This window comes from Chiloscyllium plagiosum, unplaced genomic scaffold, assembly GCF_037043375.1.
Source record: "Chiloscyllium plagiosum isolate Xiang-an unplaced genomic scaffold, Cpla_swu_hap1 HiC_scaffold_18, whole genome shotgun sequence".
NCBI classification, from domain to species: Eukaryota; Metazoa; Chordata; class Chondrichthyes; order Orectolobiformes; family Hemiscylliidae; genus Chiloscyllium; species Chiloscyllium plagiosum.
In genome coordinates this window covers 88,684,843-88,756,931 of record NW_028270156.1, presented here as the reverse complement: position 1 = coordinate 88,756,931, position 72,089 = coordinate 88,684,843, and the positions used below count along the sequence as shown (strand labels likewise).

At 45.2% G+C, this 72,089-nt stretch overlaps 1 long non-coding RNA gene and 1 pseudogene across 3 annotated transcripts; one reads left to right on the top strand and one right to left on the bottom strand.

Annotated features, from left to right (window-relative positions):
• Positions 1–12,048: 12,048 nt before the first annotated feature.
• On the top strand, positions 12,049–69,260 carry LOC148147040 (uncharacterized). 2 transcript variants are annotated; one of them, XR_015760233.1, is made up of 5 exons: positions 12,049–12,151; positions 38,550–38,782; positions 49,957–50,136; positions 63,218–63,506; positions 69,153–69,260. It is a non-coding gene; the product is annotated as an uncharacterized LOC148147040 (long non-coding RNA). The 2 variants fall into 2 exon arrangements; XR_015760232.1 differs by lacking the exon at positions 69,153–69,260 and having other exon boundaries at positions 63,218–65,764.
• On the bottom strand, positions 28,619–43,954 carry LOC148147041 (beta-1,3-galactosyl-O-glycosyl-glycoprotein beta-1,6-N-acetylglucosaminyltransferase 3-like; annotated as a pseudogene). Its single transcript, XR_015760231.1, has 2 exons — positions 42,239–43,954; positions 28,619–29,375 (listed from the first exon to the last, which is right to left on the bottom strand). The product of XR_015760231.1 is annotated as a beta-1,3-galactosyl-O-glycosyl-glycoprotein beta-1,6-N-acetylglucosaminyltransferase 3-like (transcript).
• Positions 69,261–72,089: the final 2,829 nt, after the last annotated feature.

Here is a 72,089-nt window from a genome sequence, read left to right as displayed (position 1 = left end):
ACAGAATCCTGTACAATGATTTTTATTGACCTCAGTATCATTATGGTTATGGGGTTTTAGTGTGGGCTCATTTAATATAATTAGCATTTCTTACAATATGGTACTTGTGTGAATCAAGTTGCCTGTTACCTTCCCTGTTTCACGATAGTGTTAGATGTGGAGCTGGAGTTGAGCATGATTTTCTGAATTCCCATATCTGCAGAATCTGAGCCAAAATGTAGAAAGAAGCACGAGCCTGGGTTATGGCCAGAGCTACTTTTACACTTGGATGTTATTCATTCACCCTCCATTTGCCTAAAATAGTCACATTCGCAATAGTGTTTATCACATTGGACACAGATCCTCAGAACACGGTCACCGGGCATGTGATATCAGAGTTAATCACTTATACTTGCAGTAACCAGCAGTTTCCTTCTGCTATGTTAAAGTTTTAGGTGAAAGTGAGGACTGCAGATGCTGGAGATCAGAGTCAAGATTAGAGTGGTGCTGGAAAAGCACAGCAGGTCAGGCAGCATCCGAAGAGCAGGAAAATCGATGTTTCGGGTAGGAGCCCTTCATCAGGAATGAGGTTGGGAGCCTCCGGGGTGGATAGATAAATGGGAGGGGTGTGGGGATAGGGAGAAGGTAGCTAAGTGTGCAATAGGTCAGAGAGGAGGGTGGAGTGGAGAGGCAGGAAGGAAGATTGGCAGGTGGGACAGGTCATGAGGAAGGTGCTGAGCTGGAAGGTTGGAACTGGGGTAAGTTGGGGGGGAGGGGAAATGAGGAAATGGTGAAGCCCACATTGATGCCCTGGGATGGAAGTGTTCCGAGACGGAAGATGAGGCATTCTTCCTCCAGGCGTTGGGGGGTGAGGGAGTGGCGGTGGAGGAGGCCCAGGACCTGCATGACCTTGTCAGAGTGGGAGGGGGAGTTCAATTTCTGCCGTCACTCATAAAAGATTTTATCTTTGTGACTAAGGCTGTGCAGAAACGTGAGCATAACTTCAGTACACCATGCACTAACTTCATGTCCTGAAGTTTGACTATCTGCGAACAATATTATGTTATTATTGGAGCATTAACACTTGCTTCAGTTCAAGTGGACAAGTAGAGGTCATTTTAATCTAGTTGCTGTGCTTAATTGGTTAAAGTAGTTTAATACTGAAGGGCTGTGCACTGATACTATAATTTTGATTTCCAATTTCTTAAGCTTCATTTTTAGCTAACATCGTGACCATGTGCTATTGCATTAGACAGTTTTGGGAATGTGGCCTGTGCCACCTCCACTGGAGGCCAAACCAACACCTTGGTTGGCCGGATTGGTGATAGCCCCTGCATAGGTGAGCAATTCCTCTTGTTGCTTGCATGGTATTCCTAACTTATCTGCTTTTGCACGCTCTATCCATGCAGTCACAGAGCAAGAGAAATCAACTTCCATTCACTGAGGGTGGAGCAAAAGGAAAGTTGGAGGGCTTGAGAGAGACTGGGGGGAGATGTGGAGGTCAAGGAACTATAGGAAGCAGGGGAAATGGAAGGATTGGTGAATGGGGGGAGAATAGGGAACGGGGCTGAATTCTGCCTGGGGAAAAGGTAAATAGAGATGGAGAAGAGGGACACTTGGAGGGAAGTCCCATGTGGAACCAAACCACCTTTGATCAACTATCATTCCTCCATCAAATACATGCACTGGCCATTCATCCTGCTGTCAGTGGAGCCTGTTTCTTTTTCTATAAATAGTTTCTATCAAATCTTCCCTTCACCTACTCTGCTGTAAGAAGAATATTCCTAGCTTCTCTTGGTTCAAACTATTCTTGCTATCATTCTTTATCCTCAATACCATTTCAGTGAATCCCCTTTTTGTGTGTTGCCATTCGTCCTATATTATGTTACCCAGTGTTGAGCAGAGTTCTCTGACTGGGACTTAACCAATGATTTTTCAAAATTGGGAGAAAATCTTTTGATTTATTGTAATCTTTGCATCTATTTGCTCCTTCGTAATGTCAGAGGTAAGAATATTTACTGATGACCGTACAATGTTAAGCACCATGTGCAGCTCCTGTCCTTACTGTACCCTGCAGCCACTTGTCAAGCTGTTGCTTCCAATTCTGGAATCTCCATCATTGAAAAAGACAAAGTTGACAGGTGCCTTCACATTCGTGTCCTACCTTAATTTGGAACTAGATTGGTATTCCTGCATTGTCACTGAATCAAAGTCATGGAAGTCCCTGCCTAACATCAGTACAGATGCACCTTCACCAGATAGACCAGTTGTTCAAGTCGGCAACTCACCAGCACTGTCTCAATGGAAGTGAATGACAAGCCTTGCTAGTATTGGCCCTGTTGCTAAACTGTAAGTTAAAAACAAGATTGCTGGAAAATCATGTATCCATAACCTCTCAACACAAATGGAGCTCCATTTCAGGTGCATTGTTTGTAGATATGTTCTATGTTCAAAGTTATTGCACATCTCTGGAGCACGTGGGATTTGATCCCAGGCCTTCTTGACAAGACACACAGATTTTACCATAAGGGACCTTCAAATTATGGATTTATGAGGTGCAATTTTGGATTGACTGTCTAATCTATGTTATAACTTGGTCTGTAGATGCACTATTTAGTTCCTGTAGAGGGAAATAAACGTTTTGTTTTGGGAGCAGAGCATGATAATTGGAGCTGTTCTGGGAACGTCCTTAAAACAGGTAAACATCTTACAACTCCGACAACCTTTCATAAGCCACAACAGGTTTTAAAACGAAATTGGTTGGTCAGCTTGTCTGAAACATCCTACAAAAGCAATAAAAATCATACTAAATATGAAACCTTTCTGCCTTCTCCCCATGCTCAGTAATTGGACTGCATTTTGCAGCTGAGGATGATGTAAAAATGCTGAAAATGTGTTGCTGGAAAAGCACAGCATTCAAGGAGCAGGAGAATCGACGTTTCGGGCATGAGCCCTTCTTCATTCCACTGACTGCCTGATTTTACAATATCATCTCAAAGGTCTCTTCTGTTTTGAGCAACTGACTATGCAGTGATTGGGAAAAAAAAAATGATGTTTTGCAGTGCCCTTCCTGAATGACTTCTGGATTCTCAACAGAAGTGAAATTCATTTTGAGTATATTCTGTCTTCATTTAGATTTAGATTAGATTAGATTACAGTATGGAAACTGGCCCTTCAGCCCAACAAGTCCACACCGACCCGCCAAAGCGCAACCCATTACCTAACACTACGGGCAATTTAGCATGGCCAATTCACCTGACCTGCACATATTTGGATTGTGGGAGAAAACCGGAGCACCTGGAGGAAACCCACGCAGATACAGGGAGAATGTGCAAACTCCACACAGTCAGTCGCCTGAGGCGGGAATTGAACCCGGGTCTCAGGCGCTGTGAGGCAGCAGTGCTAACCACTGTGCCACCGTGCCGCCCATTTAGATCTCCCTCTAACGTGCATCTTTATGTCCAAATGCTTGTTTCTTTTCAAAAAACTTTGAGCAAAGAGAGTTTTAACTACTTCAAGTTAAAGTAACAGTGGTGCAATATAGTTCGTATTTTGAAATACTTCCATTGGAAGCTTTGACGAAAAAAAGACTAACAGGGATTTTAAAGCTTGGCTTTTTTTTTAAACTGAAGACAATTCTTTGAGAAATCTAATCCCATCTAAAAATAAAGTGACAAAGCTGATTGATGAGGGAAGGGCTGTAGATGTCATACTCATGGACTTCAGTAAGGCATTTGATAAGGTTCGAGCTGAAAATGTGTTGCTGGAAAAGCGCAATAGGTCAGGCAGCATCCAAGGAGCAGGAGAATCGACGTTTCGGGCATGAGCCCTTCTTCACGAATCTTTGGGCTCATTCTTCGGATATTCTTCGGGCTCATGCCCAAAACATCGATTCTCCCACTCCTTGGATGCTGCCTGACCTGCTGCGCTTTTCCAGCAACACATTTTCAGCTCTGCAGTCCTCACTTTTTCCCATTTGATAAGGTTCCTCATGGTAGGCTGATGGAGAAAGTGAAGTTACTGGGGGCTCCAGCGTATATTAGCTAGATGGATGGAGATCTGGCTGGGCAACAGGACACAGAGAGTAGCAATGAAGGGAGTTTCTCAAAATGGAGAACTGTGACCAGTGGTGTTCCACAGGGATCTGTGTTGAGACCACTGTTGTTTGTTATATACATCAATGATCTGGAGTGATGTACAGGTGGTCTGATTTGCAGATGACACTGAGATTGGTGGGTTACCAGATGATGAAGGGGACTGTCAGAGAATGCAGCAGAATATAAATAGATTGGAGAGTTGGGCAGAGAAATGGCAGATGTAGTTCAATCCGGGCAAATGTGAGATGATGCATTTTGGAAGATCCAATTCGAGAGTGAACTGCACGGTAAATGGAAATGCCCTTGGGAAAATTGACGTACAGAGTGTTCAGGCCCTGAAAGTGGCAATGCAGGTCGACCGAGTGATCAAGAAGGCATACGGCATGCTTTCCTTCATCGGACGGTGTTGAAGAAAATCTCAGATGCAGACCTTGGGAATTGACCAAGCTTATTACATCTCATAATATGTCATGGGTAGCAGCCAGTCCATAAAGCAAATGGATCGCGACTGCGTTGAAAAGCTCCAGTTCAGTGAGGATTTATAAATGGCCCAACCACAATTTGCTTAACTAGACTCAGTACCACGATTAGCCACTAGATGGCCGACTTACACTTGCATGCAGCAGAGTTGAGACCTTGCCAAGAGTGGGTCTTAATGGTGCATTGTTCTCAGGACTTGGGTCAATACTCTATATTCAAATGCTGATTAGCGACAGTGTCCAGATAAGGCAGTTAATGAGTCATGCGAGAAAGCATACTATCTCATAGGTAAGGCAAGTCTATTTCTAGAGCAAATTATACAATGATGGAAGAGAAAGTTAAAAATCAGACAACACCAGGTTATAGTCGAACAGGTTTATTTGGAAGCACTAGTTTTGGAGTGCTGCTCCTTCATCAGGTGGTTGTGGAGTACAAGATTATAAGACACAGGTCTTTTTCAATATATCATTTCAGTTACATCGCACTGTAAACTTTTGCTATAAATTCTGTGTCTTACGATCTTATATTCCACGATCATCGAAAGCGCTGCGAAGGCTAGTGCTTCTAAATAAACCTGTTGGACTATAACCTGATGTTGTGTGATTTTTAAACTTCGAACCGAATGCAATAGTCTAAGTATGCTTAACCAACATAATATAAAGCTGCAACATGACATCCTGACTCTTGGACTCAATGTCCTGACCAATACTGGAAGTACGACACACACCTTCTTAACACCCTATCTACATGCGTGGCCACTTTCAGGAAGCTACAAACTTGAACCCTAATATCCCGCTGTACATCGATATGTTCAGGGTTCTGCCCTTAACTATATACTTTTCCTTAACATTTGATCTCCTAAAGAGTAGCAGCTCACACTTCGACAGATTAAACGCCATCTGCCATTTCTCCGCCCATTTCTGCAACTGATCTATATGCCGCTGCGTCCTCTCACAACCTTCTACAATATCCACAACTCTACTGATCTTTGCATCATCTACAAACTTACTAACCCACCCATCTACAACTTCATCCAAGTCATTTATATCTGTTACAAAAGGCAGAGGTCCCAGTATGATTCCCTGCGGAACACCACTAGTCACCATTCTCCAGCCAGAAAAACACCCTTCCACAACTACTCTCTGCCTTCTATGGGCAAACCAATTCTGAATCCATGCGGCCAAGTTACTGTGGATCCCATGCATTATACTCTTCTGGATGAGCCTACCATGAGGGACCTTGTCAAAAGCCTTACTAAAATCCATGGAGACAATGTCCACCTGCTCTACCCTCATCGATGACCTCTTCAAAAAATTCAACCAAGTTAGTATGACATGACCTGCCCTACACAAAGCCATGCTCACTGCCCCTAATTAGGCAGTGCTTTTCCAAATGTGCTTCAATCCAATCCCAGAGAATTCTGTCAATAGCTTCCCAATGACTGATGAAAGACTCACCAGTTTATAACTTCCTGGATTATCCCTAATTGCAGTCTTGAACAGAGGAACAACATTAGCTGCTTACCAGTCCTCCGGTACCTCTCCAGTGGCTAGTGAAGATACAAATGTCTTCGTCAAGGTCCTAGTAATCTCCTCTCTTGCCTCACTCAAAAACCTGGCGTAGATAGCATCAAGCCCTTGCGACTTATCAACCTTAATGCTCTTCAAAAAACCCAATACCACTACTTTCTTGATCTCAAAATGCCATTGTATATTAGCATGCTCCACACTAATCTCACTATCCTCTACATCCTTCTTCTGGGTCAATACTGACACAAAGTATTCATTTAGGATTTCGCAAGCCTCCAAGCACAACTTCCCCCTTTATTCTCAAATGGTCCTACCTTCTCCCTCATTACCCTCTTGTTTTTATTTTTAATGTATGCCTAGAATGCCTTGGAATTCTCTTTAAACCTATTTGTCAATTTCATGGTCCCTTCTTGCTCTACTAATTCCCTGCTTGAATTCTTTCCTGCTTTCTTTATATTCTTTAGAATCCTTGTCCAATTTTAGCTCCCTAAACCTTCCATTTGCTTTTTTTCTTTTTGAGTAAATTCACAACCTCCTTCTTTATCCAAGGTTCCCTTACCTTGCTATCCTTATCCTTTCTCCTTACTGGAACATGCCGGTCCCAATATTGACCCGTTGGGAACTCCACTCCAAATCTTCCTCCAGCCAGAAAAATATCCACTGACCATTGACTCTCTCTTTCCTATCACTCAGTTAATGTTGTATCCATGTTGCCCGTGCTCTTGTACCATGACTTATAATCTTCCGCACAATTTGTTGCATGCTATCTACTGGAAATCCATGTTAATCACATCAGTGACATTGCCCTCATTGACCCTTTCTGTTAAGTCATCAGAAAACTTCAGCAAGATAGTTTTACACAATTTCCCCTTGACATTTTTTAACCGACCCACCTTTTTTGATTTGTGAGAAACAGAGCTCACAATATAATAAATTTCAGTCTGAGTCAAATTCTGAAGCAGCGAATTTTATTGAAACATTCTTGCAAGAAGGGGTGACTAGTAGGTAGCCACCCCGATACAAAGATTACTCCACAATTTATACAGTTTAATTCTCAGTACTTCCCCGTTTACCTCATTGGCCTTCAAACCTATCAGTATTCCTTATTGTGTTCTGCCCCTGCCCAGCTGTGCTCTGCCCTTGTTTACTTCTCCCCTACTCCAAGCCAGGTGACCTCCCCCCTATCAGTGACTTGGCTTGCCTCAGTGCTGACATGAGGGGAGATTGCTGAGCTTAGAATATCTTGATGTTCTTTTTCAACTTATCTATTTGTCTGTAACTTCTTCCAGTGTTTGCAGGCATGTTCCATTCTTGTATGCACATTTTAGCTTACTCAGCTCTTTGCTGAAACCATTATACACTGGTGTAGGTTAGTTCATTCACCTTGCATAAGCAATTATGCTTGCAGAAGTAACACTACTTTACCAATATCCCACACACGTGATTATCAGTTTTATCACAATAGTTGTTTCCAGAAGCTCTCCCAACACCAGTGTTAAACTGACAAGGCTGTCAATTCCAGGATTAACTTACAAATCTTCACAGAACAAGGTCATAATATTGATAACCCTCCAGTCTCCTGACACCTCCTCTCAGTCCAGAGGAGACTGTAATGTTGTGGCCAGTGCCCCTCTCACTTCAATCAGAATCCTTGGATGTATCTCATCCTGATCTGGTGTCCTGTTAACCCCGAGCGCCAACATCATTTGGACAGGTAATTGGATAGAAAAACTTTCCTCCTCAGTGTATCCGCACATTAACAGTTTACTGATTAGTATCATAGATGTTTTCTTACCCTCACTGGGAACATTTGAAAATAAACTCTCCAAATTCCTAACCGCGAGCTCGCGCAGAGTCGGTTAAACGGCCGCGCCTCGAGACCCCGCGTGAGCCCTCGGGGCGGGCCTTTACTCTCATCCAGCTCTGATTGATCAGAACATCTGTCAATCCCGTGCTTATAGCCAATAGAAGTGCGGTCCCGCGTTGGGAACGTCATCTGGAAGTGAATGTGGATGAAAAGAGAAATCGCTGGAGAAACTCGGCAGGTTTGGCAGCTTCTGTGGAGTTAAAACAAAGGTAACGTTTCAGATTCAGTGACCCTTCATCAGTACTGAAAGTAGCTCGGGAAAAAGTGGCAGTTAGTGGCTCTCAATCCTGCAATAGGTGGAGATGGAGCCCAGAAAGAGAGAGAAGAGACGCAGATAAAGAGGATGGATAATTGTGAGGGAGGGAGAAATAAAAGCTGATACAGGGGAAAATGTAGGAGCAGATTACTGCAGATACTGGAATCTATTGAAAACAAGTCACATTCCTGATGAAGGGCTTATTTCCGAAATGTGGACGGACATCATTTCTGCGTTTTTGGGGTTTCCCTTGAGGGAAGGAGAGGATTGATAAATCAATGGCTGAAAAGGTGGTGCAATGTGCAGGGATTCAGTTTCTTGGATCGTTGGGATTTCTTCTGGGACATAAAAGATCTGTTCAAAAAGGATGGGTTTCACCTGAACTGGAAAGGGACCAATATCCGACTGGGGAGATTTCTACTTTCGGATCCTGCCAACATTTTTAGAGTGGTGAGGTGGGAGCTTCTAAGTAACAGTGCATAGACAGAAATATGAGGATGGTTCTGAATCAGAAAAGAGCAAGTTAATTCGAAAAGACAGACATGAGCGGTCAGAGAATGATTTAACTTTCAGGTAAGGCTGATAAGCTCAGTGCATGTATGGGAATGTGGGTTTGGGATGTCAAAGCTACTACAGAAGCTTGGCTGAGGAATTGACAAGAGAGGCAGCTCAACATTTCAGGCTTTATGTGTTATAGGAGGGATAGTAAGAGAGGAGAGGGAATGGCATATTTAATTAGGGAATACATTACTACTGCAATTAGAATAGATATTTCTGAGGGACTGTCATAGTGTTAAAGTTTTGGTTGGTGAAGAATTTGTTAAATGTGTTTAAGAAAATTTTCTTTATCAATATATAAATGTTCCTGCAGAGAATGAGCAAAACTTGAATATCTTTTGCAAAATAAGGCAGAGCAAGTGATTGGAACTAGTGATTGTAATGCTGTTAGTTTTAAAATAGCTATGGAAATGAATAAATCTTCCAAAAAAGTTAAAGCTCTTAATTGGAATAAGGCAAATTTTAAGGGAATGATGCAATAACTTTCAAAAGTTGATTAGAGCAGACTGTTTACAGGTAAAAGTATGACTGACAAGTGGGAGTCTTTAAAAGTGTGATAATGAGAATTCAGAAGCATATGGTCCTGTTGCTGGAAGGGTATAAAGAGGGTAGAAACATGCTTAAAAAGGAAATCAGAAAGGCAAAAAATGGAAAATTAGATAGCTTTGGCAAGTAAGATTTAAGATAACCCAAAAAAGATTCTATAAACACTTCAAGAGCAGGAGAGCAATGAGAGAGAGAGAGAGCGCGAGAGTAGGACCCTTTAAAGATCGACAATGTTGTCCTTGTGTTGAACCTCAGGAGGTGGGAGATATGGTAACTGAATATTTCACATCAATTTTCACTGTTGAAAAGAAATGGGGGCTTGAGAACTCCGGGAAATAAATATTGATATTTTAAAAACAGTTCACATTACATAAGAGGAAGAACTGGAGGATGATGGCATAGGCATTGATTACCGTGTTAAGCCGGCTCATCTTCAGCCATATCTTTCCATTTTTTCTTATTCTTAAATTATTCAAAATAGTGCTGTGTCATTGTGACAAATGAAATGTTTTCACTTTTTTATTGTATTTTTTATGTAAAATGCACATGCCAATAAAATAATAATCAAAATCAAATACACCAAAATTGGTGGTGTAGTGGACAGTACAGATGGTTATGTCAGAGTACAATGGAATAGTCATCATATGGGCCAATGTGCCAAGGAGTGGCAAATGGAGTTTAATTCAGATAAGTATGTGATTTTGCATTTTGGTATGGCAAATCAGGAAAGGACCAATACACTTAATGGGAAGTGTTGTCAAATAAAGAGACCTTGGGGTGCAGGTTCATTGTTCCTTGAAAGTGAAGTCGCAGGTAGACAGGGTAGTGAAGTAGGCTTTTGGTGTGCTTGCCTTTATTGTTCAGCGTGTTGAGTATGAGAGTTAGAAAGTAATGTTGCGGCTATACAGGACATTGGTTAGACCTTCTGGAATGCTGTGCGCAATTCTGGTCTCCCTGTAGTAGGAAAGATGTTGTTAAACTCGAAAAGTTTCAGGAAAGATTTACAAGGATGTTGCCAGGGTTGGAAGGTTTGAACTGTAGGGGGAAGTTGAATAGAGGCTATTTTTCCTGGAGTATTGGAGGCTGAGGGGTGACCTTTATAGAGGTTATTAAAATCATGAGGGGCATGGATAGGCTGAATCACCAAGGTCTTTTTCCCAGGGGAGAGGAGTGCAAAACTAGAGGGTATAGGTTTAGGAGACGGAATTGGATAATCAGAAGGACTTCGAGAAGGAATCGAGAAGTTTGGACAGTGCAGTGACACAGGATTGTTCCCAATTGTCAAACTTACTGTTGTTTCTGGCATTCTTACCTGCATTTCATTTCACTTAATTTTATGAAATCGGTCATTTCTTTCATGATCACAGCAGCTGGTAACATTTACATCATAACAGAACAGCTAACACTTTCATAGAGATTTTACAAAACGTGATTCACACCTGTCCAAGAAAGCAAATAAATTAATGATGAACATGGAAGATTTTGAATACAGGTAAACAGGTGAGAATGTAAATTCGAGAATTTAGAGGACAACATGCTCCATTATAAAGATTAAATCACATACTTTTTTAAAATTTGTGTCTTTTGATTGCAAATGCATTTTCAGCAATACTTTACTTGGTCTGTTTCCATTCAGTTCATCCTGGCCTGATGCTGATGTCACCCACTTTTATCATGACAGATTAAATGAAGTTAATTTTGACCCATCAAGCATGCAGATACAGCAGGCAGTGAAGAAAACTAATAGCTTTCTGGCCTTCATAACAAGAGGAATTGAGTATAGAAGCAAAGAGGTTCTTCTGCAGCTGTGCAGGGCCCTGGTGAGACCGCACATGGAATATTGTGTGCAGTTTTGGTCTCCAAATTTGAGGAAGGACATTCTGGCTATTGAGGGAGTGCAGCTTGGATTCACGAGGTCAATTCCCGGAATGGCGGGACTATCTTACTTGAAAGATTGGAGCGACTGGGCTTGTAAACCCTTGAGTTTAGAAGGCTGAGAGGGGATCTGATTGAGCCGTATAAGATTATTAAAGGATTGAACACTCTGGAGGCAGGAAGCATGTTTCCGCTGATGGGTGAGTCCCGAACCAGAGGACACAGTTTAAAAATAATGGGTAGCCCATTTAGAAAAGAGTTGAGGAGAACCGTCTTCATCCAGAGAGTGGTGAGTGTGTGGAATGCTCTGCCCCAGAAGGCTGTGGAGGCCAAGTCTCTGGATACTTTCAAGAAAGAGTTGGATAGAGCTCTTAAGGATAGTGGAATCAAGGGTTTTGGGGATAAGCAGGAACAGGATACTGATTGAGGATAATCAGCCATGATCATAATGAATGGTGGTGCTGGCTCGACGGGCAGAATGGCCTACTCCTGCACCTATTGTCTATATTATGTCAGATGACAATAACTTATTCAAAGACATGAATTTTAAGGGGTATCTTAAACAGGAGAAGGACCTGTTTACTCGGAATTATGATACTGGCCGAAGGAAAGTGCAGCCTCTCAACCTGCACTAGCCGTTACCTCATGGCTGTGGTGACAGCAGATCTATTTATTATAATCACATAGGTTATTCTGTGGCAGATTCAATGTATTAATTTCCCCTGTCTTTCCTGGATCTCACCACTATGTGTAGTGTTCACAATGCTCTGATTCATTCAGCCAAAAACTGTTCTGTCTGGTTGACAGTTACCTTCTCCTTTGATCGATGTAATTGTCATCTGTTTCTAGAACGTGGATACACAGTAATGCGCCAAGAAAAATGCAGCTGTCGTCCTCTGAATAACATGCATTCTGGTCTATTTTTAAAAACATCCCCTTCTACTATAGATACGAACTGACAGAGGTAATTGCCAATTGTTTCTGTTATCCAAAGCAGAATTATTTTTCTGTGCCCGTTGGGTGGGATTTGACTGTTTTGATTGGGTTTTAATGCCCTTGGTTCCATACACTTTAATTCTGTCGCTCAGTACTGACAGTGAGACATATTTTTGTGACAAGTCGGGCCCATCAGAGACTGAAGGGCCATAGCAAAGGAGAGAATCCCGGTGACCCAGAGGTGGAAAGCAGAAGAAAGTCTGTGATTTTACTTTTGTTGTTATCCGACATTTTCATCATTCTGTGGTCGGTGCAAGAATGATAGAATTCTTTTATTATAACATTCGGGGAACATACCTGAGACATTACAACAGTTCGGAATTTATATTTGCAATGGTTGGCGTTTCACTGGTGAATTTAAATTGCTGCATAAACACTCAGTTCAAGTTCAGACTGCAAGTCAAAGAAATGAAGTATCCTGTCATATTAATTATCCAATTAATAAATAAACAAAATATCGGAGAGTAGTCTAGAGAACCCAGTATATACATCGCATGAATGAAAAAAAAAACTCACGAAGGCTATTGCGAATAACTAGAACCCAAGCATTGAACCTTATAATACCCAGTGTCATTACCTTCCACTCCAAACAATATACGTTCTGTTTGCTATGAATTCTTAATTCAAGTCAGTGTATTATCCCGATCCCATTTGCTTTGATGTTGCAAACTAACTTTTCATGTGGGACTTTGTCAAAAGATTTCTGAAAATCTAAATACCCACGTCCACTAGATCTCCCTTATCTATTCTCTGAGATAATACCAACTTAACAAAATTATTTGAGGAAGTGACAAAGTTGATTGATGAGAGAAGGGCTGTAGATGTCATATACGTGGACTTCAATAAGGCGTTTGATAAGGTTCCCCAAGGCAGGCTGATGGAGAAAGTGAAGTTGCATGGGATCCAGGGTGTACTAGCTAGGTGGATAGAGAATTGGCTGGACAACAGGAGACTGTGAGTAATAGTGGAACGGAGTTTCTCAAAATGAAGAACTATGACCAGTGGTGGAGTAGCAGTTAGTGAAGGGGACTGTCAGAGAATGCAGCAGATTATGGATAGATTGGAGAGTTGGGCAGAGAAATGGCAGATGGAGTTCAGTTTAGGCAAATGCGAGGTGATGCATTTTGGAAGATCCAGTTCTCAAGCAAACTATACAGTAAATTAGAATCCCTACAGTGTAGAAACAGGCCATTTGGCCCAACAAGTCCACACCAACCCAGTCCCCTACACCAATTAGTCTAGACTTCCCCTATCTAATGCACCTTGCTTACATATCCCCAAACACGATGTGTAATTTAGCAAGGTCAATTCACCTAACCTGCACATCTTTGGACTTAAGCCCTGAGGAAATTGACATCCGGAGAGATCTGCATGTTCAGGCCCATATTTCCCTGAAGGTGGTAATGCAGGTCAATAGAGTGGTCAAGAAGGCATACAGCATGCTTTCCTACATCGGATGGGGTATTGAGTACAAGATTTGTCAGGTCATGTTATAGTTGTATAGGACTTTGGTTTGGCCACATTTGGAATACAGCATACAGTTTTGGTTGCTACATTACCAGAAGGATGTGGATGCTTTGGAGAGGGTGCAGAGGAGATTCACCAGGATGTTGCCTGGTATGGAGGGTGCTAGCTATAAAGAGAGGTTGAGTAGAATAAGATTATTTTCATTAAAAAGATGGAGTTTGAGGGGGGGGATCCTGACTGAAGTCGACAAAACCATGAGAGGTATAGACAGGGTGGATAGCAAGAAGCTTTTTTATACCAGGGTGGGGGACTTAATTACTAGGGGTCACAAGTTCAAGGTGAGATGGGAAAGGGTTAAGGGAAATATGCGTGGAAAGTTCTTTACGCAGGGAGGAGGTAGAGATGGAATTGATAGCGTTGCTTAAGATGTATCTAGACAGCTACAGAATGGCCAGGGGACAGAGGGATACAGATCATTGTAAAATAGGTGACGGGTTTTAATTGAGGATCTGGATCAGTAGAAGCTTGGAGGGCTGAAAGGCCTGTTCCTGTGCTGTAATTTTCTTTGTTCTTTTTTGTTAGCGTGGTTTTGTCAGAGGGACAAAATGCATCACAAGTGTGGTGAAATTTTTCGAGGAAGTGACCAGGTCTTTGGAGGAGAGTAGGGCAATTGATGTAGTTTATATGGATTTTAGCAAAGCCTTTGACAAGATTATATTCAATTCCCTACAGTATAGAAACAGGCCATGCAGGCCAACAAGTCCACACTCACCCTCCAAAGGTTAACCCCCCAGACCCATTCCCCGACCTTTACCCCTGCCTAATGCACCTATCTCTATGGGCAATTTAGCATGGCCAATTCACCTAACCTGCACACCTTTGGACTGTGGGAGGAAAACAAGCACCCAGAGGAAACCCGCACAGACACAGGGAGAATGTGTAAACTCCACACAGACAGTCACCCAAGTCTTGAATCGAACCCAGGGCCCTGGTGCTGTGAGGCAGCAGTGCTAAGCACTGAGTCACTGAACTGTCCCAAAGCCACACATAGGAGATTAACAACTAAAGTAAAAACACATGGAATTCAGAATAAATTAGCAAATTGACTCAGTCAGAGGAAGCAGAGGCAAAGCTGAAAGAAGACTGTTAGTGTAATTGGAGACTGACATCCAGTGGGATCAATTTTGGATCTTTTATTGTTTGTGATATTCATAAATGATAATAAAGAGTGTGTGTGTGTATGTCTGCATATGGGAGGAGAAAGTGAGGGCTGCAGATGCTGGAGATCAGAGCTGAAAATGTGTTGCTGGAAAAGCGCAGCAGGTCAGGCAGCATCCAGGGAACAGGAGAATCGATGTTTCGGGCATAAGCCCTTCTTCAGGATTCCTGAAGAAGGGCTTATGCCCGAAACGTCGATTCTCCTGCTCCTTGGATGCTGCCTGACCTGCTGCGCTTTTCCAGCAACACATTTTCAGCTATGTCTGCATATGTGTGTGTTCATGTATGTGGGTGAATGTGTGTGTTGTTGGGGGTGGGGGGGGGTGTGGTTGGGGATATTAAGTAAGTTTGTGATGACACAAATATTGACTGGGTGGTTGGCAGTAAGAAAAATATTCTAAGGCTACAAACAAAAATAGGTAGATTGGTCAAACAGGCAGATCAACGGCAGATAAAATTTAATCCTGATAAACCTGACGTGATACATTTTGCCAGAAGTTGCAAGACAAGGCAGTACTCAGTGAATGGGAGGACACCAGGCTGCATAAAGCAACTAAAAGATCTTAAGGTGCTTGTTAACAGATCTCTGAAGGTGGCAGGACTGGCTAATAGGGTAGTTAAGAAGGCGTAGATGATATAGTCAAGATGTAGGTTATAAGAGCAGGGAAGTGCTGTTGGACTTTGTTTAGGCCATAGTTGGACTATTGTGTTTAGTTCTGGTCACCGCAGCATGGGAAGGATGTGTTTGCATTGGAGGGAGTGCAAAGGAGGTTCAGCAGAATGTTGCTTAGGCTGTAGCAATTTAGCTGTGAAGAGGGAGGCTGGATAAGCTCGGGTTGCTACACTAAGAACAGAGATTGGAGTATCTATGAAGACCATAGACAGGGTGAATAGAAAGCAGTTGTTCCCCTTCATCAAAGGGCCTATAACGGGGTGGTGTAATTTTAAGCTGAAAGGCAGGAGGTTCAGAGGGGACATGAGGAAAATTCTTCCCACCTAGAGGTTGGTAAGGGACCTGAAATTGAAATCGGAAACCTCAGAAAAGTACTTGGAAGAGCACTTGAAATGACATAACATTCAAGGCTATAGGCCAAGTGGTAGAGAATGGGACTGATGTAGATTTAGTGTCATTTTGGTGGGACAAAAATGATGGTCCAAAGGGCCTCTCCTGTTCGATGTGATTCTGTTATTTGAGAATTCTGAGGATAAGGATCTGAATTTGTTCCTGTTTATCTTTGTATTTGTTTTGAGAAAGTATTACCTAGTGTGAGTTCGAGCAGTTGTTGTAGTCAGCATCAGCTTTTGGTTCTGTACCAGAGTGCTTATTCACAGATAGAATTTCCTAAATGGGTTGCAAAACTGAATTTAAAAATGTGTTGCTGGAAAAACGCAGCAGGTCAGGCAGCATCAAAGGAGAAGGAGATTCGATCATTCGGGCATAAGCCCTTCTTCTGGAATGAGGAGGGTGTACCAAGCAGGCTAAGATAAAAGGTAGGGAGGAGGGCCTTGGGGGAGGGGCATTGGGAATGCAATAGGTGGAAGGAGGCTAAGGTGAGGGTGATAGGTTGGAGAGGGGGTGGGGGCAGAGAGATCAGGAAGATGGTTGCAGGTCAAGAAGGTGGTGCTGAGTCTGAGGGTTGGGACTGAGAAAAGGTGGGGGGACGGGAAATGAGGAAGCTGGAGAAATCTGCATTCATCCCTTGTGGTTGGAGGGTTTCTCCAGCTTCCTCATTTCCCCTCCCCCTTTTCTCAGTCCCACCCCCTCTCCGGCCTATCACCCTCACCTTAACCTCCTTCCACCTATCGCATTCCCAACACCCCTCCCCCAAGTCCCTCCTCCCTGCCTTTTATCTTAGCCTGCCTGGCACGCCCTCCTCATTTGTGAAGAAGGGCTTATGCCCGAAACGTCGATTTTCCTTCTCCTTTGATGCTGCCTGACCTGCTGCGCTTTTCCAGCAACACATTTTTAAGCTCTGATCTCCAGCATCTGCAGTCCTCACTTTCTCCTAGTGCAAAACTGAATTAACAAGAAAAGCAGTGGGATAACAGTACTTAGTAAAACAGCTTTCAGGGTGTTCTACAACATGACGTATTGATTGGCTGACTAGCCTCAGCAAAATGAAGGTCATCGCTGAAAAGAATATTGAAAGATATTTCAATATTGATGGGACTGATAGTGGGTGAAATCTGCAAGTCTTATTGTTTGAATACAAGTTGGAATTAGCATGTGAGACCTAATAGGATCAGATTAATCCAGTCTTTGGATATCACATCATTAAAATAAACCTGCTGTCATTCAATGATTTTAAAAATAATGAGATACCACACAAGATAACATAGTCTCTGAAACTGTCTCTTCTTCAATTTTGAGATAATTCTCCAATTCTGAGACATTGCCAGCAGCAGGAAGGGAGCGGTTATTTCACAAACAACAACATGTACTTTCGAAGGCTAGTTATCTTGAAAGTATGCTACATCATCCTTCACATTGTTAGTATGCCTAGTAAATCTTGTAACAACTTAAGTTATATAAATCTCTACATTTCCACTGTACGCCTGATATGCCAGATGACAGTATGCTCACTAACTGAGTTTAAAGTGAATAGTTTCAGATAGGAGGCTCCTCAGTAATATGCAGTATTGTGGGTTTCTCTATGCTGTACAGAATGTGTATACACTGAGGCCACATTGATGGAATTTGGCTGAGCACTGACCCTATCTGGTCAAGAAAGTGTTCAGCAAGATGGTCTTTCCCTGTAGTAGTTTAAAGCCTGCTATTTCTCAGATGGGCTTTGTAATGACCCACTTCTCAATGACACCTGGTGTTTCCCATTACTTGATGGAAAGAGATGTTGTTAGTGGATCTTGCTCAGGCAGCTTGCTCCAAATGGGAGCCCAGCTACAATATTAGCAAAAGGTGAGTTGAGCAGGTCATTATGGAGTGATAACTGATGGTGAGCACAGATGGCATTGACTATCTACGTGTTTTCATCAATCAGTGGATGTGTGGGGACACAGTATTTGTGAGGACAGCTCACTGGGAGCGGTGTTAAGCACAGGGTTCCATTTATGATGTGTATTGTTGAATTATTTGTTTGTCAAAAAGACGTGTGAGTTATGCTATTTGTAGAAAGAGGCATAGTGCTGTGGTGCACAGTTTAACAGGACAAACACTGAGATCTGGAGTGTTGTGGTAGCAGCTGTCCCACAGAGGATCAAATAACTTTGTCAAACAGGATGTTTCCCATGTTGCCCTTTGTTGCTGTTATCCTTTGATGTTCCCCAAACGATAATGGTCTATGTGAAGATACTCCCATGTACATTTCCTTGGGATTGTTATTTCATTTTAGGCTGTTAATTTGCATAAGTATTTATTATTGTTATTATTATTTTGTTGGTACTGATATTTTAGAGATAAATGCCCAGATATATTTTTAGACCAATTCACTGTGAGGCCATAGTGTTACACCTTGATGTAGTACTCCATCAACTTTGTGAAATCTCTGTTATTGGACCTGGTCCAGAGGCCTCACCACTGTGGAAATTGGTTGGTCCAAAAGGATTTTTCACAGGTGAAAGCCAAGTTGGTTTATGGTGACTGACGTGTGATTTAGGATATTTGATATTTTTGTGCTGCTCCAAGGCTCCAATTAGGATCAAGAACATTTGGCCCGACAGAGTGAAAGTCAGTGCTGCTATTGTGTATTTCTGATGAAGAGCTTATGCTCAAAATGTTGATTCTCCTGCTCCTCGGATGCTGCCTGACCTGCTGTGCTTTTCCAGCACCACACTCTTTAATTCTAATCTCCAGCATCTGCAGTGCTTTCTCTCTGTTGTGCCCTCCAGTTGAACTGAAATTCAACATTGAGAGACTCGTGAGTTGGAAACTGTAAATGGATCACCAGTTAATTCATAGTCCATCAGTTGCACACTGCCAGAAGAATATGAATCATCTGTCAACCGTGATTTACAAGATGCTCTTTGCATCATGGTGTGGGACATCATTGCACCGATTGTCACATGGGATGTCTGTCCAAGCAGTGATGGTGATTCACACCACAGAGGCAGATTTATATAGATATATAAATTCCAACCATTATAATTGCTGTAGTACAAGTCAGTTCAAGATCTTGCTGGGCAATTTTAGCCAATCTGCTTCTTAGAATTTCTATTGCATCTTCCTTGCATTCTGGGTGATTGGAAAGGAGGTGAGTGGGAATGACTGCTCGCCTGTGTTCACTTTATGGGTAGTTGTTCATGACGAGACCCTTTGCTGGTTGGGGATGGCTATTCAGGGAACTGACCTCACATAGGGCAGTTTAGTATGTTCAGCTCCTGTTTGGATGACAGTTCTGAGGTAGGGCCACTTAAATTGAAACATTACCTCTGATTTCTCTCCACCAATGCTGCCAGACCTGCTGAGCTTTTCCAGCAACTTTTGTTTTTGTTTTTGATTTACAACATCCTCCATTCTTTCAGTTTTTATTTGTCATTTTTCATGTTGTTTGAACCACTGTGTGAAAGTGAGGTGATTTATTGAAGATCACATTTAGGTGCTGAATAACCCCAGATTGCTTTGTGGTTATTGATGGTTGGAAAGTATATCAGGGTGGGAGTAAGGTATTATTTAAAGGACTTGTTATTGCCAGCTAACAATTGAAAGTTTATAAATGTTTGCAGTAACAACAACACTGAGCTGAACATTCCCCCAGTACATTGTCTATGTCAGGGCAGCTGCTGGCACAGCATGTTTTACATCAAGGGAGTAATGCAGTGGATCAGACTTTTTGATGGAATAACAACCTGTTTCTTCAATTCCAAAAAAGTTCACTCGAAGAAAATGCTGTTGATGCTTGTGCAATGGCATGGGGTGTTCAGCAGAGGGTATCATTTTCAACACAAGAGAGAGAGAAAGAGAAAGAGGGAATTAACCCCCAAAACAAAAGACACTCCATTGGACAGAGACACAGACACAGAGATTACTCACAAATATACAACACACTGATACATTCCCAGGCTGAAGCAAACCTCATGGGAGAGAGGGAATATGAGACACCATCAAGAGAGCTGGGACTAACTGGAATATGAGTATCACCACTTCAGTCTGTCCATGTCTTAACTTCTGTTTGTCCCTGTCTGACTTTTCCTCTCTCTCTGTGTCCTTTTGTCTGCCTCCCTCTTTCTATGTCCCTCTCACTGTCCTTCTCTTTCTCTCTGTCTCCATCTTTCTATTTCTCTCTCTCTCTTCCCTATCTCTCCCTCTGCCCTTCTCTCTCTCTCTCTCTCTCTCTCCCTCTCTGAGATTCTCTAGCTCTCTCTGTCTCTGTTCTTCGCTTGCTCTCCTCCTCGATCTCTCTGTTCTCTCTCTGTTCCTGTTTCTTCATCCCCACTCTTCCTCTCTTCTCTCTGTCACTTACTCCCTCTGTCTCTTTTTCTCTCATTCTCTCTTTCACCCTGTCTTTTTCTCTTAGATCTGAAAGTGCCCACACAACATTGCATCCCCCTATTCTGTTCCCATTTACTCCCCTCCCAAATGTTTGCCCTTCCCCAATTATTTTGCCCTCCCAAATATATTCCTCATCAAATGTGTACCCTTACAAATATTTTGCTGTTCCCCCATATCATGCTGAGCCCCACTCCCTGGTGTAGAGATTAATGAGTTTGTCTGGACTAACTGGCCTGTAGCTGACTGCTTTCGTGCACAGCAAGATCGCAGTCCCAGAATTATGGAAGCTTCACATCACACAGATAATCCTTTCAGCCCATCATGCCTCCCTACCACCAGAACCACCAACAACACCCCATCCTCCCGCCACACCCCCCATTAAATAATCCTGGTGCTGTCCAGCTACTCAGGCCTTGCCCCGAATGGCATTGTTACTCCCCTACCTGGGGAGACCGCTCTTCCGCCCTGTCTCATACTCTGCCTCTTTGTCCTCTCACCCCTCCATCTCTCTCTCTCTCTCTCCTACAACAGCCCCTTTCCCCCCCCCCCCCCCCCCCCCCCTCAAGCCCCATCAAACACTCCCCCTCTCCCTGGCTCTCTCTCACCACCTCCTTGCTTCCCATTCCTCCGTTCAAGAACTCAGGGGCATGGCTACTCCGCCTCCTCTCACAGACTCACAACCCCTGGACTGAAGGACATGGTGAGTATGTTCAGAGACTAACTGGTCTTTTGACTGACTGCTGTAATGCACAGCAAGATTCCAGTCTGCAGCCAACCGATCACACATTCAATGAGAAAGGTACTTTATGCCCCTTCCACTCATCCCTCCACCCCCTGGCCTGGTTTGGACAACAGTGAGGGTAAAACCTGGGAGAGACAGGGGAAATGTGTATCCTACTGCATTAACTGCATTTGGGAAGTCCAAATCTTCCCAATCCCCCTTCCCTGCCACTGGGACAGAGCAGAGGGGCCAGGGAGAAAGAGGGAGAGAAAATGCATTGAGAGAAAAAGAGAAGAACCAACAGATAGAGAGAGGGAGAGAGAATGAGATAATGACAGTCAGAGGGAGGGAATGAGAGAAAGAGAGTTCAAGGGAGGAAGAGATCGCAAGTGAAAATCCCAAGGACAGAAACAAGATGTCAGGCTAATAAAAGCAAGTATATTATCTCCATTCTTTATCTACCTTCAGAGACTGGTGCATTCACCCCAAATCTCTCTAATTGTCAATGCTTCCCAGGGTCCTATTGTTCATCGTGTATTTCCTTGTCTTGTTTGTCCTGCTCATGTGCATTACATCACCTCACCTCATTACTGCTGTTTCCTCGACATGAAGGATTACTTTCTGTTTAGAGATTTATTGTTAAGTTTCACCATTTTATCATGAAATTCAGTGGCACTGCTATTACTGAGTCCCCTTTATCCATATTCTCTGGGAGTGAGGGACAACTGGGGGGGGGGGGGGGGGGGGATATGGGCCAAACACATGCAAATGGGACTATTTAACAGTGAAAACTGAGTGGCATCATCAAATTGGGCCGAAAAGCCTGTTTCCATGCTGTAGACCTCTAGCACTCTATAAATCCTTTACAATCACAGCTCCATCTCCCTCTGCTTGACAGTGACTATCACCCACACCCCAACGCTCACCAGCTGCTACTGAAGTTTTCCACTGAATCTTGTTGAAACAAGGAAGACTCCACATCACTCCCATTTTATTTCAGAATTCCAGGAATTGCTTTTCTTGAGTCAATGTAATGTCTCATGTGTTTTGCTTTATCCTTTATAGAGGTGAGAGAAATACACCACACTGTAATATCGAGTCCAAATAGTTGGCAACTTTTTGATCCTTTGATCACACAAATACTCAGACACCAGCCCTGCATTATCTCAGTGATCAGAGCTACTTCTTTCCATCTGAAATGAACTGATTATCCATAATCTAAGAATGAAATAAATGATTAATAACCAACCAATTAATAAAGTTAAAATTTCAGAATCATTTCTTTTTTTCCAACTGAAATGCACACATTTTGAGATCAAACTGTAGCAGCTTCACTGTAACAAATGGGTGTAAGTGGTGGGGAGAGAGAATCAAATGAGCTGCTGCACACACAGACAGTACTGTAGGAAACTAAGGTGTTGATATTTGGGGAATAATTAAATTGTGATGTAGTTGGACTGGGGGAACCTCACTGGACTTGTAATGCAGTGACCCAGGATACAAATACCGCAATTGGCAGAATTTAATCTCAAATAATTAATCCATCTGGAATTGAAAGTTAGTTTCATAGTCCCATTGCAGAACCTAACACCAATTCTGTAAATACACATCTGCTTCACTCATGTCCTTCACCAAAGGGAATCTGGGAATCTTACCTGGTCTGGCCCAGAAGTGTTTTCAGAAGACATTAAATAGTTCTGACTGATGTATAATGCATGGTTAAAGATGTATGTTTCAGACATGAGTGAGCAATGAAAACAGGAATGCTATTCGGTTTCAGCTTCGACATTGAAATTGGCAACACACACAATGAAGACAGTAAAGTACTTCTTCCTAACAACTGGTAGCAAGACAGACATGGTCTAGGTTGTTTTTGCTGATTATTACATCACTTCACTCCTAAATGTTGATTGCCCTTTAAACACCACCTCAAAGGCGTGCTTCAAATGGCAAGGACGGAGAACAGATTCTGACTGGGGAGCATCAGATTCGCAGTAGCAATACTAGGGACCAAATTCGTCAATTCGTGAGGAGATGGTCAACCAGACTAGACCTGAAACTCGCATGAAGGGAACCAGTTAGAGAGAACAACTTACTTGTGTCCCGCTCCTCCTATAGATGGAGCCTAGAAAGAGAGAGAGAAGAGCAGTCTGGCAGACAAAGGGATGAATAATTGTGAGGCAGGGAGAAAGACAAGCTGATCATGGAGCTACAGGTGAAAATGGAGTTGGCTGTGCCTGAAGCAGCCCGTGTCATGACCAGGGCCTGGGTTGTGGAGGGTCGATACAAACTTAATGGGCCAAATGGTCTCTTTCTGCAGTGTAGGGATTCTATGATCTTTGATAAGTTGAGTGATGATCACAGATAAGTACCTAATGCAATTAATCATTAAAGCAAACATTAAAAGTTAGAGCTACATAAACCCTGTTAACTGAGCTAAACGTTGAACTGGGAACTGAACTGAACTGCATTGCCAAAGAATCATCAATCTTGGAGAGATGGCACAGGAAGATTACCAGGACGGTACCAGAGCTGGAGAACTTTATGTAAATTTGTTCACAAATGGGAACATCATTGGTTGGGCCGGCATTATTTTCCTTCCCCAATTGCCTAGAGGGTAGTTAAAGGTCAAGCACATTGCTGTGGGTCTGGAGTCACATGTAAGCCAGACCAGGTCAAATGGCAAATTTCCTGACCTAAAGCACATGAGTGTATCAGACGGGTTTTCACAACAATGTTTTAATGGGGAAGACTCCTTGCTTTTCCACTGAAATTGAATTCAATTCCCACCATTTGCCACGGTAGGATTCAAACTCATGTCCCCAGAACATTGACTCGATTTTTTCTGCCCTTGCCCAATCCCTTCCCACTTCCATGTGTGATTCCTCTGATGACTTACTTTGGTTCTGGATGCTGCCAGGTTTATAGTGTTGTCAATCACAGGGACCCGTTTCCAAAACTCATTCAACTTTCACGACAGAATAATCATCTCAATCCTTGTGCTCCTCATGTTGTGGCTCAGACTGGGAACACTTCACAGTTCCCATCTTCATATCCCGCAGTTTGACCTACACTGCTGTCCTACAGGGACAAATCACCTTTGGGTGTAGAAGGTTGGACTGGGCAAGGAATGGGAATTTTAATCAGTCACTAAGTTAGCTTGGAAATATCTGCTGCACATTATATTCCATCTGCTAATTCCTTCCTCACTCAATGAAGTTGCCCATATCTTTGGTCCACAGCCTTCTCTCCCACTCACTGTAGATCTTTTCAGTGAACCTTGAAACATTACATTTGTTCCCTTCAGCTACTCATTGCTATCAATTGTAAGTGCCTGTGTCTTTAGCAGTGACCCTTCAGGCAGCCCCACTGGGTACTAACTCGAAGAAAGTGAGGACTGCAGATGCTGGAGGCCAGAATTGAAAAGTGTGGTGCTGATAAAGCGCAGCAGGCCAGGCAGCATCTGTGGAGCCGAAGAATCAACGTGTCGGGCATAAGCCCTTCTTCAGGAATGAGGCTAATTTGCCAAGTGGGCTGAGATAAAAGGTTGGGGGGGAATTTGGGGGAGGGGCGCTGGGAATATGATAGGTGGAAGGAGGTGAGGGCGAGGGTGATAGGCCGGAGAAGGGGTGGGGGCGGAGAGGCCGGGAAGAAGATTGCAGGTCAAGAGGGCGGTGCTGAATCCGGGGTTGGGACTGAGATAAGGTGCAGGGAGGGAAATGAGGAAGCTGGAGAAATCTACATTCATCCCGTGTGGTTGGAGGGTTCCTAGGCAGAAGATGAGGCGCTCTTCCTCCAGGCATCGTGTGGCCAAGGTCTGGCGATGAAGGAGGCCAAGGACCTGCATGTCCTTCGCGGAGTAGGAGGGGGAGTTAAAGTATTCAGTCACGGGGTGGTTGGGTTGGTCGGTGTGGGTGTCCCAGAGGTGTTCCCTGAAACGTTCCGCCAGTAGGCGGCCTGTCTCCCCAATGTAGAGGAGACCACATCGGGTGCAGCGGATACAGTAAATGGTGTGTGGAGGTGCAGGTGAATTTGCAATGGATATGGAAGGATCCATTGGGGCCTTGGAGGGAGGTGAGGGGGAGGTGTGGGCACAAGTTTTGCACTTTTTGTGGTTGCAGGGGAAGTGGAGTGGAGATTGGGCTCGTGGAGGGTGTGGACCTGACGAGGGAGTTGCGGAGGAAGTGGTCTCTCCGGAACGCTGATAGGGGTGGGGAGGGAAATATATCCCTGGTGGTGGGGTCTGTTTGGAGGTAGCGGAAATGACGGAGGATGGTACATGTATCTGGAGGTTGGTGGGGTGGAAGGTGAGGACCAGTGGGGTTCTGTCCTGGTGGCGATTGGAGGGGCAGGGTTCACGGGCGGAGGTGCAGGAAGTGGAGGAGATGCGGTGGAGAGCATCGTTGACCACGTCGGAGGGGAAATTGCGGTCTTTGAAGAAGGAGGCCATTTGGTAGTGGAATTGGTCCTCCTGGGAGCAGATGCGGCGGAGGCGAAGGAATTGGGAATATGGGAGGCGTTTTTACAGGGGGCATGGTGGGAGGAGGTGTAATCTAGGTAGCTGTGGGAGTCGGTCGGTTTGTAGTAAATGTCTGTGTTGAGTCGGTCGCCCGAGATAGAAATGGAGAGGTCTAGGAAGGGGAGGGAGGAGTCTGAGACGGTGCAGATAAATTTGAGGCTGGAGTGGTACTAGCTCATCAAGCTGGAAATGACCTTGTTTACTGCCCACCAGCTAGTCCTCCACCCTCCAGGGCACAGCAAACACCGTGACATTCATGGTACAGTCTCTCTTAACATCGCAATGGTGTCACGAACCCACAGAAAACCCACAGAAAGCAGAGATGAGGGAGGGAGGCAGAGAAGTGAGGGGCAAAGAGAGAGAGAGAGACACACACACAGGGAGAGAAATAGGGAGACAGAAGAGTAGAGACAGACACACTGTCTATGCCTATGAGGGAGAGAGAGCTGTGAGGGCTCACTGGGCTGAATACATCCCTAAATGATGAAACAAAATTCAGAGACAGATCTATAGTCAATGACAGTGTGGGGATGGCATTTCAAACCCATGGCCAAAGGAACAATGATGGGAACAATGTCAAGGTGAGTACTTCCTCTGTACCTAACACCATTCTGTCCCTGTCCTGGGAGTGTTTGAATAGGATGGAGTGGAGGGAGATTTACTCTTATCAATCCCAGGATTGTTCCTGTCCTGGATGTATACAGTTGGCATTACATGTGGCATTACAGAGGCAACATTTCTCTTTGTATAGCTTCTGCTGTCATTGCCCTGTCAATTTTGGTGGGAGATGGATAAAATGGAGATGTCTGAGTCCTTGAAGTATGAAGCAAGCTCCATTAAACAATCCCTGGATGTTAGACTAACATGGGACATTCACACACATAGGTCAGCTTCCGTCATTTGTACAGAAACCACCCTGAACCCCTCGATTAGATTCCAGTCTGAAACTCACTCCCGCATATCTGGTATTCTTTATACAAACCACCCCGAGACCATCACTTAGATGTGGACATTATTGCAGTGTTCTGATTTCTGTTCATTAAACAGCCATAATCATTCTCACTCAGTCTCATTTAGTTCCCATTTCTACAAGTAGATTCTATCTCATTTGTTTTCTTTTTGACTGTTTTCATTTCTATCTGCATCCAAATGATATCCAATGTCACTATTTCCGGTGTTAGTGTCTATAGTTAAAACATCTGACATCGCAATGTCCAGCATTACACTGTCATGTGTCACAGTCTGATCTCACAGTATCTAGTGACAGTGTCCAGAGTGACAGTGTTGTAACCAGGGTGACCGTGTCAAGCGTTGGAGTGTCCGGACTGACTGCTACTCCCTGTATGACAATGTCCAGTGTTATTGTGCTTGGAGGTACAGTGTCCGGCGTGACACAGGAAAATGAAGCTGAACCAAAACCAACCTCCCGATCACTGGATTTGCAACACAGTGACATTCAACCATTCAATGACCCTCAAAATCGTTCAATTGTTCCTTACCAGAATTTACAAATAACAGATCTTGGATATCAAGTTTATAACTTAATAAATTGTTAATTTCTGATTATGTCACTTTAGCAGAACACAGATGATCATGAACCCACGCACCCCTCCAATTCGCACACCAGCAGACAATTAAGAGATAAACTTGTTTAAAATTTTAATTTGCCAGTTGATAACAGTTTCAATGATAAATAGTAGGCCATCATGAAATCCTTTGATGCTGGGTTGTACTACAGGCACAAGAACTATACACCATGTTTGAACTTAAAGTCACCAGTCAATGCGAACAAATTCTGCAGACCTGTGGAGACTCACATTCTTATCTCAGACCTTTTAACAAGTTAACAACTGGGGAAATAACTAGACAAAGTCAAACCAAAAAGAAGACCAGACCAGTCCAGCAACTTCCAAAGAAGCACTTCCTCCAAGCCCAAAATCCAGTCAGAGCGAGGTCACTCATGGTTTTTGCTTTCTTTCTCACCATTCTCTGTGGTTACCTGCCCGGCAGCATTCCTCTTACTGACTGACCCATTCAATATCCATCCAGCTGTCAGTACCTGAGCAGAACTACATCTCGGTGCTGAAACGTCTGCTGTGTTCAGAGAGCAGTAATTCACCTGCATTATCTTTCCTGGCCAGATCCTAACAGCAAACATCAGTCTTTTGTCTCTCTAGTTTTTTTTTAAAGAAGAACTAGCCACTGTTCAAACTTCAATTCTCAATTTGGACTCACAGTTCCTAACCAAAATGAGAAAAATAAAAAAATAGTGATGGTCACAACACTGATCTTACAGTGTCCAGCTGTACAGTGCCCACTCGTGCAGTGTTCCAGTAATGCAGTGTTCTAGTCATGCAGTGCTCACTCGTGCAGTGTTCCAGAAATGCAGTGCCCACTAGTGCAGTGTTCCAGTAATGCACTGTTCCAGTAATGCAGTGTCCACTCGTGCAGTGTTCCAGTAATGCAATGCCCACTCGTGCAGTGTTGAGTATTATTGGTGGATGTGTCCCTGTGAGACGGGGCACAAATAACCCCATCGACCTGTGGCCAACCACTTCAACTCCCCCTCCCACTCCACAATGACACTTCCTGCACCACCAAATCCAAGCTATCTGATGACTGGAGGAAGAACACCTCATCTTCTGCCTTGGGACCCTCAACCACATGGCATCAACATTGACATTACTAGTTTCCAAATCTCTCCTCTTCCCCCCACCTCATCCCAGATCCAACCCTCCAAGTCGGCTCTCCCCTCTTGACCTGACCATCTTCCTTCCTAACTATATGTTCTACCTTCCCCACCGACCAATCACAATCACCCCCCCAGCTGGATTTAACGAGCACCTTTTCAGCTACCTTCCCCAAAAGCCCCACCCTCACTCTATTTATCTCTCAACCCCCTTAGTCCTCCACATTCCTGATGAAGGGCTTATACCTAAAACATCGGTTCTCCTGCTCCTCGGATGCTGCCTGACCTGCGTGATTTTCCAGCACCACACATTTGACTCTCACAGTAACTAATGTTACAGTGCTAAGTCTCACAGTGCCGAGTGTTACAGTGGATAGTATTAAGGTATCCAATCTCCACAGTGCCCAACACTATCGTGCCCAGCCTCACACTGTCTAGTGTTACAGTGGCCATGTTACAGCATGCAGTCTCACTGTGCCTGGCCTCCACAGCAGCCAGTGTTATAGTATACAGTCTCACAGTGCCCAGTTTGACAGTGCCCAGTCTCTCAGTGTTTCCGATGTCTCACCCACCACCCCTACCACCATCACTGAGGTTTAATCTGTCCCAACCTCCAACCCAGCCCCAGTTTTACCAAGTGTCCTGTTTCGGAGATATTCCTCCATGCACTGTACTGCAGTGTTGTCCATGTTGGGGTCAAACTTATTTGCAAAAAAAATCTCTGACGGACCACCCACTGTAGATCTCCTGCCCCATACACACAAACCAAGTGGCGATACCTTCCCGTGCAGGGAGGGTATAGGGCACCCCTCGCAACATCACCAGCCTCAAAGGACCACTTTATTGCCCGGCCAAGTGTCCTGGTGGCTCCTTGGGTGTATGGGATGGAGCCGGGTACATTGGGCATTCTGTGCAGGGTAGCCCACACATGCTCGTCCGGGCTGTAGGTGTCCTCTGACCACTTGAGGAAGGCCTGGATCTCGGCACTGTCAAACACATGGCCGACAAACTCTCTGGAGGCCATGAAGTAGGCGCTGCCCACGAAGATGGAGGTGCTGATGTTCGGCTGGTCTTTCAGTTGTGCCGTCAAGACGACTTGGTCGAGGGTATCATGGTGGTATTGCCAACGTTTCTAAAAGGCAAGCACAAAAGAGAGTGAGAGAGACGAGAAAGTAGAAATGATAGCTTTTCAACTTCGCCTATGGCTTTTTCCCTCCCCAACTCCTCTGCACTCTCCTCGCCCCCAGCTCCAGCAAGATCCATGCACACTCCTTCTCTCAGTTACTCACCTTACAGTGGAGAACAAGGCCATTCAGCCCCTCAGGCCTTTCTCACTCCTATTGCCTATTGCCAGTCACCTGCCTATTTCGCCATATCCCTGCCTCCTAAACCATCTCCCAATGCTCATTCGCTGAGCAAACATAAAACTCATCCTCAAACACTCCCAGTGCATCTGGCTCCAAAAATATACTTCAAGCTGTGCCCTCTGGTCATAAAGGTTGAGAGCACCAGAAAAATAATTCCTTCAGCCCATCGTGTCTGCGCTGGCAAAACAGGCTCCTTGCAACTCCAGTCTCATTTTTCCAGCACTGGGAACATTGCCTTTCATGCCTCACCAGTGCAATGGAGGCACTTTCCTGTGGTCATCAACTCCTGGAATGGGACTTGAACACAGAGCTTTTGCCTTAGAGAGAAGAACATGGTGTGCAGGGATATAGTTCTTTGAAAGTTGCATTGCAGATAGACAGGGTGGTGTAGTAGGTATTTGATACCTTTACCTTCATTGGTCAGTGCATTGAGTATAGGAGTTGGGATGAAATGTTGCAGCTGTAACAGAGATGGATAGAGCTCTGAAAGATAGTGGAATCAAGGGTTATGGGGATAAGGCAGGAACAGGATACTGATTGTGGATGATTAGCCATGATCATAGTGAATGGTGGTGCTGGCTCGAAGGGCCGAATGGCCTACTCCTGCACCTATTGTCTATAAGTAGGAGTATCTTTGACTATCTCTGATATGCCTTTGCCATTACCAAGTGTGATCTATTGTCTGTAGAGGACATTGGTGAGGCCACTTTTAAAATACTGCATACACTTCTGGTCGCCCTTCGAAAGAAAGGATGTTGTTAAACTTGAGAGGGTGCAGAAAAGATTTACCAGGATGTTGCCGAGATTGGAGGGTTTGAGCTACAGTAAGAGGTTGAATAGGCTGGGGCTATTTTCCCTGGAGTGTCGGATGCTGAGGGGTATCCTTACAGAAGTTCATAAAATCTGGAGGAGCATGGATAGATGTTGAAATGATCAGCCGGATGATAGTACACTTCACACAGCTTCCTTTATCACATACATGCAAGAAGACTCAACCAGCCAGGTCAAAGCCCACCCTTGCCTGGAGAGTCTGAAACAGGCAGTTGCAATCTCACTTTTACACACAAATCAGCATTCCCTTTTCATGAATTACATTTTGATTTCAAGCCTTAGCAACACAACTGATCAATCAGATCCTGATCTAGGTATATGACGTTTAGCATTAGATCATTGACCTTAGAATTCTACAACACCTGTTGAGTGTTGTTTCGGTCTTCCTGCCTTCTCACTTAACTGGAGCCAGTTTCAGTAAGCTAGCTAGCTTGCATACATGCTTGGCTGCATTTTTCTGTTGCTGCTCAGAATTGTTTAGCTGACCTCCTTTTCTGTTCTTGCCCCATTTTGATTCCTTCCACGTCGGCTGTATAGCCAAAGGTCTTTTCCCAAGGATGGGGGAGTCCAAAACTAGAAGCATATGTTTAAGGTGAGAGGGGAAAGACCTGAGGGGTTACGTTTTCACGCAGTGGGTGATGTGTGCCTGGAATGAGCTACCAAGAGGTGGTGGAGGCGGCTGGTACAATGACAATATTTAAAGGGCGTCTAGATGTGAACATTAATAGGAATAGGTGAGAGAGATATGTGCCAAAGGCTGGCAAATGGGACTAGGTCAGATTGGGATGACTGGTCAGCGCAGACAGGTTGAACTGAAGGGTCTGTTCCATACTGTATGATGCTATGACTCCATGCTCTCTGGTTATTGAGGTTTAGAGCACCAAAATAATAAGTTGCCCTTCAGCCCATCGTGTCTGCACTGGTCAAAAAGACAAGCTCCGAGCTATTCTCATCCCATTTTGCAGCACTTGCCCCATACCCTTGAGTGTCTCACAATAGCAATGAAGACACCTTCCTATGGCCATCAGCTCCTGGAGTAGGACTTGAATCCAAAGCTCCTCCCTCAGAGTGAAGAACACCACACATTAGATTCTCTACAGTATGGAAACAGGCCATTTGGCCCAACAGGTCCACACCAATCCTCTGAAGAGCAACCCATCCACACCCATTACCCTACCCGATATTTACCCCTGACTAATGCACCCGAACACTATGGGCAATTTAGCACGACAAATCTACCTGGCCTGCACATCTTTGTGGATTATGGCAGGAAAACAGAGCACCCGGAGGAAACCCGCGCAGACATGGGGAGAATGTGCAAACTCCACACAGACAGTCACCCAAGTCTGGAATCGAACCCAGGTCTTTGGCGCTGTGAGGCAACAGTACTAACCACTGAGCCACCGTGCCACCCCTTCCACAAGACACAAGACACTTTATTTTCATTGTGTCAAAAGATATCTTTTATCCTCGGTCCTTGTGGCATCATGCATGGGAGATATGGATCCTTGAGGAGAAAGTGAGGACTGCAGATGCTGGAGATCAGAGCTGAAAATGTGTTGCTGGAAAAGCGCAGCAGGTCAGGCCCTTCTTCAGGAACATCGAAACATCGATTCTCCTGTTCTTGGATGCTGCCTGACCTGCTGCACTTTTCCAGCAACACATTTTCAGATATGGATCCTTGGTTACCAAGGAAAGGATAGATTATCGATGGTATGCAGGAATGTGGATGGTGGAACAGGATCAAACGGGCCAATGGTCTACTCTTGTTCCTTGTATGTATGGGAGCAGATCTTTTTTTTTCATTCAACTTCCATCGGAACTTGCCATCATCTCATACAAATGTAGTTTAGGCTTCATTTGCGTTTCAATTCCTCAGATCTCCCTACCATGCCTTTAACCCAAAATCTTACATCTGCATTCCATTGCACTTGTACAATCGGTGAACAGTGAAGTATATTTCCTTGTCTTCATTACGAGTGCTCACCCTGTACCCATTGAATAAACCTCACCCCAATCTCCTTTGTTCCAATGGGAGCATCGTTGACCTTTCCAACTGAGCCATCCAACTTAAACCCTGGCACCATTCTGCGAAATCTCCTCCCTGTCCTGAGGGCCCTCACATCGTTTTATAGTCACCGGAAATGACCACAACAATCCAACTGGGGCTAAACCAATTCGACATGCAGCATAACTCAACCATTTATTGGCATCAATGCCTCTATTTATGAAGCCTTCTGCTTTTCTACCCTCTTATGGCCTCCCCCATCTTCTAATGTTGATGAATGTTTATCGCCAGATCCCTCTAATCCTTCGCACTCTTTACGATTGTGCCATTACATTTCTATTACCTCTCCACATCCTTCTCCCAAAACATATCACCTTACACTCTTCTGTATTCCCCTCTGACTGGATGCTGACTGTTCATTGTGGTGACTCTGGACAATTCACATCATCCTCACCATTTGCCAATCCTCCAGGTTTATCATTGCCCCGAATATGGGCATTTTGCCACATACTCCAAGATTGATATCACTGACATATTGAATAAAAGCAGTCGTCTATTTAGGGCTGAGATGCGGAAACATTTAACTTACAGGATAGTGAAGTTATGGAATTCTGTACCACAGAAAGCTGTGGAATTTGAGTCATTGAATATATCCAAGAATGCGATTAACAAATATTTAGGTTTCAAAAGCATCAAAGGCATGGGGAGAAAGTGGTAGTATGGCATTGAGATAGAGGGTTAGCCAGGATCATATAGTATGGTGGGCCTCATGGAGGGCCAAATCATCTTCTCCTGCTCCGGGTCTTGATGTTTATATGTCCCAGCTGTGTGAACCTACCAACGTCTCGTCCAAAACAAGATCCATGAATCAGGGCTTGTATTGTCAATTTTGTTGTCCAGCCATTTTTATCTAGTGCCTAGTGAAACACTTCATTGAATCCAGTTCAGACAACATTCTCTGCATTCAAATTCTCACATCAATGCATGATACGAGGTTGGAGACTTACTTTTTGAAAACCTGCACTGGCTTCGCTTCATTACTTTGATCTAAGGCAGATTGGTGCGAATTGCAGCCATAATACCAGCATGAATGACAAGTGCATGATATAAAGTAAACTAGGATCCATGCGGTGTGAGCCTTGGAGACACAGGTTCAAGTCGCTTCTGCTCCAGAGTTGTGCGATAACGTCTTTGAACAGTTTCATCAGTAAATGTAAGACCATTAACAAGTCGGGACAGGAGTCGGCCATTTGGTCCCTCAAGCCAGCTTCACTAGGATCGTGGCTGATTCAACATTCCTCAAGTCCATGTTCTTGCCCTATCCCCGTAACGCTTAATTCCCCAACTGAACAAGAATCTATCCATCTGAGCCTTAAATATATACAAGGACAGCTCTCTGTGGCAAGGAATTCCAAAGATTCACAACCTTCTGAGAGAAGAAATTCCACCTCATCTCAGTCCTAAACTGGTGCCCCTTTATTCTGAGACAATACCCCCCTGGTCCTGGACTCTCCCATGAGGAGAAACATCCTTTCAGCATTTACCCAGTCAAGCCCTTAATCCTGTCCATTTCAATGAGGTTACCTTTCATTCTTCTAAACTCCAGTGAGTAGAATCCTGTTTAGCCCTTTGTTTTTAAGACAATCCCTCCATAATGGGGGCAATCCCACTGAACATTTTCTCTTAACTTCCTCCAATGAAACAACATGTTTTCTTAAATAAGGTGACCAGAAGTGCTCACAGTACTCCGGATGTGCTCTCACAAGCACCTTGCACAGTTGCAATAAGACCTCCTGACTTTTATACTCCAACCCCCCTTCAAATAAGGGCAAACATTCCACTTCAGTTCTGAAGAAAGGTCACCAGACTCAAAACATTGACTCTGTTTTTTCTCCACGAATGCTACCCGACCTGCTGAGTCTCTCCAGAAATTTATGTTTTCGTCCAATATTCCATTAGTCTTCCCAATTACCTGCTGCCCCCGTGTGCAAGCTTTCCATGTTTCATTCACTAGTTCCCCCAAGTCCCTTTGTGTTGCAGCTTTCTGAAGCTTTCTCCATTTAAATAATATTCTATTCTTTTGATTTCCGTTCCAAATGAACAACTTCACATTTTCCCACTTTGCACTCCATTTGCCAACATTTTTGCCAACTTAACCTATCAATATCTGTCTGTAAAGCACATAAGACAACATTTTTTACTGTAACTCGATTATACATGACAGTAATATATCAGCAAGGTTTGAGAAGGTTTGTAGCTCAGGTTGAGGTTCTAGATGTAGGTTTGCTCGCTGAGCTGGAAGGTTCACTGAAGATGTTGCCTAGTATGGTGACAAAACATCTGAAAATGAACCTTCCAGCTCAACGAGCAAACCTACATCCAGAGTAATATTTCGAATCAACCTCAGAGTACAACAGGATCTTGATCAGATGGGTTAATAGGCTGAGGAGTGTCAGATGGAGTTTAATGTCGATAAATGTGAGGCCATTTTGGAAAGGCAAATCAGGGCAGGAATAATACACTTCATGGTAAAGTCTGGGGAGTAATGATGAAACAAGAGATCTTGGAATGCAGATTCATAGTTTCTTGAAAATGGAGTCGCAGATAGACAGGGTAGTGAAGAAGGCGTTTGCTACGCTTGCCATTATTGGTCAGTGCATTGTGTGTAGGAGTTGAGAGGTCATGTGGCTGAACAGGACATTGGTTTGGCAATTTCTGGAATACAGCATGCAATTCTGGTCTCCCTGCTATAGGAAGGATGTTGTGAAACTTAAAAAGGTTCAGAAAAGATTTACAAGGATGTTGCCAGAGTGGAAATGCAGGAAATTGGTACTAGATGTGGAATAATTACAGACACGATGGGCTGAAGGGCATCCTTCCGCAAGAATTCTTTAATTCTGTGACTGACGCAGAGGGAGATTAACTTCAAGGTTCATGTTATCAGGAGGGACACCAAAGCCCTTTCCTTAGCTGAGAGGTCAGAAAACTCTCTACTCTTTACATGAACTAAGGCATAACCTGTCTCCACCAATATCATAGCAAAAGTCAGCCATTCGTCCCTTCAAGTCTGCTCCACCATTCAAGAAGATCACTACTCTTCTGGTTGCAATTTCAATTCCACATTTCTATCGGTTGCCCCGGGGTCCTTATCTTTTTTTTAAAAAAGGTCACCTTGCTCACCCTTTCATAACTTCATCAACTCAGCCTTCACAACTTTGTACAGAAGAGATTTACACAGTGCAACAGCCCTCTCAGGGGAAAATAATTCTGCAAGGCATTGGTGAGGTCACTTTTGGAGTACTGGGAAAATTTATGATCGCCCTGCTGTTGGAAGGGTGTTGTTAAACTGCAGAATAGATTTACAAAGATGTTGCCTGGACTGCAGGATTTTAGTTATAAGGAGAGGCTAGATAGGCTAGGACTTTTCTCACTGGAGTATTGGAGGGTGATGGGTGACCATATAGAGGTTTATAAAATTGTGGGGGAAATCAATAAAAGTGAATAGCCCCAGGATGGGGGAGTCCAAACCCAGAGGGCATAGGTTTAAGGTGAGACCTGAGGGTGGTGCAAATACGGAGCAAGTTGCCAAAAAGAATTGTTGTAGTGGGTACAATCACAAGATTTAACAGACGACATAAATAGGACAAGTTTAGAGGGATATGGACCAAACACAGGATAATGGGACTAGTTCCAATTAGGATACCTGGTTGGCATGGATGAGTTGGACGAAAGGGTATGTTTCGGTGCTGTAGGATTCTGACGATATCTTATTCTACAAAACATCTTGTCAAACCTACAAGAGAAAGCAATGTCCCATCAACCACCTTATCATGTCCCCTCAGAGAAATTTATACATTTCAAAAAGATCTCTCAGATTTCCAAACTTAAATGTGTAAAAGCCAATTTGTTCAACCTTCCTTCATAAGATAAACCCTTCATTCCCAGGAAAAAGGCAATGTAATTATTTTAAATGAGAGAAAAATGTACAGACTGATTCTGATGTGGTCTCATCAAGGCCTTGTATGGCACTCTCTCCACCCCTCAGGCCTGGAAATGGACTCTACATTTTGAAGAAAAATGTCTGTGCTAATGGACTCTGGACTAGAAAGGACTCTGTTTGTTGGTAATTAACTGTCATATGGTTTGTTGGGCTTATCACCTGCACTGGAGGAGAAAGTGAGGGCTGCAGATGCTGGAGATCAGAGCTGAAAATGTGTTGCTGGAAAAGCGCAGCAGGTCAGGCAGCATCCAAGGAGCAGGAGAATCGACGTTTCGGGCATGAGCCCTTCTTCAGGAATCTGCACTGTATTGTATGTCCCTGGGTCTGGCAGGCCTTACTGTGAGCTGGGAGGCTCATGGGTCGTCCTGAAAGCTGTCACCCCGAAAGCCAGAGGGTGGGTAGGCCATCCTGTGAACCTGAAGGTTGGTAGGCTGTCCTGAAAGCCGGACGGTGGGTAGGCCACCCTGATGACAGTCTCCCCGAGAGCTAGATGGTGGGTAGACCGTTCTGAGCACTGTCATCCTGAAAAGGGGTAATCGGGATGGGCTGTCCTAGAGGTGGTCGAAAGCTGTGTCAGAGCAGCCGAGAGCCAGAAAGTGCATAGGGGCGGGCTGCGATCCAGAAGGCTTGTGGGCTGCCATGCACGCTGTCGTCCCAGGGAAGGGGACAGGCTGTCCTAGAGGTCGCCGAAAGGTGTGCCAGGATAGCCACTGGCCAGATGGCGCATCAGGGTGGGTGAGAGCCCAATGGTATGTAGGGGCAGAACGAGAGCTAGAAGGTAGGTCACTCCAGGTGGGTACTGGGGCGGGCAGAACTAGAGGTGGTCAAAAGGTGTGTCAGGGCGGACCGAGAGCCGGAAGGTGCATAGGGGCGGGCTGCCTTAGAGTGGCCGGAAGGTGGGAGGGATTGGGGTGGGGGGGGGGAGGCTCACTGGTTTTTTGGGGGTCTGTATTGTATGCTCTGTTTCTTACACAAGTGGACTGTCTTATATGTATGAATGTCATTGTTACTGTTTGTAATGATTGAAACTGGGATTTGAGGTTTGTCCTAATTTCCCTGAAAACCGGTTGAATGTCAGGGTTTGGGGCTTGGCTTTGTCATTCCCCTCCCTTGTAAAATTGCTGTTTCTCTGTATACAGCTGTAAATGTAATTGTTTGTATAAACTGTGAATTGTTTAATAAAATATAAATAAACAGGACTGTCTGTTTCCTTCCTGGTGATGGAATATAAATTGTTAGGAGCAATTATAAATGTTGTCTGCAAAAATCACAAAGCTGAATCATGAAAGAGGCAGGGGAGTGTAGGTTAAGCTAGATATGCTTGTACAAACAGTTATAAGCATCTGTTTCCCGCTTCTGTAAAAAGAAAAACCACAATCAAGAGGTCATAAGGCTCAGTGTGGATGAAGAATGAGAGGAAATGTTGCTTTAGCAAGCAAGGAAGCAGATAGCAGTGAAGGAGGATATACGCTAACAATAGACCACAGAGGGATGTGGTGAAATGGCCACGCAAAACCTGTACTGTTACGCACAAGGCCAGATAAGGCAAGAGATAAACAAGAGGAATGGGCGCTGGGTTTAGAATAGTGGGAGGAGGGAAAGAGAAATGAATTGTATTAAGGTTTTGTACTGTGTGCCTACCTTGTAGACACCACTCTTCCAAGAGTATATCAGATGATACTGCTGCTGCAGATCTTGTCTTGGACTGAAATTATGAAGTGAGTGGGTTCTATTTCCCACATAAATTAAGATTTACACACTTGTTATTTTTCACTGCATCTGACACCTACACATGACATGGGTACTTGGGAAAAATAAGCATGACTGCTGTCGGGTGGTAGTGGAAGAAAAATAAACAGGCATGTCAAGGGATCTGCTCACTGAGAGCTGGCTCTCGGGGAGCTGGATCAGCATATGAAGGACTCTTCAATCCTCTTGAGAGGAGACTGACTTCGAAACAGCCTCAGTGTGTCTTATGTGCTGCTGTTGGTGTCTTCCTACTGAGGAGGAGTTTAATTTTAATTTATTTTTTATAGTTTGTTGTGATTGTTTTCTGGGGTTTCTTTCTGCTTATTTCTGTTAATTTGAAGCTTTGCTCAGCTACACAGGCAGCTACTACCACCACTGCTGCTACAGTCTGGGCCTGCTCCTGCTACTGAAGCCTGGACCTCGCCTGCACCCCTGCTGCTGCTGCCTGGGCCTACCTACACCTGGGGACGACTTCGACTGCTATTCCGAAAAAAAATAAACAGGACGATCAGATGTTCTATTCACTCTGAGCTGGCTCTGAGGAAGCTGGATCTGTGTCAAGGACTCCATGTGAAAACACAAGGGTGAGTTGGTGACTGGAGAATGGCCTCTGTGAAGTTATTCCTGATGTAGGGGTTTCCTGCTCCTCGGATGCTGCCTGACCTGCTGTGCTTTTCCAACACTGCTCTAATCTTGACTGAAATCTCCAGCATCTGCAGTACCCACTGACAGTCATAGAGATGTACAGCATGGAAACAGATCCTTCGGTCCAACCTGTCCAGGCCGACCAGATATCCCGACCCAATCTAGTTCCACCTGCCAGCACCCGGCCCATATCCCTCTAAACCCTTCCTATTCATATACTCATCCAAATGCCTTTTAAGTGTTGCAATTGTACCAGCCTCCACCACATCCTCTGGCAGCTCATTCCATACACGTACCACCCCCTGCGTGAAAAAGTTGCCCCTTAGGTCTCTTTTATATCTTTCCCCTCTCACCCTAAACCTATGCCCTCTAGTTCTGGATTCTCCGATCCCAGGGAAAAGACTTTGTCTATTTATCCTATCCATGCCCCTCATAATTTTGTAAACCTCTATAAGGTCACCCCTCAGCCTCTGACGCTCCAGGGAAAACAGCCTCAGCCTGTTCAGCCTCTCCCTATAGCTCAAATTCTCTAACCCTGGCAACATCCTTGTAAATCATTTTGGAATCCCTTCACGTTTCACAACATCTTTCCAATTGGAAGGAGACTAGAATTGCACGCAATATTACAACAGGGCCTAACCAAGGTCCTGTACAGTCGCAACATGACCTCCCAACTCCTGTACTCCATACTCTGATCAATAAAGGAGCATATACCAAACGCTGCCTTCACTATCCTATCTACCTGCGACTCTGCTTCAAGGAGCTATGAAGCTGCACTCCAAGGTCTCTTTGTTCAGCAACACTCCCTAGGACCTTGTCATTAAGTGTATAAGTCCTGCTAAGATTTGCTTTCCCAAAATGCAGCACCTCACATTTATCTGAATTAAACTCCATCTGCCACGTCTCAGCCCAATGGCCCATCTGGTCCAGATCCTGTTGTAATCTGAGGTAACCCTCTTCGCTGTCCACTACACCTTCAATTTTGGTGTCATCTGCAAACTTACTAACTGTACCTCTTATGCTCGCATCCAAATCATTTATGTAAATGACAAAACGTAGAGGGCCCAGCACCGATCCTTATGGCACTCCACTGGTCACAGGCATCCAGTCTTAAAAACAACCCTTCACCACCACCCTCTGTCTTCTCCCTTTTGAGCCAGTTCTGTATCCAAATGGCTAGTTCTCCCTGTATTCCATGAGATCTAACCTTGCTAATCAGTCTCCCATGGGGAACCTTGTTGAATACCTTATTGAAGTCCATATAGATGACATCTACTGCTCTGCCCTCATCAATCCTCTTTGTTACTTCTTCAAAAAACTCAATCAAGTTTGTAAGACTATTTCACTATCAACCTTAGAACAATCCTTTACATGCTCTGAACCAAACTTACATTCTTCTGTTCACTCTTAACTTTTAAGAGGTATCCATGGGCACCCGCATGGGCCCCAACTATGCCTGCCTCTACATCCATCGGCACCATTCTCCACCTTTTCCTCCACTACATTGATGACTGGATTGGCACTATCTCGTATTTGCATGAGGTGGTTGAATAGTTCATTAATTCTATCAACACCTTCCAACCTGACCTCAAATTTACCCGGACAATCTCGGACACTTCCTTCCCCTTCCTGGACCTCTCCATCTCTGGCAACCGACTAACCGCGGACATCTACTACAAACCCACCAACTCCCATAGCTACCTGAAATACACCTCCTCCCACCCTGCCCCTGTAAAAACACTATCCCTTATTCCCAATTTCTCTGCCTCTTCTGCATCTGTTCCCAGGAGGACCAATTCCACCACAGAACATCCCAGATGGCGTCCTACCTCAAAAACTACAATTTCCTCTCCCACATGGTTGACAATGCCCTCCAGTGCATCTGCTCCATTTCCTGTACCTTCACCCTTGAACCACACCCCTCCCAATGCAACAGGGACAGAACCCCTTGGTCCTCACCTTCCACCCCACCAACATCCGGATACATTGCATTATCCTCCACCACTTCTGCCACTTACAAACAGACTGCACCATTAGGGACATATTTCCCTCTGCACTCCATCTGCATTTCAGAGACCATTCCCTCTGCAACTCCCTTGTCATATTCACACCCCCTAAAAACGCACCCTCCCCTCCTGGCACCTTCCCTGGCCTCTGAAAGAAGTGCAAAACCTGCACCCACACCTCCCCCTCACCTCCGTCCAAGGCTCCAAAGGATCCTTCCACATCTGACAGAAATATACTTGTCCCTCCACCAATGTCATCTACTGCATCCATTGCACCCGATTGTGGTCTCCTCTGCAGCGGGGAGACAGAACTCTGACTTGTGGATTGTTTCAGAGAACATCTCTGGCACACCCACACCCACCAACCAACCCCACTGCCCCGTGGCTGAACACTATAACTCCCCCTCCCACCAAGGGCATGCAGATTCTGGGCCTCCTCCATCACCAAACCCTTACCAGCTGACACCTGGATATTCCACCTTGGAACCCTGCAACCAGGTGGATCAATGTCGATTTCAGTAGTTTCCTCATTTCCCCACCCCAACTTATCGCAGTCCCAAGCCTCCAACTCAGCACCACCCTCCTGACCAGTCCATCTCCTTCCCACCTGTCCACTCCACCTTCCACAACCTCTTCCCACCCCGCCCCCCCCCCCCCCCCCCCAACCCCCCGCATACCTTCATCTATCTATCACATTCCCAGCTACCTTCCATCCCCAGCTCCACACCCATCCCACTTATTTCTCAACCCCCTGGTCCACAAGCCTCATCCCTGATGAAGGGCTTATGTCCGAAACATTGATTCTTCTGCTCTTCAGATATTGCCTGACCCGCTGTGCTTTTCCAGTGCCACACTCTTGTCTCTGATCTCCAGCATCTGTAGTCCTCACTTTCTCCTACACTCTTAACCTACCTACATTCCTGTATACTCTCCTAATCAGTCTATATCCCTCCTTATCCCTATCCCAGGCCCAGCCCTCTCTTTCTACTCCATCCCTTTCACCTGACCATCTTCCTTTCCACCCATCTGCTCCACCCTACCCACTGTCCAATCACAGCCACCTCCCCCCTGCATCCACCTTTCCCCAGCCCCACACCCCCATTTATTCTGCAGCCCCTTCCTCTCCCCGGGTTCTGATGAAAGTTTCCGACCTGAAACGTCAATTGCTCTTCTACTCTGTTTTCAGCTCAACTCTCCAACTCCTCTATATTCCTTTGTACATTCTGAACCTCCCTCCATGCAATTGAACTGTTTTAACAACCCTGTCTCTCTTTGTACAGGCAGGAGTGAAGGACTGGAGGGGAGAGAGAGAGAGAGATGATGGAGGGAGGGAGGGAGGATGGAAAACACTTGGATGAAGAGAGGTTCAGCAGACAGGAAGGCGGTTACCTTTTTGAACCCTGGTGCAGGATCCGACTCAATCACGTTGGAGCCGTTCAGAGCTCTGAGGCTGCGGACTATCTCCCGGTTGGTCTTCAGGGGGAAGTCTTGGCCACACACATTGATGAAGTACCTCCAGGGGACAGGGCTCTCCAGCAGCTCCTTCATGCAGTTGAGATCCGCCTGAACTCTGCTCCAGCCAGCATAGGTGACCCACTCCAGCTTGGCTGCGACAAAGACATTGTGGAAACACGAAGCGATGGCCCAAATGGCGGCATGAAATTGACTCGGGGATTTGCGGTCCACGTGGATACAGTAGACATTCTGTGGGGCGTAAATGCTCCGTAGAAGCCTCTCGAACATCTCAATGCTCTGGTGGATGACCATGGAGTAAGCCAAGGGGAAGTGTTCCTCCTCAGGGCTCAGGGGGACAGTGATATACTTGCGGGCCCTCACAAACGATCTGCAATTTCGGGTCATGTTCAGATAATCTCCCTCAGTGACGGCTTGGTGCTTGAGGGAGACAGTAATGGAGTTGAGGAGGGCCCTTTCCACCTCCTGCCTGTCCCCCTGGATGATCTGCCAGCAGGTGGAGTTCTCCTCGACCAGCAGAAGGTGTTCCTGCATTGGACTGGCGCCTGGTTTCACCAGCCTGAGGGTCAGCCGGCCCCCTCCTCTATGGACCAGCAGCCATTGGCACAACAAGACCACACTGAGCACACACAGCGCTGATCTGAGGCACGACCAGCGGGTACAACGCTGGCTCAGCTTGGGCATGGCACTTTCCAGAGGGCAGTGTCCTCAGCCTATAGGCGATAGGCAAATGCAGATTGGATGCTCTCTGTGCTGGGCAGCACTGCCTCCACCAGGCCGTGGGGAAGGAGTGACTGCAATTTGCTGGAGAGGTCGCAGCAGCCAGTCCCCTCTCCTTGTCTTTCCTTTTCCCAAGATTCAACGAATGACTCCGACTTTCACTCCCTCTCCCCCGGAACTGCTCTCCCTCTGGAATTCCTCTCTCACTTGAACACCTCTCCCTCTCTCTGTGACCCCTTTGTAACCCCTCTCCCTCTATAACCCCTCTCCCTTTGTAATCCCTCTCCTCCACTAACTCATCCGTCTACCTCAGTAACTCCTCTCTCTCTTTCCTCCTCTCTCTGTCCCTCTGTAACTCCTCTCTCTCTCTCTCTCACTAACTCCTCTCTTTCTCTGTCCCTCAGTAACTCCTCTCCTCCCTCTCCCTCTGTAACTCTCTCTCTCTCGGTAACTCCTCTCTGTCTCTCTCGGTAACTCCTCCCGCCCTCCTCTGGTTGAAACCCAGCCAATGTTCCGTTGTTTCTCTGTCGGAGTCCGGGCTCCTCTCGCTCCTGTCTGCCTGCCTGGCTACAGGCGTTTCCTTCCCCGGTCTCTGCTTCTCTCCGGCCGTTCCTGGACCGGTGTTGCCCGGGTGAAGTAATCGAGAGGATCGCGATGGTGTGCAGTCTGGATCGGAGAACCTACAACCAGAGAGACACAGAGCCAGCCAAGTCCTATTAGACCCACGCCCCAGCCTGGGCTGAGATGCTCTTTCAGGAAGGAACCTGCCATCGAGCCCACAACGATGTGGGAGGGGTAACCCTTGGATGAAGAGAGGACCAGGAGACGGGAAGGTGGTTACCTGTTTGTACTGTGACTCTTAACTGCCGTCTGGGCTATTAGGGATGGCCAATAAACACTGGCCTGGCTAACGGTGCCCCCCATCCCATGAATTAATTTGAAAAAAAGTGGCAATAGTAAATCAAATTAAATCAAACTTCACCACCCGTCATCTCTCTCTCTCTCTCTCTCTCTCTGATGCGAAATTGGAATTATGGTGATTTGACCGTTCATAATAAAGCAGTGAACCTGAGCACAGCAAGTTGATATGAATCCAAAAAAAAATGCCCCTGGCTGAAAGTGGCTCAGAGGTTAGCATTGCTGGAGCACAGTGCCAGGAACCAGAGTTTGATTCCAGCCTAGGGTGGCTGTGTGGAGTTTTGCATGTTGTCTGCTTGGGTACCCTTTGGGTGCTCTGATTTCAAAGATGTTCAAGTTAGGTGGATTGGCCATGCTGAATTGCCCATAATGTCCAGGCTAGGTGGGTTACTATATCCCCACACACACACATACACACACAACAGAACACTCCTGCAGGTTTAGGCAATGCTCAATCTAATGCAACATCCTGGTGGATCTTCCTTGCCCCCACTCCAGTACAATCACATCCTTCCTATAATGCGGTGACCAGAACTGCACACAGTATTCCAGCTGTGGTCTCACCAAAATCCTGTAAAGCTCCAACACGACACCTCCCTGCTCATGTATTCAGTGGCTTTGATCCTTCTTAATTCCCTTACCTAACTATCCTGCTGCCTTCATGGATGGCTGGACACACAAACCAGGATCTGTCTAATCTTCTGTGCTTGCCAAGGTCCTCCTATTTAACGTGTACTCCCTTGCCATGTTAGTCCTCCGGAAATGCATGTCACAGAAATTTGGGCATTCAGTAGCACAGAATGGAGAAAAAAAATGACTGGCATCAAGAGCTGGCATCTTTTAAGCATTGTAACTGTGCCCACATACATTCCATCACAAACCACTCTGGGGAAAAAAAGAGTTGCTCCTCAATCTTTAAATTTTTTTCCTCTGACCTTACAAACATGGCCCTGAGTCTGAACTCCCCCACACGAGGGAAAAGACCCTTGTCATTCACCTTATCAATCACTGTCATGATTTTATAAACCTCAACAAGGTCACCCCTCAATTTCCTATGCTGCAGTGAAAAACACGTACAGTTCTGATGTGGATCCTTCAGAGAGGGGACAGAAAATGTTTACCAGGATGTTGCCTGGAATGGGGGATTTTACCTGTGAAGAAAGATTGGATAGACTGGGTTTGTTTCCACGAGAATGCAGGAGGTTGAGGGGTTTGTAAAATTGTGAATGGGTATGGATAGGGTGGAAAGTATGAGGCCTTTTCTCAGGGTGGAAGGGTCAGTTACTCGGGGACACAGGTTCAAGGTGGAGGGGTCAGGGGGGTGTTCAAAAGAGATATGTGAGGCATGTTTATCATGGAAAGGGTGGTGAGTTCATGGAACACACTGCCAGAACAAACAATGGAAGCAGACACAATTGTAGCTTTCAAGAAGCATCCAGCAGCAGGCATGAATAGGAAGGGAACAAGGGAATACGGATCCTGTAAGTGAAGACAATTTTAATATGGAAGGCAAAATGTGTCAGTGCAGGCTTGGAGGGTTGAAGGGCCTGTTCCTGTGCTGTAATGTTCTTTGTAAAATGTCCCCAGCCTCTCCAGTCTATTTTTATATCTCAAACCCTGCACTCCTGGCAACATCCTGGTGAATCTTTTCTGAACCGTCTCCAGTTTAATAATATCCTTCCTACAGCAGCGTGAGCAGAACAGGACACAGTCTTCCAGAATTGGCCTTACCAACTTCCTGTCCAACCTCAGCACACCATCCCAACTCCAATATTTAGAGAGCTGAACAATGAAGGTCATCACACTCCAGAAGGCATTGTTTCACCCTGACTCCCCTTGTAACTGTCCACATCTCGCTGGGACACTGATGTGAAACATCTTGGCTCTTTGACTGATTCGACCAAGTCTCATTTCCTACTGTTCCTGTGTATCCCTCAGAACATGAATGTAATGTGCATTCCCATGGCAACATCACAATGACAGACTTGTTTGTGGATTCACATGAAGTGGGCATCACTGACTGGGACAGCCTTGTTACCCATCCCCCTAATCTCTATGGCATAAATGATAAGGAACTCTCCTCTTTAACTCCACTGTCCTTGTGTTTTAAGAACCCTGACCACAAATGCAAAGTCACATGGGGAGAGAGCTCCAGAATTCTGTCCCAGAAAAACTGAAGGAAGGATGGCTAATTTCAAAGTTGAGATTAAGGGTGAAAGGGAGAGTAACTGCAGAAGGAGTAGTGTTGCATCATATTGCTGGCCTTGTCTTCAAGGTGATATTGATGTTGGGTTTACAAGGTGCTGTTGAGGGACCCTTCCTGAATTACTTTAGTAAATCCATAGGTTTGTTTCCAGGAAAAATGGACAGGATTCATCAGAGAAGGGAAATGCAAATTGCTCAAAGTCTTATGAGATGATAACATGGAGGGTCCAAGCAGCTGAAGGCCGGTGGAGTGATGGAATTAGGGGATGGTCAAGAGGCTGGAATCGCAGGAGGGCTGACATCATGGAGTGATAATGAGCATTGATGTTACAGCTAAGAGAGGGTTATTGGGACTGGAGGAGGTTTCAGAGATAGGGTGGGGTGTTCTGGGTGGAGGGGTTACAGAGTCAGCCTTGTTACCCATGCAGTGGAGGAGGTTCTGGAATTAGGGAAGGTGTCAGGGCTGGATGAGGTTACAGAGATAGGGAGGAGTGTACTGGGTGGAGGGGTTACAGAGTCATAGAGATGTACAATGCAGAAACAGTCCCATCAATCCAACTCACCCATGCCGACCAGTTCTCCTAACCTAATCTTGACTCAATTGCCCGCACTTGGCCCATATCCCTCTGCACCTTTCTCGTTATATATCAATCCAGATGCCTTTTAAATGCTGTAATTGTACCAGCCTCCACCACTTCCTCTGGCAGCTCATTCCATACACGCACCACTCCTGAGCCCATTGGCCATCAAGATCCTGTTGTACTCTGAGGTAACCTTCTTTGCCATCCACTACACCTCTAGTTTTGGTGTCATCTGCAAACTTACTAACTGTATCCCCTATGTTCACATCCAAATCATTATATAAATGATGAAAAGCAGTGGACCAAGCACCGATCCTTGTGGCACACCACTGTCACAGGCCTCGAGTCTGAAAAGCAACTCTCCGCCATCGCCCTCTGTCTTTTACCTTCAAAGTCAGTTCTGTATCCAAATGGCTAGTTCTGCTTGTACTCCATGAGATCTAACCTTGCTAACCAGTCTACCATGGGGATCCTTGTCGAACACCTTACTGAAGTCCACATAGATTGTGTCTACCGCTCTGCCCTTATCAATCCTCTTTGTTACTTCTCTGAACAAACTCAGTCAAGTTAGTGAGACATGATTTCCCACACACAAAGCCATGTTGACTATTCCTAATCCTGGGATCATTCCTGAAGAAGGGCTAATGCCCGAAACGTCGATTCTCCTGTTCCCTAGATGCTGCCTGACCTGCTGCGCTTTTCCAGTAACACATTTCCATCTCTGATCTCCAGCATCTGCAGACCTCACTTATTCCTAATCAGTCCTTGCCTTTCCAAATACATGTAAATCCTATCCGTCAGGATTCCCTCTAACAACTTGCCCGCCACCAATGTCAGGCTTACCGGTCTATAACTTCTCTCAGCTTTAAAGCATCACCTTTTCATTCTGAGGCTATGTCCTCTGGTTCTAGTCTCACCTACTCGTGGAAACACCTTTCCATATCCAGTCTACACGGGGTCTCAGTATTCTGTAAGTTTCAATCAGATCTCCCTCACTCTTCTGAACTCCATTGAGTCCAGACCCAGAGTCCTCAGCCACTCCTCATGTGACAAGCTTTTCATTCCTGGGATCATTCTTATAAAATGCCTCAGGAATGCTCTTAACTTACTATTGTGAGAGATGACATTACATTGAATTACATATTTTGACTGCAGGCTATAAAACCACCGAACTTTAGCAGCAAGCTATGTTAGTGTCCCTTTCTCACTGACTGCTGCTATCTCCTCAACAGTTTGAAGGGTCTATGATGTGTAGATACTAGACAGTACAAACTGAGCATACACATCTCTCTGTAATGAGAACAACCCATGGTCTACTCAGACTATGTGGACTTTACCTTTACCTTCACCAAGCATACATTAATATGATTAAGAAAACATTTACTCAGCAACAGGAATGTTGGATGATTACAAAAATAACTTGGTCCACATATATTTTGCCTGAACCATGGTTGCTCCGATTTCACCAAAAACAATTATACATGAGGAAGTCTAAACCCAGTTTATTCATCCTAGACGTGTGTTGCAATTCAGTTCTTTCTGTTTTCTTGTCTTTGACAGTGCATTACCCTATAATGTAGGTATGTCTGCTCTCATGTATGTTCACCCTGTTCAATGTCCTTGTCTTTATCTTCATCTTCACTCTCAGAAGATTACTGCTGATCCCCTATTTCCTCTGCCGACAGTCCACACCGTGTTTGTCAACTGCACTTGAGAAAGGCATAGTGCACCATTTCTGATCTATACTGCAATGCTCCACTGGAGCTTCCAACTCAGCTTGAAGTGGTTGAGTTATGATTGTTCAACTATGGCCCTGGTGGAAGCATGGGCAGTATTGTATCTTCATTTTGCCGTTGCCTCAGGGACGCACTAGCACCTTGATAACATTCATAGACCCTTATTTCAAGGAGATTGGAGTGTAAGAGTAGGGAAGACTTGCTGCAACTGACAAAGGTAAGACCACATAGAGTCATACAACATGGAAACAGACCGTCTGTTCCAACAAAGCCTTGCCGAACATTATCCCAAACTAAACACGTTCCACCTGCCTGCTCCTGGCCCATAGCCCTCCAACCCTTTCCCACTCATGCACTTATCCAAATGTCTTTTAAACCTTATAATTGTACCCACATCCTCCCTTTTCTCAGGAAGTTCATTCCACATGCGAACCACCCAATGCATAAAGAAAGTTCCTCATCTTTTTAAAATCTCTTTCCTCTCACTTTAAAAATGTGCCCCCCTAGTCTTGAAATACCCACCCTTGGGAAAAGACAAGTAGCGTTAACTCTATCCATACCCATCATTCTTTTATAAACTTCTATCAGTCTCGAGTAATGTGGGCAGTTTTGGTCCCTTTGTTTGGGGAAATTTCATTGGAGGCAGTGAGAGAAGGTCTACTAGGCTAATCCCCAGAGAGCAGGCATTGTCTAAATAGCAAATGCTAAACAGGTTGGGACTCTACTCACTGGAACTTAGAAGATCTAACTGAAAAATATGGGATTCTTAAGGGGTCTTACAGGGAAAATGCTGAGAGGAGGTTTCTTGTCATGGGGGAGTCTAGGACCAGAAAGCATGGTCTCAGAATCAAGAGGTGCCAGTTTAAGACTGAAATGAGGAAGAATTTCTTCTCTTTGTGTCTTTGAAAGTCCTTGTCACAGTGCCCCCTGTCGGGGCTGAGTCCTTGAGTATAGTTAAGGCTGAGATGGATAGATTCTTGATCAGTCAGGGAATCAAGGCTTCCAGGGAAGGTGAAAGTGAGGAATGTTGGATCAGTCACGATCCTATAGAATGGTGGACCAGGATCAAGAGCTTAAGGGCCTACTCCTGTTCCTGTTTCTTATGGCATTATTGTCATGTAGTCATCCTGAGCACTGACCCACTGTTCTGGAAATCATGGTGTCGAATACTACCACAGTAATGGTGAAATATGAATTCAATAAAATCTGGATTTAAAAACTACCCTGTGATGACCATATAACCATTGTTGATTCTCAGATTACAGGTTTATTAGTGAAATTCCAGATCCATGGCAATTCCGTTGGCTCTTAACTGACATCTGAAATAGTCAAGTAAGACACTCAGTTCAAAGGTAATAATGGATGGAAAACAAATGGCAGCCTTACCAAAAAAGCCACATCCCAGGAAAGAATAACAAGAAAAGAAACATGTTATGAACCAAATTTAGAGAATTTTTCATTTAATTCCCTGCAGCTCTTCTTCTGTGGCCCAAGGTCTTTGGAAGGAGGCTGGATCTCGGGACTTGTCTTCTACATCAACATCATGGCAGCTCCAAGACGGTCTGAAACAATCCTTCAAACTCTGGCATTGATGGTTCCATATAAGTTAAACATTGTTGAAGTGACAAAACCTTTCCACTCTCCAGCTCTGCAGGTTGGTGATAGGGCAGTCTGAAAGCAATATGGGTACAGGCTATGGCACCCTACAGCTGAGGGAAGGTAGTGATGGCAGAGAATCCCACTGCCCAGGTTGCTTGGCTGTCCTTGTTATGGGTGAATGATGTAATCAAGTGTAATCTGGAGAAAGAGGCATCAGTGACAGCTTGAATGCATTTGCAGGTCTGAAAATGTGTTGCTGGAAAAGCGCAGCAGGTCAGGCAGCATCCAGGGAACAGGAGAATCGATGTTTCGGGCATAAGCCTTCCTGAAGAAGGGCTTATGCCCGAAACATCGATTCTCCTGTTCCCTGGATGCTGCCTGACCTGCTGCGCTTTTCCAGCAACACATTTTCAGCTCTGATCTCCAGCATCTGCAGACCTCACTTTCTCCTGCATTTGCAGGTCGCCTCAACTGGGAGATGCTACAAAAGACTCGATGTAAAATATATGTGTGTGTAAAATGTATGGGATTTTGAATTAATGACAAATATGTTTTGTCCTAATTATTTGAAAGCACTTAATAATTATCTAGGTATGTTTTTCTGGAACCATGACTTAAAGGTGGAATGTGCCTCCTGGAATAATAATGGTTATTTGTTATATTGTGCTAGTTTGTAAGAAAAATCATTGACAGATTTTGTTCTGAGCAAGGATCACTGGACCCAAAACATTAACTCCTGATTTCTCTCCACAGATGCTGCCAGACCTGCTGAGTTTTTTTTTGTTTTTGGAATGACTGCAGTTTTTGAATAGGAAATAGGACTTTATTTTGTGTTTTGAAATATTTTATAATATATTGCAAATAGAAAGGAAAACAAAGAACTGCAGATGGAACTGGAGATCTGAAAGAACCAAATTCAAAACATGCCTGAGAAATTCAGAGGCTCTGGTAACATCTGTGGCAAGAGAAACACAGTTAACACTGAGTCTAGTGTGGCTGTTCCTCAGAACTCTGTTTCTCTTTCCATGAATGCTGTCAGACCTGCTGAGTTTCTCCAGCATTTTCGATGTTTGTTTTGATTTCCAACATGCACAGTTTTTGCCTTTAGTCAGATCTGAAGATAAAGCTGTTCATATCTGTGTCTTAGGGGACACTGTTTGCAAGTAATCCATGGCTGATACATTAAACAATAAAGACATTTGAGAGTGCAGGTGGGAGACAATTTAAAACAAGGAAAAAGAGTAAGTGCTGAGGGAATGCAGCAAGTTTGCGGCGTCTGTGGAAAGAAAGACAGACAGACAGACAGACAGAGTTAACATTTTGAGTTCAATGTTCAGTTTTCATGACAATTTAAGATCTCCTCTGAATGACAGAACCTCCCACTAGTTCTGTTCTGGTGGCTCAGGACTGATGTTCATGTTCAAGTTTTGTACAAGGGCCAGTTCCTACTCAAATGGCTACAGTTTAATCAGTTAAAGCCTGTGTAAATTTTGGGAATTAATATGAGGGTTTTGCAATTAAAGCCCAGTTACCAAGCCAAATCAAGCTACAATTGAAAATAATGCATTTCCATTGGCTCAGAACAAGGCAAACAAACAAAATAAATTAATTGCAAGAATGTTTCATCATTGAGTTTAGTCTGCCCTTCCCTCTGAACATAATAAATGAACAATGCACCTGTTTCTAGAATTTGTTTTATTTCAACAATAAATACTTTGTACAGTGAGCAATAAAATCTTGCTGAGGACACAGGACAGTGAATATTTTCTCTGTGCTGACATTTGAAACACAGATGGAAGTGATATGGGATATTTTGGAACTATCATGGTCCCTGGATCACTAAAGATTAGATATGTAAGTAAGATACATATGGAAATCCTGATGATATGACTTGCACGTTTCAAATTCCCATGACCTTCTGTCGACCCCTCTCCCTGACCATCAAGAACACCCAAGGCTTAACACCCAGCTCCCTGTGTACCAGCTCCCCAGCCTGTGATATCCTACCTTGGTTTATTTAGACATTTCAAAGCAATCCTCTGCCTTCTGCACTGAGTTTCAGTCACAGACATTGCAAAGTCCTCGTTAGTTTCCTGGCAGCTGTTTGCTAAATCTAGGTTTCAACCACCTATTGGGTAACTAAACTCCTGATAGCATCATCACACACACTGAGTCCCCTTTCCCATCTATCATTCTGTTCCTTTGTCCATGTGATTACTATCCAAACTCACACATTACCTTCTGAATACTCAGTGACCGAGTGAGTAAGCTAACCTCCAGATCCAGTCCCACAAACTTCCAGACCCTCCGAACCCAGTCAGCTGAAACTACAAACATACATCATGGATCATCTGATTTCAGCCCCACCCCTTACCCTCCCCTTATCTGACCTGTCAAACACTTTGACTGTTAGAACCATCCTCCAAACCAGAACTGACCAGAAAACACCACCACCCACACATTCTAATTACTCCCACCAACTGGACTCTGCAATTCAACCTCAACCATCCAGCTTTTGCCCCGAAACAGACACAATTACCTTCATTGAAATGCATTGACACAATCGGGTCAGGCCTGATTATACTGCCCCTTTTCCAACTATCCGGATACACTCAAGGCAGAATGACCAGCTCATCCTTGTACCAGCTCAGCAATCTGCATTATCCAATCTTCGTTTATTTATCAAAGCCATCCTCTGAAATGTGAAGGAAGGATGTGACTCAGGAAACACATAGATTTGACAGCAATCTTCTGTGAAGATTGCAGCTCTGTATCAGCTGAGCGACAGAATTCCATGATAATGTGCGATGAATCTGTCATAGTCACATTCCATCAAGTTGCTGTGGAGAGTTTCAGAGATCAGAACTCTGGGTCAGGGACAGAATTGTCACATTTGATGGATTTCCAACCAGAATTCTTGAGACCAAAGTTTGGTTTCTGGTCACTGGATTCAAAACGTTAACTCTGATTTCTCTTCACAGATGCTGCCAGACCTGCTGAGCTTTTCCAGCAATTTCTGTTTTTGTTTCTGATTTACAGTATCTGCAGTTCCTTCCATTTTATTTGGTTATCAAGGACCTGAATGCTCAGCAATTGTCCAATATAAAATGTTCAAATAGCCAATCACTACGAGACAGAGACTAACACTTAATAAGTCTGTTGTCCACCTGTAAACTTGTGAAATACTGACTCTCTTTGTTGCTGTGCTGCGTAACTGACTTACTCAAGGGCTAATGCAACAGGCCAGACAGACAGTAAGTCAGGTGGCATGTGAGACAGTATTAGATTAGATTAGATTACTTTACAGTGTGGAAACAGGCCCTTCGGCCCAACAAGTCCACACCGACCCGCCGAAGCGCAACCCACCCATACCCCTACATTTACCCCTTACCTAACACTACGGACAATTTAACATGGCCAATTCACCTGAATTGCACATCTTTGGACTGTGGGAGGAAACCGGAGCACCCGGAGGAAACCCACGCAGACACGGGGAGAATGTGCAAACTCCACACAGTCAGTCGTCTGAGGCGGGAATTGAACCTGGGTCTCTGGCGCTGCGAGGCAGCAGTGCTAACCACTGTGCCACTGTGCCACCGTGCCGCCCACGGTGTATTGAATGCCCATTGAATGCTCATTGGCATTTGGTGCTAAAAGTTTGGATTATGACGCAGTCTGGATAAATTAGATATTGCAAACAGGAGATAATCAAATGGACAGTCACTATTTTCAATAATATAAAAGAAAGAACTGTGGATGTTGGAAATCTGAAACACAAATAGAAATTGCTGGATATTTCTCTCTGCATTCTCTCTACCAATGCTGCCAGACCCATGGAGTTAACATTTTGACCCTTTTGCAGAATTGGACTTGAAATGTTAACTCTACTTTCTCTCCACTGGCTTCAATAAGCAGCTCTGCCACCCCCATTTTGGAGCAGATATTTTAATCTTCATTTGCTGAGTAACATCAACTCAGACAGCTCAGTTTCCAGACATGAAAGTTTGTGTTTTGGAAATGTGCATGCAATTTAAATCCCTCTCATTTACCCTGTTGAAAAGGCTTTGGCTTCTTTTGATGGGCAACATAAAGACAGACCGTTTTCCCAAGATACAAATATAAATGGTTTCTGTTCATATGAGCCTATCCAATATGTTTGTATTTAAACAAATCAAAATAATAGCTCTGTATCTGAAAGTGTGCAGCTTTTGTGTCAACTTAAACAAATCCATAGCACACATTGATGTAAATAAATACAGCATGAGGACAGTTAGGGGAAAGCAGCCACTCAAGGGGCTGATCGATATGCCCCCTGATGTTAGACATGAAGAGATATTGGCTGCTTGTGACAGTGAGATGGCAATCATCATTGCTGATTTGAATCTACACAAAGACTGTGTAAATCAGGTTGGCAGCAGTAACGTGGATGAGAGGTTATTGATGACCTTCGAGAAAGTATCTTAAAGCTGCGTGTTCTGAAGCAACCAGACAGAAGGTTATGTTATTATCATCTTATTGATACTGTGTAATGTGACAGGATTTATGAAACAATCTCAGTGTAAAGGCTCTCCTACGTAGCAGCCATCACAATATAATTCAATTTTACATCCAATTTGAATGGAAGAAGATTGACTCTGAGGTAAGTATTTCAAAATTAAACAAGGTCCACTCTGCGGGCTTGTAAACGAAGCCAGCTGAAGTGAATGGCATAACTTGCTCAGAGAGAGATCAGTAGAGACAGTGATGGCAGAGATTTAAGAGGATACTTCAGAATATTCAAATGAAGTATATTCTGACTGAAACAAGAGACTTTAAAGGGAGGACTCGCTTTCTGTGGTTGACTGAAAAATTGAAGAAACCGTCCAACTTGAGGATATTGCAAAGATGGGTGGCAGGTCAGATGATTGATTAGAAAATAAAGCATGGCAGAGAAAACGGTTAATTAGAAGGAGGAAATTGGAATCTCAGAACCCAACTCAAAATCTTAAAAACAACAAAGCAAGACTTTCCATGGGTGTTTGGAAACAAAACATGTACGCAATGTGAGTGTCACTCCTCTAGGGAGTGAGAATATGGAGTTATTGGTAGATGATAGGGGGCAAAAAGTGCAGAGCTGGAAAAGCACATCAGGTCAGACAGCATCCAAGGAGCAGGTGAATTGATGTTTCAGGCATAAATCCTTCATCCATAGATGTTAAGGAAATGGCGAATTAAATGAATAAGTACTTTGCTTCTATCTTCACTATAGAAGATACAAAAAGCATTTCGGTAATAGTGGTAAGACACTGTTTTGCTGACATTGAAACTTCAGGCCAACTGTGTCTGCATGCTGACTCAGAACTGAGCACATGCACAGTTCCAGATTGTCTGCATCATCATCCCAATCTCCCTCACCCTCTCCCCTCCTCTCTGAATCTGAACATCACCACAATTCTCCGCACCACCCCCACCAGCCCCAACCACCATCAGACTGCACATCAATCTCTCTCTTCTCCAGGTCACAATCTCTCTCTCACCCTCAGACTTTCTCTCCCACCCCCACTCTATCCCTCCAAATCTCAACATCCAGTGAAACTGAGCAGACATGGAAAGAAGATGCATGATTGAAACACTTCAACCAATCGCATTCACCCATGCATGAGCAAGCATCTCCCTGGAGAATACTGCATGTACTCCTCAGTGTCAACCCAACTGTAAGTCAGGAAGTAGGAGGGAGGGATGAACACAATGTAATTACAGTCACTAAGGAGGCTGGACTCAGCAAACTGATAATAGGTCTCATCACCTTCTGTCTTCATCCCAGAGTCTGAAAAGAGGTTGTTAATTCGGTTGTAGATGCATTAATGCAAATTCTTTGAATTTCCCAAGATTCATTAGACTTCACTCAGTCAGAGATCATTTAGTAAATTAGATTAGATTACATTACATTACATTACAGTGTGGAAACAGGCCCTTCGGCCCAACAAGTCCACACCGACCCGCAATTTAGCATGGCCAATTCACCTGACCTGCACATCTTTGGATTGTGGGAGGAAACCGGAGCACCCGGAGGAAACCCACGCAGAATGTGCAAACTCCACACAGTCAGTCGCCTGAGGCGGGAATTGAACCTGGGTCTCAGGCGCTGTGAGGCAGCAGTGCTAACCACTGTGCCACCGTGCCGCCCACCCTGTCTGTCAATGTTTTGCCCCATCCCTTGTCAGTACCATCACCTCCCTGCCTCTAAACTTCTTCTGGCCCCAAGGCCTATCTGGAATGACTTGATGGCACTAACTGCTGTTTGTAGACTCTTGCTAACACTAACCTCGAGGATGCATAAGGTTCACTTGGTACAAGGTTCATTAATTGAAACCTGCTGTTTTTCTATTATTACGGTATAATAATGTCTATTTAACCCTGACCGTATAATTCACTTCAACAGTCCCTTATTTTGAAAGAGGATGTAAATGCATTAAAGACAGTTCAGAGGAGGTTTACTCGATGAATACTTTGAATGAATGGCTTGTGCAATCGGGTTAGGTGCTCAGACTGGGTTTGTTTCTGCTGGAGTTTAGACGAGTTAAGAGTGATCTGATCAAACTGTATAAAGGCTCTTAATGATCTTGACACAGTGAATGCAGAATGGATGTTTCTTCTTGTGGGTGAATTCAGAATTGGGGACCATCTTTATAAAATTAGTAGGGGTCACACGTTTTGGACGGAGATGAAGAGAATTCTTTGTTCGGGTGTGTAACTTTGGAATTGTTTGTCCCAGAAAGTGGGAGAGGTGAGGACAGTGGATATTTTAAAGTCACAGGTAGATTTATTTCCTTGCATAACAAGAATCTAAGGTTACATTGGATAGATGGGAACGCAAAACATAGACTTATCAGCCATAAACTTATGAAAGAGTGGAATAGGTTCAAGCAAGCAAATGAATTTGTTAAATGCACTCATGAAAGTTTCCTCAAGCAGTATATAGAGGATCCTACTCAGGAAGGGACGAAACTCGACCTACTCATGGGAAATAGGGCAGGACAGGTGATGGAGGTGATAGTGGGGGAGCACTTTGGGACCAGTCCTATTAATTTTAAAGTAGTTATGGAGAGGAACTGGTCCACAGGTTCAAGTTCTAAATTGGAGAAAGGTGAATTTTGATGGAATTAGACAGGAGCTTGCAGGGGTTGATTGGAGTAGTTTGTTTGCAGGTAAAGGGACCTCCTGCAAGTGGGAGGCCTTTAAAAGTGAGCTCGCTGGAGTTCAAGGTCTATATGTTCCTATGAAGGTGAAAGGCAAGGTTGACAGGAATAGGGAACCCTGAATGACAAGAGATATTTAGGCTTTGGCCAGAAAACGAATGAGGTATGGCTGAGGTACCTGCAGCTGGGACCAAGGGAATCCCTGGATGTATACAGGGGATACAGAGGTTTACTGAAGAAGAAATCAGGAAAGCAAAAAGGGGACATTGGATGCCCTTGGCTGAGAAGGTTAGGATGCATCCAAAGAAGTTCTTTAAGTACAAAGGAGTAAGAATAACTAGCGAAAGAATAGTTATTTCTTATTTTCTAAAGGCAAGTGTAAGTCATTGTGTTCCAGAGGCAATTCAATTGGACAAATTGATAGGCTTGAAGCAACACGCACTTTATTCTTACACTGCAGTTAAAATAGTGATTTTAAAATAGCGACAATTCCAAGATAGAGGTGAAACAGGACACCTGAGATCGAGCTTGTCCACTCCGCCCATTTAGAGTCATCGGGTCATTGGGTCATAGAGATGTGCAGCACAGAAACAGACCCTTCGGTCCAACTCATCCAGATATCGCAACCCAATCTAGCCCCATCTGCCAGCACCCGGCCCTCCAAACCTTTCCTATTCATATACCCATTCAGATGCCTTTTCAATGTTGCAATTGTATCAGCCTCCACCACACCCTGTGGCAGCTTATTCCATACATGTACCACCCTCTGTGTGAAAAAGTTGCCCCTTACGTCTCTTTTATATCTTTCCCCTCTTACCCTAAACCTATGGCATCTAATTCTGGACTCCCCCACCCCATTTGTCTATTTATCCTATCCATGCCCCTCATGACTCTATAAACCTCTATACAGTCATCCCACAGCCTCCGACGCTCCAGGGAAAACAGCCCCAGCTTGTTCAACCTCTCCCTACAGCTCAAATCCTCCAATCCTGGCAACGTTCTTGTGAATCTTTTCTGAACCCTTTCAAGTCTCACAACATCCTTTTAAAAGGAAGGAGAGCTGAATTGCACACAATATTCCAAAAGTGGCCTAACCAATGTCCTGTACAGCTGCAACTAACTCTTGTGTTCAATACTGTGACTAATAAAGGAAAGCATACCAAACGCCTTCTTCACTATCATATCCTACCTGCAACTCTACGTTCAAGGTGCAAGGACCTGCACTCCAAGGTCTCTTTGTTCAGCAACACTCCCTAGGACCTTACCATTAAGTGTATAATTCCTGCTAATATTTGCTTTCCCAAAATGGCTCCTACCATCACTACTTTACAGTTGATAAACTTTTGCACAAACTCCCTGAAAATTTATTTTTACGTAGCTTTCCAATGAGTTCTTGGCCTATAGAATACAGGCCTAATGCATTTTATGGTCTCTTAAGAATGTTAACCCCTGTGTTGCAAATTCCCAACTGCAGCATTGCCATGTGCCCCTGCAGATTAGAGGGATAATTAGTGGGGTTAGTACAGCCTTGTTGAAAAGAAGAGAATTACTTGAATATCGAAGTACTACGTACTATTCAAGCTCAATGAAGGAGGAACAGAATATTGGTTTGCTTCAGCATTGTCTCATATGCTGCAGTGGGAGCTCTGTGAGTCCTCCTTCATTTGAAAAGGGGATTTTCAGACTAAATGAGAGAGAATAATTGTATTCGATGAAATCAATCAAGTCCCGTTCACCAGCACCTGGCCCACACCCCTTCAAACCTCTCCCACGCAAATACCCATCCAGATGCCCCTGAAATGTTGCAATTGTACCAGCCTCCACCATCTCCCCCAGCAGCCCAGTCCACACACACATACCTTTCCTTTTCCTTTTTCTCTTTTTCTTCTTCGCTTTTCCATTTTTGATCTTTCTCCTCTCTTCTTTCTTCTCCAGGCCATGGGACTCCTGGCCTCAGACTGTGCACAAACCCAGCCTGACAGTCTCTCGGCCAAGCTGAGCAATCTCTCAGTGGCCCAAGGTGCCGCTCTCTCAATGGCTGAGCATGTGCAGTCTCTTGGCCAGGTGTGTTGATCTATCTGCCTGACGTGGTGATCTCTCGGCCGGCTGTGGTGATCTCTCGGCCGGGTGTGGGGATCTCGCAGCTCGCCAGCGTGATGATCTCTCAGCCCAGTTTGGTGATCTCTCAGTCCGGCATGGTCAACTCTCAGCTGGGGGGATGGTGATCTCCCAGCCTGGCATGGTAATCTCTCGGCCTGATGTGGCAAACTCTCAACCCAGCGTGTTGATCTCTCAGCCCGGCTTGGGGATCTCTCGGCCCGGTGTGGTGATCTCTCAGCCCGGTGCGGTGATCTCCCAGTCCGGTGTGGTGATCTCCCAGTCCGGTGTGGTGATCTCTCAGCCCGGTGCGGTGATCTCCCAGTCCGGTGTGGTGATCTCTCAGCCCGGTGCGGTGATCTCTCGGCCCGGTGTGGGGATCTCTCAGCCCGGTGTGGTGATCTCTCGGCCCAGTGCGGTGATCTCTCAGTCCGGTGTGGTGATCTCTCAGCTCGGTGTGGGGATCTCTCAGCCCGGTGTGGTGATCTCTCAGCCCGGTGCGGTGATCTCTCGGCGCGGTGCGGTGATCTCTCAGCCCGGTGTGGGGGTCTCTCAGCCCGGTGTGGGGATCTCTCAGCTCGGTGTGGTGATCTCTCAGTTCGGTGTGGTGATCTCTCAGCCCGGTGTGGTGATCTCTCGGCCCGGTGTGGTGATCTCTCAGCCCGGTGTGGTGATCTCTCAGCTCGGTGTGGTGATCTCTCAGCTCGGTGTGGTGATCTCTCAGCTCGGTGTGGTGATCTCTCAGCCCGGTGTGGGGATCTCTCAGTTCGGTGCGGTGATCTCTCAGCTCGGTGTGGTGATCTCTCAGTTCGGTGTGGTGATCTCTCAGTTCGGTGTGGTGATCTCTCAGTTCGGTGTGGTGATCTCTCAGCTCGGTGTGGTGATCTCTCAGCTCGGTGTGGTGATCTCTCAGTTCGGTGTGGTGATCTCTCAGCCCGGTGTGGTGATCTCTCAGCTCGGTGTGGTGATCTCTCAGCTCGGTGCAGTGATCTCTCAGCCCGGTGTGGTGATCTCTCAGCCCGGTGCGGTGATCTCTTAGTTCGGTGTGGTGATCTCTCAGTTCGGTGTGGTGATCTCTCAGCCCAGTGTGATGATCTCTCAGCCCGGTGTGGTGATCTCTCAGTTCGGTGTGGTGATCTCTCAGCTCGGTGTGGTGATCTCTCAGCCCAGTGTGATGATCTCTCAGCTCGGTGCGGTGATCTCTCAGCCCGGTGTGGTGATCTCTCAGCCCGGTGCGGTGATCTCTTAGTTCGGTGTGGTGATCTCTCAGCCCGGTGTGGTGATCTCTCAGTTCGGTGTGGTGATCTCTCAGCCCGGTGCGGTGATCTCTCAGCTCAGCATGATGATCTCTCGGCCCGGTGTGGTGATCTCTCAGCTCGGTGTGGTGATCTCTCAGTTCGGTTTGGTGATCTCTCAGCCCGGTGTGGTGATCTCTCAGCTCGGTGCGGTGATCTCTTAGTTCGGTGTGGTGATCTCTCAGCCCGGTGTGGTGATCTCTCAGCTCGGTGCGGTGATCTCTCAGCCCAGTGTGGTGATCTCTCAGCTCGGTGTGGTGATCTCTCAGCCCGGTGCGGTGATCTCTCAGCCCGGTGTGGTGATCTCTCAGTTCGGTGTGGTGATCTCTCAGCTCGGTGTGGTGATCTCTCAGCTCGGTGCGGTGATCTCTCAGCCCAGTGTGGTGATCTCTCAGCCCGGTGCGGTGATCTCTCGGCCCGGTGTGGTGATCTCTCAGCCCGGTGTGGTGATCTCTCGGCCCGGTGTGGTGATCTCTCAGCCCGGTGTGGGTATCTCTCAGTTCGGTGCGGTGATCTCTCAGCCCGGTGTGGTGATCTCTCGGCCCGGTGTGGTGATCTCTCGGCCCGGTGTGGGTATCTCTCAGTTCGGTGTGGTGATCTCTCAGCCCGGTGTGGTGATCTCTCAGCCCGGTGTGGGTATCTCTCAGCCCGGTGTGGTGATCTCTCGGCCCGGTGTGGTGATCTCTCGGCCCGGTGTGGGTATCTCTCAGCCCGGTGTGGTGATCTCTCAGCCCGGTGTGGTGATCTCTCAGCCCGGTGCGGTGATCTCTCGGCCCGGTGTGGGTATCTCTCAGTTCGGTGCGGTGATCTCTCGGCCCGGTGTGGTGATCTCTCGGCCCGGTGTGGGTATCTCTCAGCCCGGTGTGGTGATCTCTCAGCCCGGTGTGGTGATCTCTCAGCCCGGTGCGGTGATCTCTCAGCTCGGTGTGGTGATCTCTCAGCCCGGTGTGGTGATCTCTCAGCTCGGTGTGGTGATCTCTCAGCCCGGTGCGGTGATCTCTCAGCTCGGTGTGGTGATCTCCCAGTCCGGTGCGGTGATCTCTCAGCTCGGTGTGGTGATCTCTCAGTTCGGTGTGGTGATCTCTCAGTTCGGTGTGGTGATCTCTCAGTTCGGTGTGGTGATCTCTCAGTTCAGTGTGGTGATCTCTCAGTTCGGTGTGGTGATCTCTCAGCTCAGCATGATGATCTCCCAGCCTGGTGTGGTGATCTCTTGGCCCAGCCTGATGATCTCTCAGCCCAGTCTGATGATCTCTCGGCCTGGTGTAGTGATCTCTCGGCCCAGCATAATAGTCTCTTGGCCAGCTGTTGCCTTAGCACGGACCTCTGATCTCAAGGTGATTCTTTGAAGTGCGGTCCAAATGAGATTAAGCACTTAAGAAAGACTGTAATGTTTGAACCTGCGTCTTTATTCCTTTATTTTCCACTTAAAAGTAAGAATGTCTGCAACGTGTAACTTTTAAACTTACATCGTGTGTTTTATGTTATAGTATATTTACTTTAAAAATAAAAATTGTTGAATTTTTAACATTGTTCTTTCTTCATACTTGTGGGCGGCACAGTAGCACAGTGGTTAGCACTGCTGCCTCACAGCGCCAGAGACTCAGGTTCAATTCCCTCCTCAGGCGACTGACTGTGTGGAGTTTGCACATTCTCCCCGTGTCTGCGTGGGTTTCCTCTGGGTCCTCCGGTTTCCTCCCACAATCCAAAAATGTGCAGGTTCGGTGAATTGGCCATGCTAAATTGCCCGTAGTGTTAGGTGAAGGGGTAAATGTAGGAGTATGGGTCTGGGTCGTATACGCTTCGGCGGGTCGGTGTGGACTTGTTGGGCCGAAGGGCCTGTTTCCACCAGGTAAGTAATCTCATCTAATCTAATACCTTCTTCTTAAGATTCTGTGCCGAAGTATTTGTCCCGAAGATGGTGCATTATACACTTCTCACTGTATTCCTGTACCTTTGTACTGAATACATGTGACAATAAAATCAAAATCAAATTACAGACAAAAAAAAAAGAGTTGGAATAACTATTGGAAAACTTAGCAGGATAATGGGTTATTTATCTCATAAACAGCAACTGCTCCAATAGAGTAACACATCCTTGGCGCAGGCAAATTCAGTAAAATAGATTGTCTCACATGCAATTCTGGACAAGGACTGTAATAGAGTTGTTCAAGATTACATTTACTTTCAGTGTTCTGGAAACAGTTCAATATTTATTTATCCCTTTAAATCTTTCCTATTCATGTCCCTGTCCAAATGTCTTCGAAATGTTGTAATTGTACCTGCCTGGACCACTTTCTCTGGCAGCTCATTCCATACACACACCCTCTCTGAATGAAAATGTTACCCCTCAGGGAGGGAGTAGTGTAATACAGGAGGGAGTCTTGTTACAACTGCACGGTCACTGTTTAGACCACACATTGCGCTCAGTTTTGGTTTCCTTTATGAAAATGATATACTTACATTGGAAGCAGTTCAGAGAAGTCTCAGTTCCTGGGAGGAAGGGATCCTTGTTTCAAAACTCCAATTAACCTGGATTAGAAACAGTAACTCTCTTATCCCTCCACAGATGCTGCCAGACCTGCTGCGGTTCTCCAGTGATTTTTTTTTGGTGTGCTCCAAGAGGTTTATATCTAGAATAATCAATACCCCGGAGTGAGTTACGGACTGGAATCTAATCAAGGGATTCGAAGTAGTGATCTGACTGGAAAGACACTGGAATTCTGAAAATGTGATTGCACTGAAATTTTTGTCTCAATAGTATCCAGCTGAGGTGTCTTTTTCAAAGTAAAACTCAATATTCAAACTTCCATGTGCACTAGTCTGGGAAAGCCACATCTGGGACTGTATCCTCCAAGGTGAGTCTGTATCTCAGCGACCTAGAGTTGTTTCATAGCATCCCTGTTGCAGTGTTTTAAATGCAGGAAGAGCTCACTGAACAGAGAAGAACAAAGAACAATGCAGCACAGGAGCAGGCCCTTCGGCCCTCCAAGCCTGCGCTGCCTGCGCTTACCCTGTTACGGTGGCACAGTGGTCAGCACTGCTGCCTCACAGCGCCAGAGACCCGGGTTCAATTTCCGCCTCAGGCGACTGACTGTGTGGAGTTTGCACGTTCTCCCTGTGTCAGCGTGGGTTTCCTCCGGGTGCTCCGGTTTCCTCCCACAGTCCAAAAGATGTGCAGGTCAGGTAAATTGGCCATGCTAAATTGCCCGTAGTGTTAGGTAAGGGGTAAATGCAGGGGTATGGGTGGGTTGCGCTTCGGCGGGGCGGTGTGGACTTGTTGGGCCGAAGGGCCTGTTTCCACACTGTAAGTAATGTAATCTAATCTAACCCTTCCATACTAAAACTGTCTTCATTTCCAGGATCCGTATCCCTCTATTCCCTTCCTATTTGTGTATTTGTCCAGGTATTCCCTTGAATGCTGCTAATGTGCCTGCTTCTATCACTTCCTCTGGCAGTACATTCCAGGCACTCACCACCCTTTGTGTGAAAAACGGGCCTTGCACATCTCTTTTAAACTTCCCTCCTTGTGGTTTGAACCTGTGCCCCTCGTAATTGACGCCCCAACCTGTGAAAAAGCCTCATATTTCCACTTCATCCAATGCCATTCACAATCTTATAAACTTCTACATTCCAATGTAAACAAATCCAGTCTATCCAAACTTTCTTCATAGCTAAAACCACTCATACTAAGGCAACACCCTAGCAAACCTTTTCTGTATCCTGTCTAAAGCATCAACGTCCTTCTAGTAGTGTGGTGACCAGAACTAGACACAATATTCCAAGTGCAGCCAAACTAAAGTTCTACAAAGCTGAAGCATAACTTTCCTATCATAGAAGCCATAGAATCCTTACAGTGTGGAAACAGGCCATTTGGCCCAACAAGTCCACACCGACCCTCTGAAGATATCCCTCGCAGATCCATTCCCCTCCCCTATTATTCCACATTTCCTCTGAATAATGCGCCTACCTTACACATCCCTGAACACTATGGGCAATCTAGCTTGGCCAATTCACCCGACCTTCACATCTTTGGACTACTGTTATACTCAATGCCCATTCCAATGAAGGCAAGCATGCCATAGGCCTTTTTACTCCCTTATCCACCAGCAAGAAAGGAAGCACATGTCCGGTATAGACAGGATAGATCGAGTGAATCCTTAGAAGAGTATACGCAAGAGAGAAATCAGGAGTGCAAAAAGGGGACATGAGATAGCTTTGGCAAATAGAGTTAAGGAGAATCCAAAGGACAAATAAATTAAGGACAAAAGGGTAACTGGGGAGAGAATAGGGCCCCTCAAACATCAGCAAGGTGGCCTTTGTGTGGAGCTGCAGGAGATTAAACGAGTATTTTGCATCGGTATTTACTATGGAAAAGGACATGGAAGATATAGAATGTAGGGAAATAAATGGTGACATCTTGAAAAATTACAGAGGAGGAAGTGCTGGATGTCTTGAAATGCATAAAAGTGGATAAATCCCCGGGACCTGATCAGGTGTACCCGGGAAATCTGTGGGAAGTGATTGCTGGACCTCCTACTGAGATATTTGTATCAGCGATAGTCACAGGTGAGGTGCTGGAAGACTGGAGGTTGGCTAACATGGTGCCACTGTTTAAGAAGGGTAGTAAGGACAAGCCAGGGAACTATAGACCAGTGAGCCTGATGTCGGTGGGTGGGCATGTTGTTGGAGGGAATTCTGAGGGACAGGATGTACATGTGTTTGGAAAGGCAAGGACTGATTAAGGATAGTCAATATGGCTATGTGCGTGGGAAATCATGTCTTACAAACTTGATTGACATTTTTGAAGAAGTAACAGAGGATTGATGAGGGCAGAGCGGTAGATGTGATCTATATGTACTTCAGTAAGCTTTCGACAGAGCAAGGTTAGATCACATGGAATGCAGGGAGAACTAGCCATTTGGATATAGAACTGGCTCAAAGGTAGAAGACAGGATGGTGGAGGAGGGTTGTTTTTCAGACTGGAGGCCCGTGACCAGTGGAGTGACACAAGGATCGGTGCTGGGTCCACTACTTTTCAACATTCATATAAATGATTTGGATGTGAGCATGTTAGTAAATTTGCTGAAGACATCAAAATTGGAGGTGTAGTGGACAGTGAAGATTACAATGGGATCTTAATCAGATAGGCTAATGGCCCAAGGAGTCGCAGATGGAGTTTAATTTAGATAAATGTGAGGTGCTGCATTTTGGGAAAACAAATCTTAGCAGGATAGACACATTCATGGTAAGGTCCTAGGGAGTGTTGCTGAACAAAGAGACCTTGGAGTGCAGGTTCATAGTTCTATGAAAGCGTAGTGTCAAGTAGATAGGTTAGTGAAGAAGGCATTTGTTATGCTTTCCTTTATTGGTCAGAGTATTGAGTATAGGAGTTGGGAGGTCATGTTGTGGCAGTACAGGACATTGGTTAAGGCACTGCTGGAATATTGTGTGCAATTCCAGTCTCCTTTCTATTGGAACGATATTGTGAAACTTGAAAGGGTTTAGTAAAGATTTGAAGGGATGTTGCCAGGGTTGGAGAATTTGAGCTATAGGGACAGGTTGAATAGGCTGGGACTTCTTTCCCTGGAGTGTCGAAGGCTGAGGGGTGGAGGTTTATAAAATCATGAGATAAATAAACAAAGTCTTTTCCCTGGGGTGTGGGAGTACAGAACTAGAGGGCATAGGTTTCGGGTGAGAGGGGAAAGATATAAAAGAGACCTAGGGGGCAACTTTTTCATTCAGAGGGTTTTACGTAAATGGAATGAGCTGCCAGAGGAAGTGGTGGTGGCTAGTACAATTGCAACATTGAAAAGGCATCTGGATGGGTATGTGAATAGGAAGGGTTTGGAGGGATATATGCCAGGTGCTGGCAGGTGGGACAAGATTGTTTTGGGATGGCATGGACGAGTTGGATGGAAAGGTCTGTTTCCATGCTGCATATCTCTATGACTCTATGACACTGTGACACTGCCACCTTTAGTGATCTGTGGATGTGTACACCCAGATCTCTCTGCATGTTAATGCTCCGAAGGGTTCTGCCATTCACTATATAATTGCCAGCTGTAGTTGACCTTTCAAAATGCATCACCTCACATTTGTTGAGATTAAACTCCATCTGCCATTTTTCTGCCCATGCCTCCAACTGATCTATGTTCTGTTGTATCCTCTGACAATCGTCCTCATTATCCGCAAGTCCACCAATCTTTGTATCGTCCCAATCTTTGTATCTTCCACAAACGTACTAATTAGACTCGTCACATTTTCCTCCAAATTATTTTTAAAGGCCATGAACAGTAGAGGTTCCAGCTCTGATCCCTGTGAACACCTCTAGTCACAGCCCTCCATTCTGAAAAGCATCCTCCACCACTCCCCTCTGTCTCCTATGATTGAGTCAGTTCTAAATAGGAAAATCCATCTTGCCAGCTCACCCCCAATACCATGTGACTTCACCTTTTGTACCAGTCTGCCATGAGGGACCTTGTCAAAGGTTTTACTGAGTCCATGTAGACAACATCGACTGGTTTTCCCTCATCAATCATCTTCATCATCTCCTCAAAAAACGTGGTCAAGTTAGGAAGGCACGACCTCTCCCTCACAAAACCATGCTGTCTGTCACTAATAAATCCATTTTCTTCTCAATGCAAATAGATCTTGTTCATGTGAATATTTTCCAATCATTTCCCTACACTGACACAAGGCTCACAGTTCTGTAATTCCCAGGATTATCCCTGCTACCCTTCTTCAACAATGGGACAACATCAGCTATTCTCCAGTCCTCTGGGACCTCACCTGTGGCCAGAGAGAATACAAAGATGTCTGTCAATGCTGCAGCAATTTGTTCTCTTGTCTCCCTCAATATTCTGGGATCGATCCCATCAGGACCCAGGGACTTATTTACCTTAATACTTATTAAGACACACAGAATGTTTCTGTGTCCATGTTAACCTGATGTCATGAGGCTTCATGGGGTCTGGCATTAATTCTGAGCATTTCCAGAGCACAGCCCTCTTGACTGTATCCCACGGAGCTGTTCCCTCTGCTGGCTCTGTCCTGCCAGTGGGACAGGACCTGCCCTGAGATGGTCATTGTGTTGTCTGGGACATTGTCTGTAAAGTGGGATTCTGTGAGTGTGACTATGTTCGATTGTTGCTGGATTAGTCTGTGAGGAATATACTGCAGGGCAGTTTTAAGTGTTATACAAGAAAGAGTTAACACCTCTTGATTACTTTCATTTTTAAAATCAAGCAGAACTAAATTTAGTTCTCGTTTGCTTCAATAATCAGAGTACACACCCGATTATTTCTCAATTCAGTAACTGCAGTAACCAGCCGAGTTACCTTCCCAACACACTGCCCAACCAAATACATTGAAAACGGCTTCGGAAAGGCCTGAATTCAAATATAGTGCTGCTGCACCTCACTGTCCCTCCAATAAAGAGTGATTCAATGATGGGATCTGAAATCTGTCCAGAGAGCTTCCAAACTGGGTCCAGGCAGTTATTCAAATATCCCCTCAGTACAGGCAATTCAGAACTATCTCAGAGAGGGTGCAGAATATTCCCAAAGGGGAGAGGGACCAGCAGGATGTTGCTGTACACATTGGAACCCAGCATACAGGATGGGAAAAGGACGAGGTCATGAGGAGAGAAAATAGGAATTTAGGCAGGAACTTAAAAAGTCGATCCCGGAGGGTAGTTGTAGGAGGGGGTGAGGGTGTGAGTCCTTTTAGGGTAGAGAGTACGGGAAAGAATATCAGGCTTATATGATTTAACCAAATCAGAAGTTATAGATGTACTTAATAAAAGCAGAGGGCTCAGTAAACGGATTCCCGCGGCTGGATTTTGAGATTTCACTCCCTATTGCCGGTCTCCTCCCTCATTCATTCCATTTCACGGAGGCGCTATTTGACAGTAACTTTCTTAAAGGGGACAGAGACCCCATTCAATCTGTATCTAACAGGTCCGTGCTGATGGAGACAACTTGTTTGATGTCCTGCAAGCTGTTTAAGTCCCGGTAGATGGTTCTGAGGGGGATTAGTATTCTCATCTTTTCATAGTTTCAGGTGAGATAGTGCGCTGGGGAGTGGGGAGACCACAGTTTGATGAATGACTGAATGAAATGCGGAAGGAGTAAATACCGAGCGATTGTGAGTGGGTTGGCAAATAAAGGGCCTTAATATAAAAATAAAGAAACATATAGTACAATATCTCACACAACCATAGAATAAGATGTTTGAAGGTGATTGACTCTCTGCATCAGGAAAGCCACGCCAGCTAGCCCACGGAGACATTGGGAATGATTAACTGATATGGGTGAGCAGGGCAGATCCTCAGCAGATCACAGGATATTCAGGGACAAAGGTTACAAGATAAACAAGTGACCACATCAGCGAACAGGCACCGTGTGTTTGAATCTGACCGGTAGATATGTAATAGACAGTGACCTGATGAAATCAAAATGCCAAGTTAATTGAATTATTAATTGGATGTAATTAATTTACAGACCTGATGGAATTAACTGCCTGGCCAACTGATTTACAGACCTGATGTTATCATCACCCAGTTAGTTGACTTGTGGACTTGATATGATCAACTGCACAATAACAGTTAGTTTGTAGACTGACATAACTTTGATGTCAGAAAGTGTAAGAATGGTATTGTGCGGGTGTTTGACAGAGAGAGCTGGATTGTCCTGTGTGATGGTCTGGAGTTCCTCTCCTGGCTGTAATCGATTCCCGCTGGAATAAACTGCTGTTCCTGCTGAATTGCCCAGGCCTTCAGAGTCTTCTTGCCTCAGAGACAGCGGTCACTCCTACAGCAGTAATATCTGGATTACTCCCCGTGCCGTGTCCCAGTGGGAGTAGGAACAGGAGGGTAGAGCAGATGAATGTGTAGCTGAGGAGCTGGTATTGGGGAGAAGGATTCATATTTTTGAATCATTGGAATCTCTTCCAAAGCAGAGACTTGGGACTGCCATAGCGTTTAGGGTTTGGATAGAGAGGAATTTGTGAAGTGTGCGCAAGCAAATGTTCTGATTCAGTATTTGGATGTACTTACGAAAGAAGAAGCAAAACTTGACCCACTCTTGGGAAATAAAGCAGGACAGGTGACTGAGCTATCAGTCAGGGAGCGCTTCAGGGCCAGTGACCCTAATCCTATTAGATTTAAAATAGTGATGGAAAAAGACAGAGCAGGTCTAAAAGTTAAAGATATTAATTTAGAGGAAGGCCAATTTTGATGATATTCGGCAAGAACTTACAAAAGTTGATTGGAGGTGGGTATTCACAGGTAAAGGACGGCTGGAAAGTTGGAAGCGTTCAACAATGAGATAATGAGAGTCCAGAGACAGTACGTTCCTATTAGGGTGAAGGGCAAGGCTGGTAGGTGTAGGGAATGATAGATGACTAGAGAAAATGAGGTTTTGTTCAAGAATAAGAAGGAAGCATATGTCAGGTATAGACAGCAGGGATTGGGAGAATCTCAAGAAGTGTATAAAGGCAGGAGAAGTATACATAAGGGGGAAATTAGGAAGGTAAAAATGGGACATGAGATAGCTTAGGCAAATAGGGTTAAGGAGAATCCAAAAGGATTTTATAAATACATTAAAGACAAAAGGGTGATTATGGAGAGAATAGGGTCCCTGAAAGATCAACAAGCCCACCTGTGGATCAACAAGCCCATCTTGCATCAGTGTTTATTGTGAAGAAGGAGATGGAAGCATGAGAACTTGGGGAGTAAATATCTGTAATAAGGACATCTTCAAAATGCCCATATAACAGAGGAAGAGGTACTGGACATCTTTAAACACATAAAAGTTTATATATCCTCAGGACCTGTCCAGGTGTACCCGAGAGCTCTGTGAGAAGCTCGGGAAATGATTACTGGGGCCCTTGCTGAGATATTTATATCATCAATAGTCACTGATAAGGTGCCAGAAGGCTGGGGTTTGGCGAACGTGGTGTCATTGTTCAAGAAATGTGGGAAGGAGATCGATGAGCCTGACATCGGTGGTGGGCAATATGTTGAACGGGATCCTGAGGGATCCTGAGGATTTACATAAATTTGGAAAGACAAGGACAGATTAGAGTTAGTCAACATGCTGGGAAATCATGTTCCATTAACTGAATTGAGTTTTTTAAAGAAGTAATGAAGAAGATTGATGAAGGCAGGGTGGTGAATGTGATTTATATGGACTTCAGTAAGGCGTAAAACAAAGTTCTGAATGGTCAAATGTTTAGAAACATGAGGTCACGTGGAATACAAGTAGAATACTAGCCATTTGGATACAGAAGGTAGGAGACAGAGGGTGGCGATGGAAACCTGTGAGACCTGTGACCAGCGGTGTGACACATTGATTGGTGCAGGGTCCACCGCTTTTCATCATTTATGTATCTCCCTCATTGACGCTTCGGGCTTGCTCTGACCATGTTAGGCTCGGGCCCACAGCCACATCCATGACTCAATGGACCGAATGGCCTTATTTCCACTCCTATGTCCTATGTCTTGTGGTCACACCCCAGATGGCCATCCGACAGCACTCAGGACCCACGGTTGCTGGCACACTTCCCACAATGCAACACCAGTGCTGCCTCTCAACAGAACTCCAGAAATGAAGGAAAATATATATTAGAAGGAGAGAGAGGGAAAGGAATATAGCCAGCCTGGAGCAGATGGACCGAATGTGCCTGTTCCACAATCTTGGATAACTTGCTCAATCTCCCACTCACACTGCCCGCTCCCACACTCTCTCTCTCCCTCACACTGCCCGCTCCCACTCTCACTCCCTCACACTTCCCGCTCCCACTTTCTCTCTCCCTCACACTGCCCATTCCCACTCTCTCTCCCTCACACTGCCCGTTCCCACTCTCACTCTCTCCCTCACTCGGTCCGCTCCCACTCTCTCTCTCTCACACTGCACGCTCCCACTCTCTCTCTCCCTCACACTGCCCGCTCCCACTCTCTCTCTCTCCCTCACACTGCCCGCTCCCACTCTCACTCCCTCACACTTCCCGCTCCCACTCTCTCTCTCTCCCTCACACTGCCTGCTCCCACTCTCACTCCCTCACACTTCCCGCTCCCACTCTCTCTCTCATTCGGCCCACTCCCACTCTCTCTCTCCCTCACACTGCCCATTCCCACTGTCTCTCTCCCTCACACTGCCCATTCCCACTCTCTCTCCCTCACATTGCCCGTTCCCACGCTCTCTCTCCCTCACTCGGCCCGCTCCCACTCTCTCTCTCTCACACTGCACGCTCCCACTCTCTCTCTCCCTCACACTGCCCATTCCCACTCTCTCTCCCTCACACCGCCCACTCCCACTCTCTCTCCCTCACACTGCCCGCTCAGACTCTCTTTCTCCCTCACACTGCACGCTCCCACTCTCTCTCTCTCACACTGCACGCTCCCACTCTCTCTCTCCCTCACACTGCCCATTCCCACT